Below are 61,810 nucleotides of genomic sequence, written 5' to 3' on the forward strand. Positions count from 1 at the left end.
TCTCTTCCGACACTGTCAGGTCACCACTGTTATGGGGGGGGTCCTCCCCCCTTTGATTAGGAACCCCAGATGACGGGCCCCCCAGAGACAGTTGATTGAAGTGTTATGGAGGAGGGCAAAGTAGGAGAGAGACGGAGCTGGCCCCAGGGCACGCGCGATTTGGGGGGTTCTGTAGAGACCCCACTGAGATGAATGGAGGAGGCACAAGACCCTTCTCTCGGCCGGGGGACAGTGCCCTGCATGTCCTGCTCCCGGCCGTGGGCCCCTGTTTCTGCACCCGAAAAGGCACACGGGGAGGCAGGGATGAGAGCTCCTGGGGCTGCCCTGCCACGTACCCAGTATGGATCGGGGCCTCACGTCAAATTTTAACAGAACAACAACATGGATCCATGCCCGTTGTCACTTGTAGTTTGACCAAGCAGTCCTTTTGGGTTTAATGGGAGGCCAAAGAGATGCTCAGATCTCTCCCACCGAATCCCTGGGATTAAAAAGTTCTTAGAACTGGCAGCACCCATTTCTTCTCCTGCTGGATGGGACGCATGACATTGCTGTCCTGGCTAGTGTCAGGCTTAAAACTGTTTCTCCAGATGACTTCTCAAACTGTGCTTTGATTTGTATTTTATATGTTTTAACTGGTATTTTGAAGGTTCTGGGGAGGCAGCATGCAAATTCCCCGAGTCAGTCCGTCAGTCCACAGTCGCTCTCCCACCCACCACGCAAGGGGCAGAGGTGGCCCAGGAGCGGGATCCGTGGAAGCAGAGCTGCCGGCCCTGAGAGCCACTCTGCTCACTGCCCCCTTGGGCAAGCCGAAAAGGAAACACCCCCTCTTAGAAATAGTCTTGTCCCGCTCTGAAACACGTTTTCTCACTTGGAATCTGCTTAAATTTAAAATTCAGCAAGATGTCAGGAAAAAATTCTGAATGTATGACTTGCAGACATTTTCAAATTTTGTTTTCAAAATTCAGCTTGAGGAAGAAATAAAATAAAGATTTAAATATCTTGTGGATGAGCTTTAAAGCAATAATGTTACATGTCAGCTTTTCCAAATTCAGTACCCTATTTATATACCTTCCTTTTTAAAAAAGCTCTGGTTGCAACAAAATATATAGCTGAGTATCTTAAACAAAACTAATAATATAAGGAGAATAGGGAATACCATTATTGAAATGTCATTCTTATAAACAGGTACTTATAAGTTGTTCTGCAAACAGGAATCTGAAGATATTTCACATTATTGTTATCAAATACAGGGACTGAATTTGACTACTAAAACCATTGTGATCTATTAGTCCTCATCACGTGTTTGCCTAAGTGTAGGCATCTGTATGGAGGAAAGGCAGCCTGGTCTAGTCCAGCCTCGTCAGATCCTGAAAGCTAAGCAGGGCTGGTGCTTGGGAAGGGAGCCCGACAAGGAAGACCCTGCAGAGGGAGGCCCTGGCCAACCACCTCTACTTCTCACTTGCCTTGAAAGCCCCTTGCTGGAGTCGCCATAAATCGGCTGCGACTTGATGGCACATTACGCACACATGCATCTGACAAAGAGGTCAAATGCATATTTTTCAGATTTGATTTTTAACCTCCTTTCACTAAGAGAAGAAGGCAGATTGGATTCATCCCCCGCCCTTCACTACCCGAAGGAGTCTCAGAGTGGCTTACAAACTCCTTTCCCTTCCCCTCCCCACAACAGGCACCTTGTGAGGTAGGTGGGGGCTGAGAGAGCTCTTTCGAGGACTGCTCTTGAGAGAACAGCTCTTGTCAGAACTGTGGCTTGCCCAAGGTCATCCAGCCAGGTGCAAGTGGAGGAGTGGGGAATCAAACCCGGTTCTCCCAGTCTGTGCACTTAACCACTACACCAAACTGTAGGGTTGCCAGCTTGGAGACTTTGGGGGTGGAGCCTGAGGAGGGCGGGGTTTAGGGAGGGGAGGAGCCTCAGTGGGGTACAATGCCCTACAGTCCACCTTCTGAAGCAGCCATTTTCTCCAGGTTAACTGGTTTTTGTTGTCTGGAGGTCAGTTGTAATCCCAGGAGATCTCCAGCCACCACCTGGAGGCTGGTAACCCTAAATATGGGTTTTGCACAACTGTAGCACAGCAGGGCACAGTCCAGATTTGTGCTCATGCCAGTTTAATGTAAGGAGATCCACGGACCTTCAATAGCTGCATAAGACAGAAATTGGCAAGTGTGGCTTTTCCCGTCCTGCGCTCTGTGAGAGGATCTGGCGAGATTGCAGAGGGTGACAGTGAACAAAGCGTGCTGAGCCCCAGTTATCCCGTCTGCCCCCCAAAGCAGCAGGGAAGGCGGCCAGACCGAGGGAGACGTGTGCCACGAGCCACCAGATGCATGAGCTGCCCGGCTCATCTGCGTCTCCTCCTGGAGTTCTCCTTTTGTGCAGGTCAGGCTCGAGGTCAGACTAGCGCTTGGCCCCACAAAGGACCCGCTTCCCTGAACTCTCTGCCTTTTGTTTTGCAGTCTCGATGTCCGTCTGCTGATGGTGCCGCCAGCCACGTGCCACAGAGTCCTGCAGTGCTGCTCTCCGTGTATTTGACGAGCTGAGTTCGACACTCAGTGTGGCAGTGTCAGTTTGTCAAATATACAAAGTGCGGCATTTGCCCTGCAACACCGAGCAGCCACGGAGGAACGGCCCGCAAAGACAGGAACCTGCCTGGAGTTTCACTCCAGCGAGTGGCGACAGAAGAAGACTGAAGGCCGCTAGGCAAGGAGGGCCACCTTCCATCTTGCCTCGCAGGGCTGGCAGTTCAACACACCCACCCCCCTTTAGCACCTTGACAGTTGGGGTCATCTGTAGGTTTCATTCTGCAGCCCCATGATCTGCCAGAGCCACTCCAGACCAGGGTTCCCTCTAAGCTGAGTTCGTGTGAGCTAGCTCACAGTTTTTTAGTCTCCGGCTCACACATTTTTGTCTTACCTCAGGAAGGGATGGCTCCAGAGATAACTAATTTATGCAGTAGCCAAATTGCTCGCTCACAACTTTAATGGCAGTAGCTCACAAAGTAGAATTTTTGCTCACAAGACTCCACAGCTTAGAGGGAGCATTGCCAACTCTTGCTTGGGAAATTCCTGGAGATTTGGGACTGGAGCCTCCCCGGGGGCCGATTCCGAAGGGAGAGACCTCAACATGGTGTAATGCCGCAGAGCCCACCCCCCAAAGCAGCCAAATTTCCTGCCCAGGAACAGGCCTGTGTGGTTTAGCTGTGGCCACCAAGAGAGTGTCGTGTCAGCAGGGCTCCCCCGTGGCAGGTGTCCCGTTCCCCCCCCCCGCAGTTTCCCTGCCCCCCCCAGTCCCTCCAGCAGCAGCCATTCCCTCCCCTGGGCCACCCCCACCTTTTTGGGTTTTTTTAATTCAGCCACTGAATCTCCTGTCTACAAACCAGCACACACGTTTCTCACACAACCGTCATCCAGGATTTGCTGAGATCTCTCCCAAAGTGCTGAAGCAGAGCAGGTGTGGGGAGGATTGAGGCAAAGCCTGGGAAGCTCTGTGAGGGGGGGTGAATGAGAAGCGGGAATGATGATGATGATGATGATGAAAAAATCCCCTGCTTCCCAAACGCATCAAGCCCAGGAAAAACAAACCGCGTGGAATGGCCAGAAAGAAAACTGCTGAATATCTGTCCAAGTCCCGTGCCTGCTTGGCTGTGAGATGCACGTGTGTCCCTGCCAAGTGGCATCGTGCCGGCGCCCGGGAGGTCCGGTGGAAGTAACGTGCGACGTTGCTGACATTGAGGACGTGGCCAAGCTCGTCGGGGGGGAACTATACGGTGACGCAGCTTCGGGGGCGGGGTTCCCCCGGGGGCCGATTCCGCCACGGCGGAAATTAGGCCTCCGAAGCGGGGGATTCCCCGCTCCCGGCCCCATTTGGCAACCCTAGGGTCCTGTGGGACTCCTTGCGGGGCCTTCTCACTCTTCCCCCCTCTCTCCTAAGGGGGGGGGGTCAGGCGTTTGTGTATTATGGCGTCATAACCAACACTCCCTCTAAGCTGTGGAGTCTTGTGAGCAAAACTTTTGTGAGCTGCTGACACTAAAGTTGTGAGCGAGCCATTTGGCTGCTGCATAAATCAGTTTGCCCTCGACCCATCCTTCCTGAGCTGAGACAAAAACGTGTGAGTTGGAGGCTAAAAAACTGTGAGCTGGCTCACACTCAGCTTAGAGGGAACACTGGTGCCATACAGGTCTTATGACATCACACAGCTTCTGTATATTAGTAGACTGTATTGTAATACGTTTTCCTGTTTTAAACTGTTGTATACTGTCCTGAGCCTGAGATGGTGTTATAAAAGCCTAATGAATAAATAAATTTAGCGACAGAGATTCTGTGTGAGAGTGCCTCCTTCTTCCTTCCGGGCTCCCGGTTCTGATCTGGGCCGCAGGACCCCCAGGAGCAGCCCAGGTGTGACCTCCTCACAGAAGAGGGCAAACGTGGCCTCATGGGAAAGGAAGGCTGACTGCTTCAAGGAGGGGTTGCTTTTGTGACAGAAAGCTCTTCCGTCACCACCCACCACCCGCACCCACCGGGCAGGGGGCCTAGCCTTGCCTCCTCCTTGGCTTCCTGTGTCTCTCCATGTAGGAATCTTTTTTCTTGCTTGAAGGAGCCAGTCTATAATGGCACCTCTGAGAAAAACTAGACCCCCCTCCCCATCACTGGGCGGGACTGGCCTTGACTGGCACGGGAGGAGGGGCATGTGAGGCTGCAGGTCTCAGTCCATTCCCCGGCGGCTGCCCTGACCAAGCGGCATCACCGCAACACCAAGGGGATATGGGACAGGGGAGGAGTGCCAGAAGGGAGAAACCCCCCCACCCCATAACAGGGGTGACCTCACAGTGTTGGAAGAGCTTCTGCCTCCTCGGGTCTCGGGGGCTTTTTCATTGGCTGAACTGGCAAGCAGCTGAGGAGTGGGGAAACGGCGCAGGCTGCTGAAATAGGGGTCAGGTGGCAACCCAGTTCAGGACGCGACACACTGGCAGGAGTCAGCATGGTGTAGTGGTTAGGCCAGGATCTGGCAGACCCAGGCTCAAGTCAGCCTGCTCTGCCACAGAAACTTGCTGGGTGACTTCAGGCCAGTCACGTTCTTTCAGCCTTATCGACCTCCCAGGGTGGTTGGAGGATAAAATGGGAGAGAGGAGAATGAGGCGAGCTGCTTTGGGCCCTCACCGGGTGAAAAGGTGGGGTGCAAATGAAGGAAATAAATACCCCCCCCCCCAGCTTCTGTGGTCTAAGTGCCGAGAAGTAGCACCCAGCAACTCCAGGGATCGTGGCGGGCAGGAGCAGGGCAAGGGAGTGAGGCAGGGAGGGGCTCTGCGGAAGGCGCGGCAGGGAGCTGCACTGGGGGGAAGGCCGGGCCAGCTGGGCGTGGGGGGGACGGGAGCCCCCACGGGGAGGGACGGTGAAGGCGAGGGAGGGGCGCTCTGGGGAGGGACCTTTCTCTCCCTTCGCTGTATTTTCTAAAGCCTCAGGAAGGCCGCCAGACATGAGGCCCCATATATAAGGAATGACACCACCCTCAAGCATGGGAAGAAGGCACCAGCCACAGCTTGATGAGACTTTACAAGCCTTGTTAAACTGTTCCTGTCCTGACAGGGTTTGGCTGCTTAGAGTCTCTGGCTGCCTTTCTAGAGACCATCCTGTGTGCCAACCGCATCGTCAAGCGGCCATCTGTTGGCTCTCTAGGGATGCCAGGTCCTCTCTGGCCACCGGCAGGGTTGCCAGCTCCAGGTTGGGAAACTCCTGGAGATTTGGGGGTGGAGCCTGGGGAGCTCAGGGGACCTCAGTGGGGGATGATGCCATGGAGCCCATTCCCCCCCAAACAGCCATTCTCTCTCATCTCTGTCGTCTGGAGATGAGCTGTAATTCCAGGGGATCCCCAGGCCCCACCTGGAGGCTGGCATCCCTATCAGGCTACCCCACCACTCAGGCATCCACCAGAGCCCAGGGCCTTTTCCATCGTGGCCCCTCTGGCTCTGTGGAAGGGGCTCCCCGAAGAGGTGCGGGGGGTCCCCTCCTTGGAGGTCTTCAGGAGGTGAGGCAAGGCCTGTCTCTTTGCCAGGGCTTTCGAGGTGGGCGCTGAGTGGCAGGCGTCTTTGAACGGGGAAAGGGGAAGGGGAGATTTGGGGTTTAGTTGGGGATGTTTTTAACTATTATTCTAAGCTGCCTTGAACCCTGAGGACAGGCAGAGTAGAAATGTTTAAATTAATAAATAAAGGACATGGACTGTTGTTGTTCAGTTTTTTATTTATTTATTTATTTATTTATTTTAGCACTTATATCCCACCCTCCCCGCAAGCAGGCTCAGGGCGGCTTACAAAGAGCAACAAGTGCCCACACATAAAAACATAAAAATAGTAAAACCAGTAATTATCAACACAAATAAGGCGCTCAGTTGCACAGTCGAATCCGACTCCTCGCGACCCCACGGACCACGTCAGGCCAGGCCCTCTTGTCTCCCACCATCGTCTAGAGTTTGCTCAGTTTCATGTTCGTTGCACCCGAGGGGGCAGCTGCTGCTCTCCATCCTCTCACAGAATCCCACAGAGCTGGAAGTGGCCATACAGAAGCCATCTAGTCCAACCTCTTGCTCAATGCAGGATCATTGAGGGGTTGTTTTTTTTTTGGGGGGGTGCTGCTTTTCATACTCTTCTGACATTTGATTCTATTTAATGGCATGGGAAGTAACTTGTGATGCCTTCCTGTCTCCAGCACATCATGAACTCCAGCTCAGTTTCAGCACCAAGGCTTGCAAGGTACCCACTGGCCCTGACCTGTGACGGGGGTGAAGAGGTGCAGGTGCAGGTGCAGGACGGCTCTTCCCCTCCTCCCCCACAGGGCCAGTGTCCTCAGAGCAAGGCCTGTGCATGTGTCCCACTGTGCAAGGACCACACCGCACAATTTATAAGCCTCACGAGATTCGAAGTCCTGGTCCTGTGAGGGGAGTATTCTTTGCCATTCAGGACTTTTATCGGCCTTTCCTGCTCTGTCCTGAACTGCGGCCCCACTCCACACGTGCTTAGCAATTACAGCCGTACTTACCTGGCGGGGGTGGAAAGTGCCGTCAAGTCGCCGCTGACTGCTGGAGACCCCTCGCTCAGAGGTGGCTTGCCATTGCCGGCATCTGTGCAGCAGCCCTGCTGGGCTTCCTTCCTGGGTGGCCTCCCGTCCAAGCACTGACCGGGGCCAGCCCTTCTTAGCTACCCAGATAGGACAAGGCCGAACTCCCCTGGGCCACCCAGGTCAGGGACCTACGCGGTGCCACCCAGACCCATCCCCTGTGTCAGGCCTGTCTCATGGAGAGCACCCTCTGTCCATGAAAAACCCTGAAATGTTCTGGGTGCAAGGAGGAGACCTTTGAAGTCTGATGCGCACACAAGCCCAAATCTGGCAACATTAACCCCGGAGAAGAAAAGGTGGAAGGGAGACAAGCACTTAACCAACAAGTAACTTTATTGCCCTGCCCAACAGACAGTCCGAGGGAGAGAAGCGTCAGGGAAAGAAGACCAGGCAGCTCGTTTGCAAAAGTAGCACGGCCGTGTGCAGGTGACAATCCAACCATCGTTGTGTCTGCTTGTTGACCAAGACTAATTGTCTTGCCTTAAGTAAGTGCCTAATTGAAAATGACTAGAAAAGACCTGCGAGTAGGAAGGCTGACAGGCCTGAAATGAGGAACGGGAAATGAAACCACACACGTGTCGCCTGTCCTGAAGGGGGAAAGGTCTGGTGCTGTCGAGTCAGTGGTGCCAGATGATGACTTGGGAACAGAACCCACAACAGGGGCAGGGCTTGAGGGGGGGTCCTGGGATTTCAGCAGTGGAGGCAGGCTCAGGAGTAGAGCCCTTCCAGCTGTGGCAGCGGCCCGGATATTTAAAGATTTATCCCTCCTTCCCCCTGCTCTTCAGCTTCCTCTGTGTGTGTGTGGCTCCGCCTCCTGCCGTAGCCATCTTGTGGCTGGCTGCATCTGCCATGGCAGCCATTTTGTGGCTGTGCCCACCACCACCACGTGGCAGAATTCCAGTGGTGCCCGCAGGCTCAGAAAGGTTGGGCCCTTCCGAGCTGACTGACCCCAGAGGCCTGAAGGGCAGAGCCCTGCCTAGGGCTGCTCCCCCACCCCGAAGACACAGCTCGTGGCTGGTGCTGTGGCCATGGCGCTCTGGCCAGAGAGCTGAGCTGGGGCGTTTCCCCACCCACCTTTGGGAACACGTGCAGAAGCCTGCTGCTCCGCCTGGATGGCGCCAGGCTGGGTCTGGGCCACGGGCTCTCTTCTTCCAGGCACTCGTGGACAGCCCATTGTCATGGCAGCTGGGAGTTCAGTTGGCTTTGCGCGTCTGGACAGACTCATGGGACGGCTGGCTCTAATGAAGAGATTCTGAGGGTGAACCTCGAGTGACAGAAGCTAATAGCTGCCCCCGAGGAAAGGGCGGCAGAAGAGGGCCGTTCCTCTCTTGCCGCATGCTTGAAGGTCCATCACTGGCTTGGCCTCCATGTGGCCACGCCAGCCCCCCACTGAGTGTCTACCACTTCGTACTCCGACTCCATCTTGTGCACAAGCTTCTCGTAGTCGCTGTCTGACTTTGTGTCCATGTGCACATATTCAGAGCTTTGGGTAGGTTCCGTGGTGTAGTTGTTCTCAACCCTTGGGGTGACTTGCTCAGATTCACACCTGGACATCCTGGTCACAGCAAGCCTGCCTTCTTCCCTCGCGAGAGACACAGGATTGTTGCTGAAAGAGAAAGCCAAGGTTAGGACCATGCCATGGCTTGATCTATGCAAGAATAAGTGGAGAAGGTTTGTAGAGCTGACCCTAAGGGGTGGGTTGCCCCTTCCTATAACGGCGCAATTTGCAGGGCACCTCATCTGCAAGACCTCCCATCTACAGGATTTGAGATCTGTGGCTCCGGTTCAAAAAGGCACAAAGGGAAGCAGGCTACAATTTAGCCAGTAAAAGTCTGATTACTCCGGCCCGCTGCCTCTCCCCAAGTGTGTGACTGAAAGAGAAGCCGGCATACAGGCTGTGGGGGTGGGGGCTGGTCCCTCCCCCCAGTGAACTGAAATATACCTTGAAAGTGGGAAACCAGTCATGACATCCCTCCTTTGCCTCAGGGAAACGGGGTTTGCAGGTTTTTACATTTCTGTAAATACCTGAAGACCTGGCTGATGATGAGGCAGGTACGAGAGGAGCCAGGGTGGTGTCGTGAATGGAGTGATGGGAGAGGACCCTCGGCAACCTGGTTCAGATCCCCACTCGTGCCCTGGAAGCTGGCTGGGTGACCTTGGGCCAGTCACACTCTCTCAGCCTAGCCTACCTCACAGGATTGTTGTGAGGATAAAACAGAGGAAAGCTGCTTTGGGTCCCGTTGGGGAGAAAGGCGAGGTACAAATTCATTTATTTATTACTTCTTGCTGTTTTTGCAACCAGAGTAATAAACAGCAGGCGAGGTACAAGCCGGGTTGCTAGTTCTGGGCTGGGAAGGGGTGGAGCCTGGGGAGGGCGGGGCCTGGGGAGGGCCTGGGGTGGCCGTTTTCTCCAGGGGGACTCTGATCTCTGTCGCCGGGAGACCAGTTGTAATAGCGGGAGATCTCCAGCCACCACCTGGAGGCTGGCAACCCTAGGCACAGATGAAGTAAATAAAGAAATAAATTCTCCTTGGGAAGTGACGCCTTTCTCCAGCATGGGGCTGAAGTTGGTTCCCAGTCCCTTATTTGCATTTCCTGATTCCCTATTCTTGTTTTCTTAGCACAGATCCAGCATTATAAAATAGCACCCTGACAGCCTGTTTCACCCAAACATTTTGGCAAAAATGTTCCCAAATATCGAGAGAGCTTTTTTAAAAGCAAGAAAGTGAAACCAAGCAAACTAGGAGCAGATGAAAAGCAGCCGAATTTAGATTGTGAACAAAAGACTCTGTGAACTTTGGAACAAACCATCTAGGAGGGGGGAGCGACGTCAGAGCAAAACCTTCATACTTGAACTGAGTCGCTAATATCTGAATCTTTTTGTTCCCAGTTCAGCTTTTTCCTGCTATCTCACTTAAAGATGCTCTATTGGCTTGCAGGATAAAGAAGCCAGGGAGACAAACAAGGTTTGACACTTAACATTATAACTAAAAATTAAGTCTTATGATATAATTTTTAAGACATTCATAAAAGAAGACTTTGAGAAGTACTATCTGGACATTCTTCAAAAACAGAAAAGTCAAACTTGTTTTTTATTTCAAGTTTGTGAAAAATCGTAGCTGCGTAGTTTTGCCTGCACCAGCCAGATGTAAAATATGTTTCATCAAAAGAGGAGACCTGAGCAGCAGTGCAGGAGCTGGAGAAAACGTGGGCATTAGGAGTCTGTGCTTATTTGGAGGAGACCTGTCAACACTGAGCTGCTACTATACTGAGCAGTTTTGTTGCCTTAATTTAGGTTCAGTTGGAGAAATAGATTCAGGTGGGTGGCTTTGTTGGTCTGAAGCAACAGATCAAAGTCTGAGTCCAGTCAGGCACCTTGAAGACCAACGTGTGTGCCTGCACACGAAAACCTATACCCAGAATTAAACTTTGTTGGTCTTAAAGGTGTCAGAGAAACAACTTGTGGTGGGTTTGGGGTCCAGTGAGTATGAATGGCTTCTGTCCTCTGGGTTTGGCCGCAAGTGAGACCCAGAGGCTATGGTCTATTAATGGTTGTAGTCACATACTCAAAGGGCCTTAAGTGTCAGGAAATGACTGTGTCCAGGGCACCCATCTGGGCTTGAAGAAAATGACCCCTTTCAGCTGAAGGGAGGGGGTGAGTATGTGTTTAGAGTCCAGAAGAGGGGGGGGGAACCAGACATGGCTGTGAGCTGGTAGAAGCACACTTGGGGGCGCAAAATCTCTCTCTCTCCCCCTCTCTGGAAGATGAAGTAGGGTGGTGGATCTACTGCCCTGTAGGAGTGCCTCTTTGGCTGGTTCTGCATCTGGCATTCGCTCCACGTTTTCTCAACACTGAGGAAGAGGTGCAACTCAAAACCGCATTCAGATACCCCTGGGGGGCAAGGCCGTGCTGACTGCAAAGTCACCCCTGAACGGCCATACATCTATGCAGAGAGTACCATAAAGCCCGATGATCAAAGAGAGTGAAAGCAGCCTGCAATGTGGGAGGGGAATTTCTGTTCCAACGTGAGTTTCATAGAACAACAGAGGGAAAAGCCAACGCAGAATCGCCCCTTGTGTATTTGGAAACAAGCCATTATCACAAGGCTTCCTGGGGAGGTTACAAATCATACTGAAAAGCATAATAGGGGAGTGCAAAAAAAGAAGACAATAATTTTTTTTCTCAGGTCCATTTTAGCCTATGGGGACTATTATAGTCAACAGGCCCCATAGGCTATAATGGAGAATCGATCTGGGGGTATCTGGGGCTTATGGGGGCTGTTTTTTAGGTAGATGTACCAAATTTGTAGCATAGCTGCTGGTGCCTCTCCTCAACCCCCCCCCCCCCCAACGTAAAAAAAATTTGGACACGGGGGCCAATTCTATGGGCCCCAGAAGGGAGTGCCCCCATCTTCCATTGTTTCCAGTGGAGGAAAAAATGTCTTGTGAACCGTTCACAACCCCTCAGCTGCCTGTTAAAATTTTGTGCAACATTTCATCCAACATTTCCACCTTGCAAAGCCCAAGAGCTACTTACTAGGTCACTCCATAGGTGTGGTCTGAAAAAGAAACAGCAGAGCATTATGTGAAAATCTTTCTCTCAGCAAGCAAATTCCTTTAAAAACAGCAAGCAGCATCCACTGAAAATGTGAAGCGAAAACCAGAAGGACTGTGGAACCCTCTCAAGGGGGGAAGGCTTAACCATTCAGAATGCAGCAAAAAAACCCATCCAAAATGTGCCACGTCTGTCCCCCGCCTCGTGTTCTCCTGAGTCACATGGCATTGGTGCCGCTGGTGATTGGCTGACTGAACCTCTTCTTCACCATCTTCTGACAATGGGCTGTAGATAGAAAGTTTTAAAGAATGCTGGGAGGGGGGGAGCTCTGCAGGACTGTCTGATCAGACCCAGTTTTGTAAGTTTTCGAGGCACTATTAAAAATATCTAGAAACAGTCAATGTGCACACCCAGGACAGATGGTTCGATGCCATCCTTCAGCTCTCTGAAAAAAACTATTTCCTGTTAGGGATTTGCATATTTGGACATAAACAAATGGAAAAATGAACAGAAAATGCTCTATTTCTTGATGTTTTATAGTTATTGTAATGGATCCAAATTGAAAAAAATTATGATGGTTGGTAATATTCATTCAGACTTCTCTGTCTTGCAGAGGCCCGGCTGTCTGGCTTAGAGTCTATGGAAGCCAGGGGGGAAGGAAAGAGGGACGCAGCAGATACGGAACTGACAGGGCTGTTTCTCAGCCAGCCACTCCACACAGATCGCATGAAGGGAAGTTTCCTGACAGGTGTCTGTTTGTATCCTTCAGTCACAAAACGGCTCACTTATGTGGGGCGGACTCTGAGTCTACCTTTGCAGAGGTTTCTGTTCGCTGCTGCTGCACCTGCTGGGCTTGGGGGCACACGTGCTCGGCACACACTCCCTGGCACGAAGGCAGCACTGTGGACTGGGAGGGAAGGGGATACCAAGCACAGCGAGGCACAGAGGTCATTTCCTGCAGGAGCGCACAGGAGCGGAGCTCCGGCAGTAAAGAGCCCAGGGGGCGGGCAGATGCAACAAGCCCCACCCCCTGCTCCGAGCAGCCCTCAGTCAGAGCAAGAAACAGCCAGGTAAGTTGCAGAGCTCTCCCCAGCCCCCTGGCCCAAAACAGTCCAGTGGCACCTTTAAGACCAAGTTTGATTCAGGTACAAGCTCTCCCTCCTCTGCGAGGACAGATCTGCACGCCCCCCCCCCCAATAGCTAGCAATCCAAAACAGTCCAGTGGAGCCTGAGCAGTAGGTGTTGCCTTCTGACACACTTCCGGTAATGTCAGGGGGTTTGGCATATGCAAATAGGTTATGCTAATGAGTTATGCTAATGAGCTCCTGCACCCCTTTTTCTACAAAATGACCCCTGGCACCGAGGCAACACACGGCATCCTCCCCTGTGCCTGCTCCGTGCTGAGATGGCTGGACGTCAGGGCTGCCATTTCCCCACTGGGGGCGGGGCACCTCCCACCCTGAGAGACCACTGCCCCTTCAGCTGGAAGGCGGGGGGGAAGGGGGAGACACAGCCATCCCCGGCGTGTTGACATTGCTCCAGGTGCGACTAAGAAGTAATGTTCACAGCAGGTAACACTGTAGCATCCACACAAAACTCATAGCATCCAGCCAAAACTCCATAGAGACATCACCCTGATGTCATGATGTCACTTCTGGGTCACACTGGAAGTAAAATCATGGTGCCGGGGACCTCCCCCCCCCCCCCCCCCCCACCCCGTGCACAGTGGAAACCCCTGCCTCTCCCATAATAATTTTTAATTACTTATGTACTCAGTGGGATTTCTCTCCCGCCCTCCCCGGCAAGCAGGCTCAGAGGTACCTCTGCGATGCAATCCACTGTTTTTGGGAAGCCAAATCCCTCCTTGTACCTCTTTGGCAAGCAAGAATTTTAACTGTCTATAAAACAACAACTGTCCGAAAGTTGGGGAAGAGATCAGGTATTCCTCACAGATCTTTCCTTTGACCAAATGCCCCGTGGACATCTTTTTTTTTTTAATTTTTTTTTGTTTATTTATAAAATTTAAAATTTAAAAAACAGTCAGTAGCTATAAGTCGAAACAGCAGCAAAAAATAAAATCGGGAAGGGGGACACATTCACGATATCTGGGGAGTTTCCTCAATACATTTTCCAGGGCAAATTTTTTCTCTGAAGAGAATACATTGATTTTTGTTTTAAAAAGATAGTACAGAATCAATACATTTTGCTGAAATGAATCTTTGAAAGAGCCTCCACAGATGTCTTGTTGCCACCTATGCAAGGTGTGGGGTACTGAGAACGAAATACTCTGGACAGAGGTCATTTCGGGGGGGATCGCGGGGGATCGCAGTTCCCCCGGGTGAGGTGCAGGGGGCGGGGCACATGACGAAGCCCCGCCCCCTGCTTCCGGCAGCCCTGCTTCCGGCCCTCATTCAGCCAGGAGGAGGCAGGAGAAGAGGGAGGGTAAGTTGCTTCCTCCCTGCCTCTCCCCACCCCTGCCTGCCTGGGGCCAGGGAGGGGCTTCGCGGGGCTTCCTCGCACTCCCACCTGCCTTGCAGGTCCACCGCCGGGCCCCTCATGGGGCTCAGCAGTGGAGCTGCAAGGCCGGCGCCGGCGGCCGGGACCGTTGGGGGCGGGGTGTGTGGCCTTATGACACACTTCCGGTGATGTCAGGGGGTGTGGCCTTATGACATACTTCCGGTGATGTCAGGGGGTGTGGCATATGCTAATGAGTTATGCTAATGAGTTCCCCTAGCTCTTTTTCTACTAAACGACCCCTGACTCTGGACATTCCTCTCTGAGCATGAGGCTCCAGGAGACCTTCAGAGGGCCTCCGTCACCAGCCCCCTTGTTCTTCCGTTTGAGCCAAGCCTTGTTCTCCACATCAGCTGAACCGATGCTGGTTTTGGAAGGACTCTTGAAGGTGAGAAAGCCTCGGCCAGAGCCCTGCATTAGGAAAGCCTCTCTCTATCCCCTGGGGACTCATGGGTAAGAAAATGGCCTCATTTCAGGCAAGGATTCCCTTTGGATTCCTCTCAGCTCTGCAAGTTGCTCTTGTTGGGCTTGGAAGTGTCCTCTACATTTAGGGTTGTACAGACTGGACTTATGTTCCTACATATACAGCACAAAACTGCAGAAAGCATCTCCTCTTGAAGTAAGTCATCCCTGCTGCACAGCCACAAGTTGTTGGCCAGGAGGGAGAAACTTCGGGTCAAGAAAAAACAGGTGATCATAGATTGCAAATCTGCTGTGTGGCATTCAAAGTTTGCATCACTGAAACCAAGGCCATCTTCCAAATGGTTGTTTGAAGACAATCCAAAATCTACAAGTGATTGCGAATGCAGCAGCCTGACTACTGCCAGGGTCTGGCCACCAGGAGCAGTTGCTGCCCATTGGGGAACAGCTACATCTGGCTGCCGGTCTGTTTCCGCGTTCAGTTCAGGGCGCTGGTGATGGCCTTGAAAGCCCTTCCTGACCCACAGACTTGAAGGTCACCAGGCCGCCCTCTGCTGGCTCTCCCACCACTCCGGGGGGTGGCCCGTCTGGCATCGACCAGCGCCCGGGCCTCCTCCACCCTCCATCGTGGCTCCTCCGGCTCTGTGGAAGGGGCTCCCTTAGGGTTGTCAACCTCCAGGTGGGGACCGGAGATCACCTGGAATTACAACTGACCTCCAGACTACATAAATTGCATATTTATTTATTGTTCATTTATTTAAAACATTTATTCCACTTCTCCTGGATAAAACAGCTACTCTGGAAAGTAGACTGCATGGCGCTGTACCCTACCGAGGTCCCTCCCCTCCCTAAACCTCACTTACCTGGGCTGTGCCCTCAAATCTCCAGGTTTTTTCAAACCAGACGTTGGTGAACCTAGGCTCCCTGAAGAGAGAGGTGAGGGGGGTCCCCTCCTTGGAGGTCTTCAGGGGGCAATGCAAGGCCTGCTTGATTGCCAGAGCCTTCGAGGAAGTTTGAATGGCCGGCATCTTTGACGGGGGGCAGGTGTGGGGTTTCTGTTTAATTTCAGGTCGGCGTTTCATCAGATTGGAGGGAGGTGTCCAGTGGGGTGCCGCAGGGCTCAGTTTTGGACCCGGTACTTTTCAATATTTTTATCAATGATCTGGATGAAGGGCTACTCATTAAATTTGCTAATGAGTAGCAAACACCCAAGAAGATAGAGTTAAAATTCAACAAGACCTGAATACTCTGGAGAAGTGGGCAGTTGCAAACAGGATGCAATTCAACAAAGACAAATGCACAGTACTACGTCTGGGCCACAAAAATGTCAAGCACAAATACTGGATGAGGGATACGTTTCTGGGGAGAGGTGTATGCGAAAGAGATCTTGGGGGTAAGGGTGGACTGTAAACTAAATATGAGCAGTCAGTGTGATGCGGTGGCAAAAAAGGCAAATTCAGTCTTGGGTTGTACTAAAAGGGCCACTGCATCGAAATCGCAGGAGGTCACAGCCCCCCTATATACTGCCTTGGTCAGGCTGCACCTGGAGTCCTGTGTGTGCAGTTCTGGAGGCCTCACTTCAAAAAGGATGTGGCCAAAATCGAGAGGGTGCAGAAGAGAGCGACGAGGATGATCGGGGGTCTGGAGCAGTGTTCCCTCTAAGCTGAGTGAGTGTGAGCTAGCTCACAGTTTTCTAGCCTCCACCTCACACATTTTTGTCTCCACTCAGGAAGGAGGGCTCCAGAGCAAACTAATGTATGCAACAGCCAAACTACTCACTCACAACTTTAATGCCAGTCGCTCACAAAGTAGAATTGTTGCTCACAAGACTCCACAGCTTAGAGGGAGCATTGGTCTGGAGACTGAGCTCTACGAGGAAAGGCTGAGGGCCCTGGGAATGTTTAGTTTGGAGAAGAGGAGACTGAGGGGGGACATGATTGCACTCTTTAAATATTTGAAAGGCTGTCCTTTGGAGGAGGAGAAGGAGCTGTCCCAGTTGGCAGCGGAGGAGAGGACCCGAAGCAACGGTAGGGTTGCCAAATCTTCTTCCCCCCGCGGCGGGGGAGCGTCGCCGCGGTCCGGGAGTCGTCCCGATGTGCGGGGGGCGGGGTTCCCCCCGGGCCGGAATTCCCCTGCGGCGGAAATCGGGCCGCGGAAGCGGGGGGTTCCCCGCCCCCCGGCCAGATTTGGCAACCCTAAGCAACGGGTTTAAATTGCATGCAGAAAGGTATCGGCTGGATATTAGGAAAACCTTTTTCACGGTCAGGGTGGTTCAGAGGTGGAATCAGCTGCCTAGGGAGGTGTTTAGCTCCCCTTCACTGGCAACCTTCAAGAAGAGGCTGGGTGAATATTTGTCAGGGATGCTTCAGGCCGGTCCTGCATTGGGGAGGGGGTTGGGCTAGATGGTCGGTATGGCCCCTTCCAACTCCTGGATTCTATTTGTTTTTAACTATTTTTGTAAACCTCGTTGAACCACAAGGAAAGGTGAGATATAAATGTTTAAATAAAGAAACAAAGAAATAACATGTTCACCGCTACATACAGCCTGGTGACCTTATTCAAAGGGTTCCTGACCCCCCCCCCAGTGTCTCCTGGGAATCACCCGCTCCACCACCATGATTTCCAGAACAGCCCTTCCCTTTCCAGGGACTCACCAGGCCTGGACTTCCTTCTATGGAAGACGACCACCAAGATGGCGAGGAGCACTGCAGCTGCAGCACTGAGCACGGCAATCGGGACGATGACGTCGAAGGGGAGGCTGGCCGTCTGAGGAGCTGCAGCAAAAGGGCAGAAGCCACACTTCAGGGCGGGGGGGGGGCTGGTTCACAAAGGAGAGGGCCCCCGAATCAAAGGTTCCGACTGCTGCTCTCCGCAGGCTGCCCTGCATCTTAGCATCCCAGCTGGAAAACGGAACCCTTCAACAGCCTGCCTCACAGGGCTGTTGCCAGGCAGCATGAATGATTATGGCCCGGCCCACCTCTTTTAAGGATGGCCTTTCTCCACAGGAGCCTGGCACCTGCCCACCAAGGTCACCTGGCACGTGCCCTTCTGTTTGAGAGGGCGGGTTAGGTGGGATGCCCTGCTAGAGGCTTCTTGGTGCAAAACTGGTGGCGGTGGAAGTGCCCTCAAGTCGCAGCCGACCCATGGCAGCCCCACAGGGTTTCCAAGGCACGAGGGGTTCCGAGGTGGTTGGCCATGGCCTGTCCCTGGGAAACCACTTAGATAGGCTGTTGGGCACAACTGGTCACAAGGTCTGGGTTTCCCAGCCAACAGCCCTGGAATGTCCCACTGTCCTTTCCGTGGGTTAGGGTTCACTCTGTTTTGTGAACCATCTGAAGCTTTAGTGATGGGATTCGCTCTCAAAATAATGAAAAGAAAGCAAGGCTGAGTACTTCTGCACTTTAAGGTTGAGATCCTTGGAAGAAAGTCCATTAATATGCTCTGGACTTAATTCCACATCAGTATGCTTACAGCTGGGGGTATCAAACATTCAGCACAAGTGATCAGTAATAATACGGCCCCGACCTCCCCGGAGCAGCTGGCCCTGAAGGCGTTGGCATTCTGTGCACACAGGGAGGCAGGTGAATCAGCCAAAGCAACGTAAAAGCCTGCGGGGCCTGTGGAGCAAGGCCCCCTTTGGAATTCTGACACGATACGAGGGGATCAGCCGCAAAATGGCTGCCACAGGCAGTGGAGTCAGGCCCTCTAAGGCGGCCACATCTTCCCTTCAGTCCCACAGTGAAGATCCTTGTGCTGTGGGGGCAGCTGCTGCCAAAGCAACATTTTTAAAAGTCTGCACAGCCCATCAAGCCTCCAGTGGCCAATCAGGAGTTTTTCTTGGCAAAACCCCTACCTGACCCCGCCCACTTTCTGAAAATATTTGGCGGGCACCATGCTGGGGACCCCTGTTCTGGAGCATCAACGTAACACTGGGGCAGCCCCCCTGGCCCCGTCTCCTTTCAGCTTCCCACACCTGAGTTGACCGTAGGCTGCTCTGGAACTCCGCCATTCCTTCGAGGCTCGAGTGAAGTTGGAGCCAGACCTGCGGTTCAAGGCAAAGATTCAGCAGAAAAGAAGGGGTTGGCACCCACGAGGCAACTGTGGGATGACAGAACTGGTATACAAATATTGCCACCTTCGTCCAACAACCACCTCTGCTTGAGGTAGGATCTGAGGATCAGGGGGTAGGATGCTATTCAGTCACCCCCTTCTGGCTCACGAAGAGCCAGGAGGGAAACTATGACAATATCCAGAGCTCTAAATCGATAAATAAGGGTTAGAAGGGAAGAGCTGGCACATCATTTTGCGTGTGTGTGTGTTTGTGGGGGAGGGAGGGAGGGAGGGATCCTGGTTCACTGCCCTTTCCCCCCAAACCTGCCAAGGAGGGAGTGAGGAAGACTTCTCCTTCCAAGCCCTGGAGCCGCGTCCCATCCTCTTCCCCCCACCCCTGCCACCCTTCTGTTTCTTTGGAGGGGGGAAATGGTTGGAAGTATGTCAACACCTTCCGGGCTGCAGCCTTGAGCTGTCTTTTCCTGGCTTCCGATGCAGGTCCCAAAGTAGCACCCTGGGACAAGGGGCTCTTCCTCCACTCTTTGAGGTTCCCACCTCCCATGAGACACGGTCCCAGCAAGACCCCATTTGCTCCTCATTTTGTTTTCATGGGCATGGGCTGTAGCAATAGATCTCTATGCCATCACCTAAAGCAATACCCCACCACCACCCTGCTGTGTATGTACATAAATGCCGGAGCTTCATTTGTTCAGCCATCTAAGGCTGGTATTGTAAATAGTACATTCTGATTGGCTACTCTGCGCAGTAGGCCAATCAGAACCCTAGAGAGGCTCTGGAGGGAACCGACTTCATTGGTCCTTATGTTAATATTTTGATTGGTTCTTAACTCACCAGTGGGTGTGGTTATACAAGCCTGGAGAGTTTAAAAGAGAGCCTGTTGCTCTCATGTTTTGTGTTCGTTCCTGTCTTGTTCTAATAAAGCTGAATCACTTGTTAACGAGCTGCCTGAAGTCTCATACTTAACATACCCTTTTCCCACCTAGTGTACAAGTCTAATAAGTCATTTGTTTCCTCCTTTCCTTTGGGGAAACAACTGGTTTCTATTGGCTGGGCACCTTTCTGAATGCCAGAAATTACCTGGGGAGCTGTGCTGATTGAAGACTGCAGAAGGTCGTGGCCAACCACAGGCCAAGCTTCCTGCTCGTGTGTGAGGCTGTGGTGGCCCTCTTACAAAGCACACTGCAACTGTGTGCCGTTCACAGCCAGCAACAGAAAGTGTTTAAGCCAGACGCAGAGGCAGACACAGGTAGAGAGCGTGTCTCTCACAGGAGGCGGTGGAGCTGCTAAACTGTAAACTCTGTAACACTGGACCCTGCAAACTGGGACCTTCCGCACCTCCCCGCCCCCCGGCAGTGCAGACCCCAGGGAAATTTAAGGCCAGGCTGGAGGGACAGATGTGGGCTGAGACGGCTGTAGTGAGGCAGAGAAAAGAAAGAAGCTCACCCCTTTGGCTCCCTGTGGCAGAGAAGCTTCACTCCCAGCAGATTTCAGGGTTTCGTCCTGTTCCCCCTCCCGTTCCCCCGTCCCCACTGCACCTGCCTGACCCAGGTGGGACTTTGGGTAGTTGAGTCCTCAGCTCCAGCAACAAACTTTTCTGGGGCCAGAAAGGGCTCCCAGGGAGGGGAAGGTGGGAAAGGTCCGCAACGCACATGCTGGTGTGATACGGATCCAATCCAACATGCACAAGGAATTTAAATGGCTTGTATGATATGGCGTTGCATATTTCAGGTCTGCAATTCCTGAACCAAAAAACTAAACTAAAGAGAAAAACCTAAGTAAGGAACACAATAATTGAAAGTGGCACAGACCTTTGTGTAAAGTCTACTGCTTCTAGCATAGCTTATGTGTTTTTAATTGAATTATTTTATAATTTGTATTTTAACGCTTTAGTGTTTTTTGATATTTACCGCCTTGCAGAACCTGCTCAGGTAGAAGGGTGGCATAAGAACATTTTAAACAAACAAACAAATGAACAAACAAAGGGGAAAATGGGGTGCAGAAGGGGAGTGGGGGGGAGTGGGGGTGTGGGGCGGAGGTGGACTTGGGCAGCAAGGGAGGTGAAAGACGGGGTGAGGAAAGCTCATAAATAACCGGATTCCATCAGGAACCCAGACTGCAGCAATAAGGCTGTCTGGAAGATGTCACTGCCACCTCCCCATAACCTGCAGTTGCCCTTGGAAGCAGGGATCATTCCACCCCCACCCACCCCCAGGAAGGAGGGTCATCCGCTCTCTGCCGCTGGCACCACACACGCTCCAAGTGCCATTAAGCATCAAGCCTGCATCCGTAGGCTCCACCTCCTCAACCAGGTTCTGTTTCTTGGTCACACTCCCCAGAGACAGGATGTTGGAACCGGTTAAACTGGCAGATTTTAGAATACAGGGCTGCGTCTCTGACACAACGGGACGTTGACACTAGAGCAGGGCCCCCCATTGGGTTGAGTCAGTGAGCGCCTTTTGAATCCTGATCCAGCATGGGGGGTGCAGCCACAAAACAACTGCCACAAGATGGCTGCTGCAGGAGGTGGAGCCAGCCACAAGATAGCTGCCCCATCTTACCTTCAGGCACACGGGGAAGATTCTTGTGCTGTGGTGGCGGCTGCCGCCAAAACATTTCTTAAAATCTGCACAGCCAGTCAAACCTCCAAAGGCCAATCAGAAGCCTTGCTAGACAAAAGGCCCGCCTGAGCCTGCCCCCTGCCAGGAAAGGTGTTGGCCAGCGCCGGGGCTCCCACAGGGATCGTGTCGGGGATCCCTGTCCCCGGAGTGCCCCTGTGCAAAGGAGCGCGGGCAGTGGCTGAGGTGATTGCCATATCCCAAGAGAGACCTGCTTCAGCAGATTGGAGGCTGGCTGCCAGCCAGACCCCCAAAGCCCCAGGAAGCCCCGCCTGCAGAACCCAAAGACAGCAGCAGCAGCTTCACGCCAGTCCCCGCCTGGCATCTGCTTCAGCAGCCACCCTTCAGAAGGGCTTACTTCTTTCAGCAGTGGTCGTCTCCGCATTCCCAGAGCTCGGTCTGTTCGAAGTGGGAAATTCTGACGGGTCTGCCAAGAGAAAGCACCCGGCATTAGCCTTGGCCACCTCCTCCATTCATAACAGAATCTTGGGTGGCCTATCTGGGAATGCCTTGGGATGCTAGGGAGAGGGGCACACGTCCGGGTAGCTTCCTCCAAAAAGTTTTGAGAAAACATGAATGAGGAAAGCAAACTAAACATTTATTTCATTTTACAAAATTTACGTGACATCTTTCTGCCCTTCACAAAGACCACCAAGTTGGCTAATAACTTAAAACAGATATATCTAAAATCACATTTTAAAACCATTTAAACCAACCCCCAACAAAAATACATCATTAAAACAATTGAAACAGAACTAAAGGCATACAAAGACATGGCCTTTGAGGAAGAAGAAGATGGCGACCGGGTGTTGTCAGACTCACAGCAAACAATGAAATACACTCTTGCAGGAAGGTTTTCTTTTATTGAAGCCATGAAGTACTTAGAACAGATGTTCTGTTCAGAATATAATAAAGCAAGTTCAAAATAACATGGGCCAATAGATATGGTTCCCGCGCCCGCCTTGAAGGCGCATCTCGCGCTCAAACCTTGAGAAAGCAATGGTTGTAGCTGATTAAACAATTCTTCTCTTCTCACACTACTGTTCATTATAGACTAAGCAAAAGCCTCCAAACGCGCACCACCTGTAGCCTTGGCTGATAAGGTTCCTTCAAAGCAACGCTAGCGTACATGGAAAGGAATGCAGTTGATGATGAGCGCTTGAGGGTGAGGGGGGACATGCGCACAAGAGTCCAAGCCAGTTAAGGAAAGGTGGGAGGGGGGAGGTAGACACATCTCATATGCACGGAAAAAACATATTGGCAGCTTGCTGAAAGGTGTGAAGCTCTGGTGCTGAGCTCCCCCGTGGTACTCTAAGCTATGTCTAGTAAATTATTATTTTGATAAGAATCAGCTGTCCAGCAGATAGGAGTAGTAGAGAGTGAGGTATATTCAGCTCCAGACCGATATTTACTTCTGAGGGCCTCGAAGAACGCAGAGAACGTGGAGAATGCGGAAATATCTGAAACACCGGGCCAGCAGTGAGGCCTTACGCCAAGCCCCCAGGAAGCCGCGGAGTCGCGTTTGAAGCGCGGCGGAGTTTCTACCACCGACCTAGAGAGCAAGGCGAGGGCTTTCGAGCTGGAGACATCCGGCTCTGGCCTCGGCAGAGAAACTCTCTATGAGTGGTACGGGCACGGCGAGGGGACGAGGGGGCTCACAGAACACCACAGGGGCTCCTCGGGTAACCAGACCCCCATTGAGGCCCCGGGGAGGGGAGCTGAGTCACCAGCGGCGTGGGCTCGGTGGTGCAGGGACTTGCATAGCGACCGTTGCAAAGCGACCGCGGGGACGACAGGACAACAGGCCGGATAGGCCGGACTGGCCCGGAAGATATAGGGGCTGTGTGCGAAAAGGTGCAGAGGCAGCGGTGGGGGATGGCGTGACCACAGCAGGCGCTGAGAGAGCTGGCGGGGACATCGTTTTTCGACCGGTGGTGAGAGAGCCGGGAACGAAACCTCTACCTGAACCTGATTGGAGGACACGACCAGGTGGAACGGGACATATGGAGCAGGACTTACCAGCGGGGTGGAACTTGCGAGCTTTGAGCCGTTGCTGGGTGAGACTGGTGGTCGGGCTCAACTTGTGGTTTCTGTGCCCTGGTGGAGGGGGGGGGGAGACCTGCAGAGGCGGGGTCTCCCTGACGGTCGGTGTGGAAACTGTGGTCGTGGGAGCCCCCTAGTGCCCGGAGAACAAAATTACATCGGGGCGAAGAGCCTGGTTTTATCTGTCTGGCACTTTAAGAACACTGCTGGAGCTGGAAGTGAATGTGTGGGTCTGCTGGGGGGGAGAATGGTGATGTGCCGCTATGTATGGTGTTGAATTGATTGTTAGGTGGGACTGTCAGGGCTTAGTTAATATAGTTTAGAAAAAAACCCTGACATGACCAGTTAGGATTATGTTTTAACATAGATAGCATTTAGATAGATTTGTATAAGTGCAGTAGCTGGAGTATCTGGACCTACCATCGGTCGGCGGCCTGAAGCATTGCGGAGTCTGCCAGTGACTGATGGATGGACAATTAATTCCAGTGCTCTTGGGGAGAGGGAAGTATGGCGGTGGGTCTAGGCAGAATGTAGAGCGAAGGGCGCAGAGAAATAGAGCGGCTCGGCGTCCTTACAGCCTTCGACCCATCCCGAGGGTGGCCAGCAGTGGGGCCGAGATTAAAAACCCTCCTCCGTCATTGGTGCTGTGCAACGCCAGGTCCATTAATAACAAAGCCGAAGTCTTACGAGACTTTGTGCTAGAACAGCAAGCAGACCCGGCATGCGTGACCGAGACTTGGGTGCAGGAAGGAGAGACGGTTGCGCTCGCCTAACTTGCCCCTCCGGGATTCTCGGTCCTTCACCAATCACGGACCAGAGGGCGGGGGGGAGGAGTGGTGCTTTTCATTCGGGAGGTTTACTCCGTCAGGGCGCTCCCGCGGGTAGAGATCACGGGCATAGAGGGTGTCGGTGCGATGATGGAGGCTAAGGAGAGTTTGGCTGTCTGGTTGGTGTACCGACCACCTAACGCGCCGACCGATAGCCTGCCATCCCTGCTGGAGGCCGTATCAGGCTGGGCGCTGGAGCACCCAAGGCTGCTTGTCCTGGGTGACTTCAACGTCCATGCTGATGACGCGACCTCCAGCCGGGCTATGGACCTAGTGTCGTCCATGGAGGCACTGGGACTCTCCCAGGTCGTTTCAGCCCCCACACATCGGGGTGGTCACACGCTCGATTTGATCTTTGCTGCGGGAGTGATGGTGGACCGGATTGCTGCCTTGGCAGTACCATGGTCGGATCACCATGCCCTGAGGGCCTGTCTGAATGTCCCACCCCGCCCCTGTTTAGGTGGCGAGCTGACTTTGGCTTGCCCGTGGAGCCAAATGGACCCTATGCGGCTCCAGATGGCTCTGCGGGATCCGAGGCCCCCTGGCGGCTCGTTGGAAGAGCTGGTGGAGGACTGGAATGGCCGGCTCTCCTCAGCTATCGACGAGATCGCTCCCAGGCGCCCTCTCCGCACCCACGATAGGCGAGCGCCCTGGTATACTCAGGAGTTGCGCTTGCTGAAGCGGGAACTGAGACGGCTAGAGAGACAGTGGCGTCGCGCTCGCGACCAAGTGTCCAGAACATCCTATAGGATGCTTATGAGATCCTACGGGATGGCAGTCAAGGCCGCAAAGAGGGACTTCTATGCGACCTCGATTGCGTCTGCTAGCTCACGCCCAGCCCAATTATTTAGAGTAATTCGGTCTTTAACAACTCTGCCTCAGGGCAAGGAAAACGTTAGGGAATTGGACATTGGCTGCGAGGCTTTTGCGAGCTATTTTGCAGATAAAGTCTTGGCACTCCGCCGTGACCTCCCCACCACAATTGATACAGTTAGGGAACTTGAGGCCCCTTGCACGTCTTTGGGGCCGGGTTTAGTGTGTTTTTACCCACTCAGTCTGGAGGAAGTGGACATGTTGTTCATATCTGTGCGTCCAACCACATGTGACCTTGATCCGTGCCCCTCTTGGCTGGTTAAAGCAGGCCACGAGGGGTTGCGAGGTGCCCTACGGGAGATTGTTAACAAGTCCCTCATGGAGGGATGGTTCCCTGGAGCACTCAAGGAAGCGATGGTCCGCCCTCTCTTTTCCTCGCTCTCATATTGAGTATGGTTGCTATAATGTCTCTGGGGACATTCTTTTTAGTGATCTTTTTCGAACCCAGCCTGGCTGCATTGGTAATTACTGGATACACACCTTCTTCTAGTTTAAGGGCCTGTGCTATAAATGAGGCTATGAAAGAGATTAAATCTGTTGTCCCTTCTGCCTCTTCCGGAAAACCACGGAATCTTAAATTAATCGATTTTTGTCCACATTCTACTGCAATCAGGAGGTCATTCACATCAATCACATTCTCACTTATAAGCTTTATATTTGCCTGATTCACTAAGCTGTTTTCCAGCACCGAGTCTGCCTTCTCCACGGCCTGAGCTACTGAAATCTTGATATCCTCTACATGCGTAGTGAGGGTGGAAATTCTATCGACCAGGCTAGCCTCCATATTTTTTAGGTATTCTAAAATCGTTGAATACGATGTCTGCTGTGGTGTGATCTCCATCAGTTTTACAGCCGCTGCCATTTTGGCCTCCTTCTGAGCTTGCAGGCCCCGGTTTGTCTCTGCTCCAAAGTGATCTTGAATAGAGCGGGAAGTACCAGAAACCACTCTATTTTTGATCAGATCAGTTTTACCCATGCCGGGTGATAACGTTTTATAAGCGCTTAAGTAGTTCAGACGATTTTTAGAGCGGGAGAGTACTTCGGGATCAGAGAGCTGTACAATCAAGCGAACGCCATCCTCGACAGCTCTGCCACGCCCCCCTTGTTCCCATACTTGATGAGCAGCTGGAGAAATGCCTGGTTTCAGGAAGATACACAAAGCCACCTCCTGCTGAGTCAGACGGTCTGCTCAGTACGGTCTGCTATGAGTGTGGGTGGCTCTCCAGGATCACAGGCAGAGAAGATCCTTCTCCAACAGCAGCTGGGACCATGGACCTTCTGTACACAAAATGTGTGTATACTGCTGGACCATGCATCTGATGTTTACCCAAAGGGGATATTTTTTTACCAGTGACTACACCTCTGCAATCTATACCATCAGGACCCCGAATCCACAAGAGTCATTAGCTGCACTTGAAATTATTTGTTTCATTTTCAGAACCTGACCTGCTGTAGCTTTTCAGAATTATAGCATTTCTGACATAATTCAGAAAAGGGTTCTCTGAGCACACCCAAGCTATCCCGCCCCTCTGAGAAGGGGCTCAGCATCCCACGTGCCCCACCCTGCCTCTCTCCACACCCAGACATCTGGAATGGCCTGAAGGACAGGCGGCTGACCCGGAGGGCCCAAAGGCAGATCTGAGGGTGGCGGCAGCTGCGCCTGCCACAGAAGTGTAGGTGCAGCTTGTGTGCAATTCCATGGATTTGTGGGAGATAATAAATGAAGGGAAATGGCTCAGATCAATACTGGGTACTGAAAACATTTAGTTTACTGAATGCTGAAATGATCCATTTTCAAGGAAAGAACACTTGAAATCTTAAAATAGAGAAGGGGTCCCCAGTCGTTTTCAGCTTGCAGGCACCTTAGGAATCCTGACACAGGATGGTGGAGCCAACCACAAAACATCAGGAAGTGAGGTTATGCATAACTCCAAGAATAATTCTTCACTATTTCAAAGGAACATATTGTTTTAAAACATTTCCTTGCAAACACACACCTCCTCCTCAGCCACACAGGGAAGATTCTTGTGCAATGGGAGCAGCTGCTGCCAAAAGCAACAGTTTGGTGTTTTTTTAAAAAAACCTGCACAGCCAATCAGATCTCCGATGGTCAATGAGAAGTCCAAGTAGGCAAAAGCCCTGCCTGGCCTCGCCCTGTTTCTGAAAATACTGTTAGGGGGCAGCAGGAAAGGTACTGGTGGGCACCATGTTGGGGACCCCTGATAGAGAGGGTAAAAAATTATTGGAAAATGCTTTTTTAATGGTGTTTCTTAAAACCCATCACTCCAATATGTGATTTGGACTCCTTACCTTTCACAGTTAGCTGAAAGGCATTGCTCCTCTGGACAGCCGAGCTCACTCGGTTTCCCACTTCACAGAAGTATGTTCCTGTGTCCGATACCTGCAGGCTGTCAAAGTGGAGTACGGCATCCTGACCGACTCGGTCTTCATTTCCTCTCTGCGCTGCCTTGAGCCATTGGTATGTAATGGGTGGGGAGCCATTGGTGTGGCAGGTCAGGCTGGTATTCCTCCCTCTGGGCAAGATGGATCCTGGGCTCCCAGCCGTGATGACAGGCTTGGTCACTGCCACTGGAGAACAGAAGGAGGGCGTTTATTGCGCAGCTACAGCAGCCGGGTGCGGAACAACCAGCTGAAGTCCAAAGGATGCAGGAGGAAAGGGAGGGTGGGAAATCAAAGGGCAGGAAATTGGAGGGCAGGAAATTGGAGGGCGTGAAATTAAAGGGTGGGAAATTAAAGGGCGTGAAATTAAAGGGCGGGAAATCAAAGGGCGGGAAATTAAAGGGCGTGAAATCAAAGGGCGTGAAATTAAAGGGTGGGAAAACAAAGGGCGGGAAATTAAAGGGCAGGAAATCAAAGGGCGTGAAATTGAAGGGCGGGGAATCAAAGGGCGGGAAATTGAAGGGCGGGAAATTGAAGGGCGGGAAATTAAAGGGCAGGAAATTGAAGGGCGGGAAATCGAAGGGCGGGAAATTGAAGGGCAGGAAATCAAAGGGCGGGAAATTAAAGGGCGGGAAATCAAAAAGCGGGAAATCAAAGGATGGGAGTGCGGCATCTGCAAGAAGGTCACGTTTCTGGGTAGAGAATGGCTTGGGGAGCCTTTCCTGCCCTTCATCCCCATTGCTTGTGGAAAAGCCAAACAAAGTTTAGAAACCTGCATAAGGCAAGCTCAGTATAAATTTCACAAAACTAATGCCATCTTCACCCACGGCATGCCCTGTGGACTGTGGGGGTTACCTTTAATGACTCTGAGGACCGTCATCCTCTCCTTTCTCATCCGGTTCTTGTTTCTTGCCACCCAGACAACTTCACAGGTGTACTGCCCACGATCACTCATATCCAGGTCCTCAATCAGGAGGGAGACATCTCCAGGTGGGTCTTTCGGAATACGGATTCTGTTTTTGAAATGCGTCAAGAGCGTCTGATCCCCAGAGTTAGGATCCCGGCGAAAGATGGTCCTGATGCCGTCACCTGACAGAGAGGTTTTCCACAAGACGGTTTCCTGTGTGAAGTCAGCGGAGGGTTCATATACACATGGCAAGCGGACGGATGCTTTCCAGGTCCCTTCAATTTCCTGTACACCAGTTAGATCCAGCAGGGCTGCAAGCACAACAGGACAGCCATGAGCAGATGACAACTCCCTGACATCAATAAAGCCATCTCTAGACAAGGGGGCAGCTTGCTGGGGAATGAACACGGGTTCTTTGGCACAAAGGTGGTCCTGGGGGGCAGCCGTGTTGGTCTGCAGCAGAATGGCTCGATTTGCGTCCGGCGTCACCTCAGAGACCAGCAAGATTTCTGGGGTGTGACCTTTTGAGAGTCCAAGCTCCCTTCCTCAGGGATCTCACAAAGGGAGCTTTGACTCTTGCGAGCTTATATACCCCCCAAAGTCTGGCTGGTCTCTGAGGCCTTACTGGACTCAAACCTGTCTTGTACAGAGGGGTCACTTTCATGCTATTAAGAACCTGGACTGGGACAACCTAAAACAGGAACAACTTCAGGCAGCCTACCTTGGCCTTCTTTGCTAATAATCATTTACTTCTTGCAAATAAAGAACACCCATGTTGCACATCCCCGTGATATTTGTCGGATTCTCCGGACTTGCTACTGCCAGGGAACCACAAAAAAAGTAGCAGAGCGCTCAAAGGCTCTAGCGCAGCAGAGCTGGGGCTGGATGTGGCAGCAGACTTACAAAGGGCCACGCAGTCAGCAGTCAGTTCTAAAGCCAATGAGCAACTTTTATTAAAGGGAACACATGCTGGAGAGTGCAGGTAAGAGATAGGGATAGATTACCTGCTCCAACTAACTAGATGGTGTTGGATGCTGGATGCATGTCCAGCCTCCATGGTGCAAGATGGAGTGATCAGCCACCTTCTTTTGTGTGTGCGCAAGAGAGAAGAGAGTGAGAGAGCAGAAGCAGAGGAGATTGCCCCTAAGAGTAGCATTCTACTTCAAAGGAAAGGATCAGATAGCAGGAAGGAAAGGAAGCTCTGTGTGTCCTGACCTCTCTACCTGTCTAAACTCTTTGGTGCCATCTTCTCAAATCTGAGGCAGGAGACAGTGCCAAGTCCTCCACTTCTAACAATATTTTAGTTCTTTCACAACCAGCCATGATGCACTAAGCCCCCATGAAATCTGGCACCACCGAACTCTGAATACTTGCAGAATGCTTGCGCAGCAATCAAGCTACAAGACCCTGGGATGCTGCCACCCTTCCAGGAGACACACCGGTGGATAAGAGAGGCATGCTTCACCCGTGGGTCTGGCATCTGCATGTGCCCCGTTTAGATTAAGAAGAGTATGAAGAAAATTCAGTGGTACCTTTAAGGTTTTAAAAATAATTTATTTATAGAGCATGCACTTATGTTTCAGTTGGCCACTGTAAACTCCCCCTTCCAGGAATCCAAGGGCAATGCTGTGAGTGAAAGGGCAAGAGAACTCAGGCTGCTGTCAGAACCCACAGCCAACAACGGAGTACACACTTCTTTAGAAAGGTTATACTTTTATTGAAGAGCCATAGATGCATTAACGTAGTCACTGTTAAGAATAGCAGTTGCCTCTTGAACCTAATGAGATATAGGGCATTCGTATGCACCCCCCACTACGCTGGCCAATTAGGCACCCTCCCGCGCGCGGGCTAGAGCCAGCAAGCGTTACTATGCGAAGCTGGGAATTGTGCGGCTCCCACGGCTGGCCTGGAAGGCAGACAACACACATCACCACCTGTACTTCTTTAGAGATAAGCATTTCAGCACAAAGCAGAGAGAAAGGAATGCGAAAGCAATTTACACAGACACTGAAAGAACATCCCAACCCCCATGGCAGCATAGCTGACAGCTGCCCAGGGCTTTGGGTTTGCTTTGGTTTGGTCTGAGTAATGGTCTCTTTATGAGGGCAGTTTCATGCCGTTAGTTCTGCCCATTTGATAAACCACACCTCAGCTCTGCAGCTGTCAAGGAAATCATGTACACATTGTGGGGGATGTTTCACAATTCCTTCCCTTTGGAGAGAGTAAGATGCAGTGGTCTCATTTCTTGGATTCTTGCAGTCACTAGGAACCCTCGTGCAACGTTTGGGAACAAACACTCCCGTAACGCTGGCAAAAGGTGAGGGCATCGGCCAGTCCTAAGCATCTTCTATATACTCAGGGGCCATTTCGTAGAAAAAGAGGTGCAGAGGCTCATTAGCATATCTATTAGTATAAGTCATTAGAATACGCCACGCCCCCTGACATCACCGGGAGTGTGTCAGAAGGGGAAGCAAAAGGGGGGGCATCTTTAAAAGCCTCCCCTCCCCTTCCCCAGGCAGCCTACCAAGGTGGGGGGGAAGCGAAGAGAGCAGGGGTTTAAAGTTTAAACCTCTTCTCTCTGGAGTCGCGCCGCAGCAGCAGCATGATCTTTCCATTGTGTTCTATGGGGCCATAGGATACAATAGGAGATCATCCGCTGCTGTGGTGCAACTCTAGAGAGAAGGAGTTTAAACTTTAGACCCCTGCTCTCTTCGCTTCCTCCACAAGCCTGCTGGGAGCTGGGGGCGGGGCTTGCCGCCACCGCCATTTGTGCTTGTTCCTGGGCTGCCGGAGCACTGCTCCGGCTCGCTCCGGCCCCAAATGACTCCTGTATATACTGCCTGGGTGGGGCCTGTTGGCAGAGTTCAAACAAGCAGCGGAACGGAGCACCAACTGTTTCAAGAAAAGTTTATTAAAAAAGAAATAAACTCTGATAGAACAGAAGAGCGGGAGAGAGGCTTAACTAACTGCTGGGAGAGACAGAAACAAAGGGGGAAGAGTCAGTTGGAGCAGGAAGTCTCCAAAGAGCCAACCAGGAGACAGGGAGGACATAATTTGAAACTGTGGGAATTTCCTATTATTCTAGCAATGCTAACTAGCAGTCCTTCAGCTGTCCCCTTATAAGGCTGTGCTTCTGATCTTCTTCAAGTAGGTGCACTATAGACCTTGTATATTCCAACACTGCTTCTCAAGGTCTATTCTGCAAGTCCACAAGATTCATTTTTCTTCATAAAATCTCAGCTTTGCAACACAGTGTTCTAGTTTAACAACTGTAAATTTAGAAAATCCATTTGTATTATACCCTCCTTCCTGGAGGTGCTTCTGTGAATGCCCATTTCTGATTCTTGACTTGAGATTTAATTCCTTCCTCTGCTGCATTTCTCCATCTTTCCGCCTGATCAGCGGGCATTCTCTTTATTTCTTCCCATGTGGAAGGTTCCGTTGCAGTTTCTCTTTTGGTCAGGTAGGAGAGTTTTCTTGGTAGTACTCTCTTGTTGAATCTCGCCAATCATCTGTCATCTGGTTCCTCATCCTCTTCTGGTTGGGGATCTTCTGATGTGTCACCTGTAGGTTCAAAGGTGGTTGATTGCATTGCTTCTGGCTGATGCATTTTATTGTCTTCCATCGGTTTGGATTCTATAGTGTCCATTTTTTTCTGTAGTTTTAGATTTTTCCTTCTTGTCTATGTAGATTATATTGTAAATTCGTATAGTTTGTGTTTTGGGATCAAGGATTCTATATCCCTTACATCTCACAATACAAGAATTCATGGGCACTCAATGAAATTGCTGAGCAGTCGGGTTAGAACAGATAAAAGGGAGTCCTTCTTCACCCAAAGAGTGATTAACACATGGAATTCACTGTCACAGGAGGTGGCGGCAGCTACAAGCATGGATGGCTTCAAGGAGGGATTAGATAAACATATGGAGCAGAGGTCCATCAGTGGCTATTAGCCACAAGGTATAGATAGGAACTCTTGGTCAGGGGCAAGTGATGCTCTTTATTCTTGGTGCTGGGGGGGGCAACAGTAGGAGGGCTTTTAGTGTCCTGGCCCCACTGGTGGACCTCCTGATGGCTCCTGGTATGTTTGGCCACTGTGTGACAGAGTGTTGGACTGGATGGGTCATTGACCTGATCCAACATTGGCTTCTCTTATGTTCTTATGTTCTTATCCAATAAAAATACCTTGCTCAATCCTCAAATTCAACTTGGACCGCTTTTCTTTGGGGGTGTAGGCAAAGGCTTTTGACCCAAATACCCTTAGATGTTCCAAGCTGGGTTTCTGTCCATACCACAGTTCATACAGCATGCTCTCAGCACCTTTTGTGGGCAGCCTGTTTTGTAGATAAGTGGCTGTGTTGATGGCTTCTCCCCAGTATTTCTCTGATAGATCCGCTTCTAGTAACCTGCATCTGCACATTTCTGTCAGGGAGCGGTTTCCCCCCTCAGCTATGCCATTTTGTTCTGGTGTGTATGGGACAGTGAGTTGATGTTCAATACCTTGTTCAGTTAAATACCTTTTTATGTCATGTCCCACATGTTCTCCTCCATTGTCAGTTCGAATTGCCAGCAGTTTCCTCTGTAACCTGTTGCTAACCATTGCAACATACGCCTTGAGTTTTTCAAATACTTCACTCTTCTCCCTGATCAAGTAGGTAACAGTGCATTTAGAGAAATTGCCAATGAAAGTTAAAAAAAGGTCTCTGTTTTCACTGGACCACAAACATCACTATGAATGAGCTCCAGGGGGCGCCTTGTTTGGTTTGGTTCATGATTGTTGATGAAACTTGGTCTTGTCCTCTTTGCTTGGATGCAATGCATGCAATTCCTTTCAATTGTACATTTATTTATTTGTATACCTTTGGTCAAATTCTGGTTCTCAAGTTGGGCAATTGCTTAATTATCTCTATGCCCAAATCTTTGGTGCCATAACTTGAGATGTTTCTTATGATTGCAACGTTTGGTCAAATTTGCACTTTGTGTGCATGTGTCCAGAGCGCATCAATCTTCATGCACTCTCCCTGTTGCAATCAGTTCACCATCTCATTTGATAAGACATCTTTCCCCAAATAAGGTCACCATTCCTCTCTTTGCAAGAACTCTTACTGAAAGCAAGTTATTTGCTAGTTGTGGCACATACAAACTGTTCTCAATAAGGATTTCTGTGACCTGTCTGTCTGTGAGTCTGCATTTTATAGTTCCCGATCCTACCTCTTCTAAGATCTCCCATCAGCTACACGTAGTGTCTCTCTTTTTTCTTCATTTAAATTTTTTTTTTTAAGTCTCTGTGTGCACTCATGTGCATTGAGCATGCACTAAGAACCATATATGACTTCTGGTGGCATCTTTAGTTAATATGAAACACTTCTTCAGGGGTGTCTTTTCAAATGTTCTCCTTTTATTTGTCTTGGAGGGGTCCTATTTTTTAAAAAAAATCATTGCAGTCAACGCTTTCTCTAAGCTGTGGGCAAAAATTCTACTTTGTGAACTACTAGCATTGAAGTTGTGATCAATCCATTTGGCTACTGCATAAATTAGTTTGCTCTGGAGCCATCCTTCCAGCTAAGACAAAAATCTGTGAGCTGGGGGTTAAAAAACTGTGAACTAGCTCACACTGATTGCAGCCCCTTTTAACATGCCCCTGTTTTCCACATGAATAGCAAGTTACTTTGTTTTTATTATTTACCTGTAGAGCTACTTGGCCAGCATTCTGCTTAGCCTTTCTTTTGGGCTCCTCAAACAGTTTATGTTTGAATGTTTCCTCCAGTTCATTTATCACATTTGACAGAGAGAGAGATTTCCTTTTGACTTTATGTGGCATAAAACATTTTCATAAGTCTTGGATAGACTAATTCAAATCTAAACAACCAAATCCTGTTCTGCAATATCTTAGCCAGACTTCTTAGCTCTTGACCCAGAGAAATCATTTGATCTAAATGCTCTCACAGATTGAGGCATCCTTCTGCTAAATAACTTATTTTGGATATAGAGCTGCCTCTTTAGAGAGGAGTTAACATAAAGTCTCTCCAATTCATTCCAGACTGCCTTTGCAGATTGCATTTAAATGACTTGCAAAACATCTCTATCGGATAAACCTTTTATTAATGCACCTCTTGCCTTCTCGTTGTGCATGCTCCAGGACTTCTGCTTTGCTCGGGTGTCATTACCCAGCCAGGATTCATTAATGATGTACTAAAGTCCCATTTCAAGCAAGTAGGTTTTCATTCTCTCCCTCCAGATGAGAAAATTGTTGTCAGTCAATCTATCTATTAGGTAGTTGTGCTGAGTTGTGCAGGAAGCAGCCATTTTGCCATTTCTTCTTTTTGCCTATCAATCTATGTAAACTTTCCTCTTTTTCACAGTGGTGCTCATGTTGGGCCCAGAACCCTGTTGACAGAGTCCAAATATGCAGAACACCAACTGTTTAAAGAAAATAACTCAGTTTATTAAAGAAGAAATAAACTCTAATAGAACAGTGGAAAGGGAGAGAGACTTAACTAATTGACTAACTGCTATGAGAGACTGTAACGAAGGGGAAGGCTCAGTTGGAGCAGGAAGGCTCCAAAGAGCCAATCAGGAGACAAGAAGTCCTTAATCTAGTGATGCTAGCTTCAGCTTTCCCCTTAACCCGTGTTTCTGATTTTCTTCAAGTAGGTGCACTATAGACCTTGTATATTCCAACAGGGCCTTCCCTCTGCACAAGCATCTGAACTCTGGTTATAGCTTTATTCCATGAGTCCATGAGTCCCTAACACACACACACCCCTATAGACTTTTGTGAAGAAGCTACCATGCCAGAAAATCATGCAACTTGGTCAGCTTTTACGCACTAGGGGTAAAAGTTCATTGCCCTTGCTCAACGTGATGTTGCTACATTCTGAAAATCAGATCCTTCTAACCTCTCTGCAACACCCTTGCTCAACGTGATGTTGTTGCTACATTCTGAAAATCAGATCCTTCTAACCTCTCTGCAACAGGCACAACACCGCCCCCCCCCCCCATGGTTCCACTTTCCCCATAAAGTAGCATTTTCTTAAATACATCAATGGAAGCTCCAAATTCAGCAAACAAAAACTAATAGGGCGGGCTTCTTTTGGTGCCTGAAAGACTACCACATTTCTTTCCAAGTCTGCCAGATGGATGAAGTGATCATACGAGTGGGCAGGTGTGTGTTCTGTACACACCACCTCGAGCATTTGCCCTGCACAGCAATTAGTGAGGACATGTTTTTTGTGGGGGGAGGGGGGAAGGGTACTCTCACACATCATTGCTTCTTTCATAGAATCACAGAATCCTGGAGTTGGAAGGGGCCATACAGACCATCTAGTCCAACCCCCTGCCCAATGCAGGACCAGCCTAAAGCATCTCTGACAAATATTCACCCAGCCTCTTCTAGAAGGTTGCCAGTGAAGGGGAGCTAACCACCTCCCTAGGCAGCTGATTCCACCTTTGAACCACTCTGACCATGAAAAAGTTTTTCCTAATATCCAGCCGATACCTTTCTGCGATTGGGGAGTCTGGACCTCCTAGAGGTTCCAGGCCCCCGGGATATCAAGCTTGCCCTAACCAAGGCCAGGGCTTTTTCGGTGGCGGCTCCTACCTGGTGCACTGAGCTCCCGCCGGAGATCCGGCCCCTGTGGGACCTGGTACAGTTCCGCAGGGCCTGCAAGACGGAGCTCTTATCGTTGCCCACAAGAGGAACATTACTCTGGCGTCCCTGCTTCTTATACCATCGGCCGCCAGTGAGTGATATCGACCACCTTGAACTTTTAAAATGAATTGTAGAGCACCATTTTAGTCTGTATTTATTAAGGTTTTAATGTAATTTATGTTTTATCTCCGGCGTTGCCGCTTGTTTGCCGCCCTGGGCCGTATGGGTAGGGCGGGATATAAATCCCAAATAAATAAATAAATAAATAAATAAATAAATAAATAATTTAAACCCGTTACTTCGGGTCCTCTCCTCTGCTGCCAACTGGAACAGCTCCTTTCCCTCCTCCAAATGACAGCCTTTCAAATATTTAAAGAGAGCAAAGATGTCCCCCCTCAGTCTCCTCTACTCCAAATGAAACATTCCCAAGGCCCTTAGCCTTTCCTCATAGGGCTCAGTCTCCAGACCCCTGATCATCCTCATCACTCTCTTCTGCACCCTCTCGATTTTGCCCGCCACATCCCTTTTGAAGTGAGAACTCCAGAACCGCACACACAGGACTCCAGGTGCGGCCTGACCAAGGCAGTATACAGAGGGGCTATGACCTCCTGCGATTTTGATGCTGTGGCCCTTTTAATACAACCCAAGATTGAATTTGCCTTTTCTCTGCTGTGTCTTGCCTGCAGCACTGCCTAAAGGGAGGTCTCAATTTTAACTCATAAAAACAGACACACAAGGTATTCTGTTAGGAAGATATGTGACACATGGGCTGTGTTCAGACTGGCAGTTTGCAGCACTAGGGAGTCACGTCAAAGAAGACCTGGAACAGACCCAGAACGACTTGGTCACGGCATTCCCGTTCACACTGCAGCAAATGAAGTAGGAGGATACCATGGAGGAAGCGCAAGGGAGGGTTTATACTGTTGGCCTGCCCCTGGCGGGCTGTTAGCGACTGTTTCTGTGCTCCGCTGCATGCGCCTATGCGCATGCGCCTGCCGTGGAAACAGCCAGCACCTATTATCAACGACTGCGGGTTGTTCCCGCCTTACAGCTCTTGTGTTCACACGTCAGGGAACCGGAATCAACCTGCTCTCCACACAGTTTGCTACCACTTCCACCAGGTACTTTTAAAACTCGGGAGGGAAGCGGTACAAGACGGCTTGAGTAGGGCTGGGGGACGCCAGACAGCTGTGCCTGTGTGAACTCGCCCCTTTAATCCACTAGTGAAACGCTCCTGAAACGTTTGGCTGTTGGGCCAAACTGCCAGTCTGAAGGCGGCCGTGGTGTGCCACAAGCCTATATTTAAACATTTTGCAATATTGTAGATAAAACAGGCACGGGTCTGTAATTTTGTACTTCTCATCCCCTTCCGAATGTGAATGAAGACAGGAAGTTTTTTCCACTGAGCCAAAGTCCAAGAACTTTTGTTAAAGGGGCTCTGTTCTGGTGGGGAGCGTGTTGGTCTGAAGCAGCAGAACAAGGTCCTTTTGCTAGAGCTGCGCCAGCTTTGGAGACAGTGGCTTCTTTCTGAAAACTAAGCAGAATCCCAATTTCCTATCACTATAGGTGCCAAATTATTTGCCCCCCCCCCAAAAAAAGAAGAACTTGCATTGTATGTTCAAATTGCACTGAGAATCAGCTTGGCATTAAATCAGTTTCGACCCCAGTGAACGGATTCCCAGGGTCTTGGGACAGGAGCGGCTAGAGCGAAGTGTTCAAGTGCCAAGAACAACCCAGACACTTTACAATTAAGCACCCCTCTGAGACCCAAGTACGGACCTATGCAGGAGGCTGACCCTGCATCTCTGCATGATCCACAGTTCATCTCCTCCAAATAATTCTGATGGGTCTCTGTGTTGGGGCAACCAGACCACTCAGTCAGTGCCAGGGCAGAGAGGCTTTACCAGATGACCCGCCTCCCGAGAAGAGCGCTGGGTTGCTCCTCACTGCTGGCCCAGTCATTGCTGTATTCTGCTTCCGGCCCAGAACCTCGGCAGCCACTTGGACGATCATGGAGACTTCCACTGCCTTGTTTGGGACCGTTTCTGCAGCCGCCAGGAGGGTCACTGCACACGTCTGTCCTTTTGCCTGGGCTCTCAGCTAACCCACAACCAGTGAAGAGATCTGCCCACACCAGCAGGCTCGTGCACACAAGTCACACCCGCACACCCCGCATGCAAACTGCAAGCATAAACTTGGTACCTGTTCAGATGTGCGTCCAAGAGGAGGTGCAACCGATCCGTGCTGCAGTGTGCATCCCTACCCCCCCCCCGTGTCCATGTCCGCATTTGCTCCACTGACTCATCACAAGTAAACGGCTTCTTTGTACGGGGTTCAAGGTTCAGAGGCTGCATCCAGTTACACTCACCAGAATTCTGAGCATCTCACACCCATAGTTCTTTTCTTCAGAGAACCCCTCCACCAAAGGAGAACCCATCCGCAACATTCCCTTTATTACATTTACAGCAGCGAATAACACATTTTGTCTTCTTGGTGTTAAATACTGCTGAGGTCACATAGGGTTGCCAACCTCCAGGTGGGGCCTGGGGATCCCCTGGAATTACAACTGATTTCCAGACTACAGAGGCCAGTTCCCCTGGAGATAATGGCTGCTCTGGAGGGGGACAGTATGGCATTGGACCCCACTGAGGTCCCCGCCCTCCCCAGGCTCCACACCCAAATCTCCAGGAATTTCCCAGCCTGGATCTGGCAACCCTCCATCCCCTGCCAGTGGCCGGGGGGACCTGGCAACCCTCGGCATCATTCTGTGCCAATTTGTGGAGAGGGCATGCATGGCACTCACCTGTCCCGCAGCCCGTGGATGCAAGCACGAGTAGCCACAGCCGAAGGGATGGCTCCATTCTCCAGACAGAGAGCTTCACCCGGGCCCTCCTCAGAGACCAGGAGTGAAGTAAGCCCAACTTCCTTTTCTTCTCTCACTATATTCTCTGGGATCTCACACTGCCTCTGCCCCTTCCTTCTTTTACAAATAAAACCACAGGACAAAATGCACTGGTTTCAGGGGCCAGGGCATCACTGAAAGACTCTATAGTCTTTCTTTATTGTAAAACTTTTGATAGCACGGAATGTTTTCTCAGCACATATCTCTCCCCTCCTGCTTCTTGCATTCCTCCCCCCTCCCCCAATGTTGTGTCTGAGCGGAGGAGTCTTTGGGACTCCAGTGCTATAGCTGCCTCATTGAGATGCATTGGCTCAATGGAGTCAATCCATCTCAATGGTGCCGCTATATGCTATAGCGATTTAGCGCTATAGCATTCACGTTAAAATGTTTTTTTAAAGTCTGAGAAAAATCATGTGGCAAAAAAGGGTGGGGGGAAAGTGGCATTGTTGGAAGTGCTATGGGCATTTTAAACAGCACACCACAGTGATTCAGAAGCCCAATGAAGGGGTAGAAAATGGAGAAAAGTAGCTTCCCTCAAAAGCGGTTCAAACACGCTTTGCTAACCCAACACAAGCACTAAACTCATCTCCTGACAGAATGAACTCAAGTGGCCTTCTCAAGGCCCTTTTTTCAGATGGGATGTCAGGGAAACAGGAGGTGGAAACCTAGTGACTTTTACTCACTGTCAGGGACAGGGAAAATAAGGTTGTTCAGTAAACAGGCTTAAAACTATTTACAGGTATAACACACAGCACTGACTGGGCTTATTAAATTATAACATTTCAGTCGCCAACTCCTGGGTGCAGAGGACAGTTTATCAGCCATGCTTTTATTCTTAAAGTGAGTATTAGCCTCCTCCCCTCAGCCTCAGGAATCTCAGGGTGTAAATGTCGGCTCCTCCCAAGAACTGCATATCTTAAACTAAACAGAGTCCAGTCGGGCACCTTTAAGACCAGCAAAGTTTAATTCTGGGTATAAACTTTTGTGAGCACGCACACTTCTTCAGATACGTTGAAATGGAAGTTACCAGTCCATACATATAGGTAGAGGTTGAGCATCAAATCAGCATACAGCATAATGAAGGTTTAGGGAGGCAGGCAATAGCAAGCCACCTCTGAACACCTTGTGCCTTGAAAACCCTTCAGGGTTGCCAGAAGTCAGCTGCAACTTGACAGCAAAAAGCAACAACCAGTTAGAGAGTGAAGTAACTAATAATGAAATTAATTCTAAATGAGTGAATAAACAGAGAACTCTGGCAACGATTCTGAATTGTAAGAAGCAGATGGTCTATTGCCATCTAAAGAGAAGAGGGTCACATAAACCCACTGGTGCCTGAATGATTATGCTGCTCATAAGATACAGATGTGGGCAACAGGAGGTTGCTAAATGTTGAGAAAGAGCTTTTCAAATCCTCTGAGGTGCAACCAAGAAGCCGTGAGAGACGTATGAGGCACCTTAGACTTCCCCCAGCCAGCACTCCATTGGCTAACCAATTCACTGCAAAACAGATTTCAACACTTTTTCTTCCGCTCCCCCCTTGGTATATCGTTTTTTAGTTCATTCACATGGGAGGGGCCCCTCCCCCGTTCGCTTTTCTCGCAGTTCCTGGGGGGTAGCTTAAAAAAAAAATTCTCGTATTCCCTTTAACCCAACTCACTGTTCATTGTTGATCATACAACCTTGCTTGGAATACGTTTAAAATGCTTGATCTCCGATGCTTGTCCCGGTCAGCAGCTCTAGATCCATACGGATACTCAGCGGCAGGACCATCAGGGCGGAGGAGCGCCTCAATTCCCCATCATCGCACTGGCGAAGAGGTCGCCCCTCAAAAGCCCCATTGCTAGGAGCCTTTTGCCAAGGCTCTGGGGGGGGACCCATCGCCCCCCCCCTCCTATCCGCTGGTGTGCAGATCACATCCCCAGGAAGTCCGGGAGATGCGTCCGCCAGTGTCTCGCCATAAACTGGAAGTCAAAAGGAGCCATAAATTAACTAATAGAAGTTTGGTGTAGTGGTTAAATGTGTGGACTCTAATTTGGGAGAACTGGGTTTGATTCCCCACTCCTCCACTTGCAGCTGCTGGATGACCTTGGGCAAGCCATAGTTCTGACAAGAGTTGTCCTTGAAAGGGCAGTTCTTGAAAGAGCTCTCTCAGCCCCACCTACCTCACAGGGTGTCTGTTGTGGGGAGGGGGAGGGAAAGGAGTTTGTAAGCCACTCTGAGACTCCGAGTGAAGGGTGGGGTATAAATCTAATCTCTTCTTCTTCTGAGACAGAGCATTCAGGGTCGGTTTTGGCAAATGCTGTAAGGCCATTTCACAGCATTATGTTGTTCCAGAAAAAAAATGCAGTCCTTTGCCTGGTCAGAAGTGTCTGTAGTGTGCATCAACACAAGATTCCAGTTGTGGAGAGAACAAGATACAAAGAATGCCTGAAGATTTTTTAAAGTTTTTTTAGAACAATGGCTTGCACTCCTTTGGCACAGTTAACACAACACTGGGGACAAATATTAAACACCAACAACAATTTTCTGTCACGCTGCCCAACACAGTGCTTGCAAGACCTTTCTCCTGCTGCATCTGTGACATGCAGATTTTTTTTTTTAATCTCCTTGATGTCCACTGATTTGGGAGAAGGGGATACTTGTGTGTCATTAGAGTGGGCAATTTGTCCTTTGGCACGAGCTTAGCATTTGTCACTGTAAAGTAATAAAGTTGCCATTTTCCACTTTACTATGGTGAAGTTTGTAAAGTGTGAAAAAAACAATTATTTCACAGCAGAAGCTCTCGTTATTTCCCACTGGCAGCTCTCATTGGCCGGCGAATGACCGACTAAGCCCAGTTTTTATGCCAGGCCTGGGTGCCGCAGGTTCGTAGCCAGGATTTTTAAAGTTGGGGGGCATATACATTTCTTAGGGGGCACTGGCTAATCAAATTAAAGGAATACCCTGCTCCTTCCCTGCACCTGCTGCCACTTGAGGGCCCTGGGGGGGGGGGAAGTCGGGGAGGCTCACCAGTAAGTCAGGGGGCCTGGCCCCAAGATGCCCCACTGCAGCTACGGGCCTGGGGTGTCGTGACCATGAATGATCTGGTATCTTACTTTACTAACTAAAATAAGCAGGCTAGCTCCAGTGGTCATAGATCTGGCCCCTTCTCTGGATCTGACTGACTCCTGTTTTATTTCAACCAGTCATGACTGGATAATGTCAAGGCCAGCCAGATAATCTCATTCTCTCCCTGAACCCTGTAGTAGATAATTCTGACCATTTTGTTCAGATTGATTTAGTAACAGTGCTAATGTGAAAGGAAATAAACATGGTAAATTGATCTATAGGCCAAGGAGAACAAGCAAGCATGATTAGAAATACCATTTTTGCTGGAAGATTCTGTAAAAAAATTCCTGGAGGTTTGAACCTGGGGATGGATGGGGTTTGGGGAAGATGAGGACCTCAGTGAGGGACAATGCCACAGAGAGTCCACCCTCCAAAGGAGCCCTTTCCTCAGGGGAAACTGATCTTTGTATGATGAACACAGTGGAGTGGATCCAAACATCTTCCAGGCAGGCTTCCTTGAGCACAAGGGGCCTTCATCCAGTTTAAGTGGATCTCTTTCCACTGTTTCTGTGATTGGAAGAATGGTTCAGACTTGAGGCAAACGGAAAGATGGGAACAATTAAAAAATTAATAAAGATACTTTTTTCATTGAAGTGTTTGGATAGAGGAAGGAGCCCCTCCAGAGTCATGTATTATTCTAAGTGGTAAAGATTATTTTTATAGAAAATATACTCTAATTTAAATGTATATTATTTTTGTACTTTGCTGTTGCAAAAAAGTTAAATGGATTTACCATTTAAGAGACATTCTCTTCTTTTTTGAACAAAACTAATGAGCTGTTAGTCTGAAGGCTTGCCTTTAAATCGCCCGGCCTAATTAGTTCTAGAGTGACTTGTAGGGTTGCCAAGCTCAAGGTGGGGCCTGGAGACCTCCCAGAATCATAATTGATCTCTCGATGACATAGATCAGTTCCCCTGGAGGAAATGGCAGTTTTGGAGGGTGGACTCCGTGGAGTGTGTGCAGAGGAGAGCGATGAGGATGATCGGGGGCCTGGAGACCAAGAAGTCCTACTAGGAAAGGCTGAGGGACTTCGGAATGTTTGGTCTGGAGAAGAGGTGGTTGAGGGGGGACGTGATTGCTCTCTGGAAGTATCTGAAGGGCTGTCACTTAGAGGAGGGCAGGGAGCCGTTCCTGTGGGCATCAGAAGATAGGACTCGCAATAATGGGTTTGGATTAAGGCTGGGAAGGTACTGGCTGGATCTTAGGGAAAACTTTTCTCCAGTAAGAGTCATGCAACAGTGGAATGGGCTGCCTCCAGAGGTGGTGAGCTCCCCCTCCCTGGCAGTCGTTAAGCAGCATCTGGACCAACACTTGTCAGGGATGCTCTATGCTGATCCTGCATTGAGCAGAGGGTTGGACTCGATGCCCCATATGACCCCTTCCAACTCTATGTGGATTTATGATTCATTATACTCCACTGAGGTCCCTCCCTTCCCTTCCCCTCCCCAAACCCCACCCTCCCTAGGATCTACCCCCAAGTCTCCAGAAATTTCTCACCCCAGAGTTGGCAACCCTAAGAGCAAGGCTTAGACACTGCTGCATGACATGTTTTTTGTTGCTCTCCATATTGAAGCTGTTGCGGTTCCAGGTCGTATTCAGGATGGAGTGGCTTTGTCCGCCTTACACTGCCCCCTTCACCATAAAACCCACCCACACAGTTTCTTTGGAAATTAGGTGGATAAAATTAGCCACAACTTTATTGATTACAGCTGTTATAGGCATTGGCACAGCATGGGTCCACCGGATGCGACCCATCAGCTGACCCTTCTGCCATCCAAGGTATCCATTACCCAGCCAGCCGGCATGGGTAGAGCCTGCAGGATGGCAGGTTGCTGAGGTTCACCTGGACGCCTGCCCCTGTGTGAGCTCCCCTGTCACCTGGCAGTGAGGGCCATCACTGTTAGTCTCTGCGCTTGCCTGTTCCCTTCAGCCCTGATGCCAAGACCCTTACAGGGGTTTCCACCTCCGGAAAATGGCACGCAGGCCGATTTCCGCCAAACGGATCCGGCCCCATGCTGTCCCCGCCACGAGAGCTGGACCATCCGCTTGGTCCTGCTCCCGCCAACGCCTCTACAGCTGTAGCCAAGAGAGGAGGGAATAATGTATCCCCTGTAGCCATATGTCCAAACCCCATGCTGACAGGTGCACCCCATCTGCCCCGGAACAAGGCCTCCATATTGTGGGAGATGTCTGGGTGGCGGATCCAAACACCACCTGTGGACTCAACCACCCTACCCAGTCTGCCAGTCACCTTTCTCCTTGCCACGTCCACTTTTCCGGGATGAGCCGCTCCTCGCCATGACCTCCGTTCCAGCCAATTCAACCAAAAGAAGACTGTGTTGGGCAATACCTCACACAAGACGGCCAGGTCAGCCAGCACCTGGTGCTCCAAATACACATTGGGTCGTTCCGTCAAATCATTCTCCCGCAGTTGGAGCACCAATGCGTCAGGAGGTTGGTGTCGGGCCCTGACACGGTCCACCCAGGGCAGTAACGACCTCCACCACATACCCCGCTGGGCCATCCACATGATGTGCATGGCTGCCTCCAGCCCCAAATCCTTGCCCCAGCCAGATGATGATGCATACAAACCAGCCCAATGAACGATGCTGTGCCCAAAAATCCAGACCTTCTTACGGTTCTGACCTGGAACGGGGGAGGCAGAGATGCCCTCACTGGCCACCCTCCAGACACGGCCGCACGTATGCCCTGAAGGCCATTGAGCGCCACTGCCCAATGGCTCTTATGCACATCTCAGGCATCCTGAGGACCGCAGCCGTGGTTGCCACCCCAATCCTAAGTGAGTGGACCCCGAATTCCTTGCTGGGAAACCCCAAGGCCCCTAGTGCTGCTCTGAACATGCCCGTGAACTGGTACCTGGTCAACGGGGCCCCATCCCTATGGATGAGCAAGGGGCCGCCCTTTTGCGGCCGCAGCGCTAGGTATGCCTTCATGGTTTCTACTGGGCATGGCCACCCAGTCAGAGGCTCCAGATGTAAATTTGCCCCTTTCGCCAATTGATCCGTCTTTGATCTCTTGATAAACAAGGAGACCCCATCCAGCCCCACAGAAACATCCCTAACCCCCAAGGGCGTATTGGTGAATGATTGTCTGGCGACTGCTACCAATTCACCAACCCTCAGGGCCTCAAAAAAGGCCAACACAAATGCGGCTCTGAACAGCGCAGTTTCATATGGGGACCAACACAATGACGGAAGCTCCCGCAACACCAGCACTAATAATTTAAATGTCAGTGGCCTGCGGCGATCCAGGGGCCATGCTGCTAGCCTCTGCCACTCCTCGACCGCCCTATGAGCTTGGAACAAGTTGCAGGGGTCCGTGAACCCTTCCGCTTTACTAAAAAATGTAATGGCCACCATGTGACACCGAATGGTACTTTGGGCCAACCCCTTATCCTACAGCACCCAGTCACCATCCACAGGCCATGTTTGAGGTCCCCTGCCTTCCTCCTTAAGAGTGAAACGTGCCCTGGCGTAAGAGTGAAACATGGAGGGGGCGATGGAGGCATAGATGCCTCGCCTTATTGTACCTTCCCAGATTCCCAAAGCTCCTCCGGAAAGGGGTCTGAAACATGGTTGGCTTCCAGTGCCAGTGCACGAAAGCGCTCCTCCTGAAAGCGAGACAAAGCATCAGCTATGCTGTTATCCACATCTCGAACGTGATGGGCCGCAAATGTAATGTTGTCCACCAAGCACGCCAAAGCCAGCCGGCGGACCAGTCGCATGACTCGTTCAGATTTTGCTCACCACGTGCACAACCGCCTGGTTGTCACACCAAAATCACACCCTCCTATTCCGAAAGAGGTCCCCCCAGATTACAACCACCACGAGTATTGGGAAGAGCTCTAAGAAAGTGAGATCCTTGAGAACCGCCGACTCCCCCCCCAGGACTCGGGTCTGTGCACACCAGCGGCCTTCATAAAAGACCCCGAACCCGGCACCCCCGGCCACATAAATCCAGGGGCTGTTGCCAAATGGAGACCCCATTGTACCCCATTGTACCCCACCAGAAACTGAATCCATACTCCCAAATCCTCCTTCATGCCATTAGTCACCCATACACGATGATGGGGTGCTCTGACCCCCGCTGTCGCCCGGCTCAGCCAAGAGCAAAAGACCCTGCCTGGGGAAACCACCCGGCATGCAAAGTTCAAATGCCCCACCAATGATTGGAGCTCCATCAAGGTGCACTTGGAACACACCCGCACCAACGTGATGAGCGCCTGAAGGGCCAAGAGTTTATCCTCCGGCAATCTCGATGCCCCCTTCACTGAATCCAGCTGAATACTGAGATAAGTCAACTGCGTTGTCGGTCTTATCCGCCGCTAACGGTACTCCAAGTTCCTCAGCAAGCCCTTGAAATGCCCGCAGGGATTCTGCACAGGTGCAGTTGTCCCCGGGGCCGACAAAGAAGAAATCATCCAGATAGGGGGGGGCGGAGCGACGCACGAAATGGCGGACGCGTTTTAAGTGAGCTCCCTACAGAACTCCCTTAACGTCTTTAAAATTAAGTCAAATTCCCACAAAAACGAGGAAAAACGGGATGGGAAAACTCCCTAAAGGACAGCCGACAAAAATGAAGCAGCAAGCCGAAACGGTACGGGCATATTTTACAAGAAAAGCCGCGAGCGAACCAGCCAGAGCCCTAATGAGTGAAAGCGGCAACATGGCGGCGGACAATGATGCGGAGAACCGAAACAACGCACCCGAGCTAAACGAACAGATAACGAAAAAAGACTTGCGTGATTTAAAGGACGATCTGTTGAAATCTTTTAATACCATGATAGCGGAGATTATCCAGCCTCTCCAAGAGCAAATGAAAGAGATAGCGGCAGAACTTTCGGAAACAACTAAAATTGCGGAGGATACAGCAGAACTAGCATTAACTCTACAGGAAGAACACAGAACATCACAAGCAACGGAGAAACAACTAAATTCGAGATTAACAGCAATAGAACAACGGTGGAGACAGATGAACTTAAAATTTCATGGCCTGAAAGAGGGCGAGGAAACAGGTAAAGACGTTGCACATTTTTTATCTACATGGCTGGCCAAAGTTCTAGAGTTAGAGGAAGGCAAGGCCCCGATAATATTGAAGGCTTTTCGGTTGGGCCCACTAGCTTCGGTGCGAAAAGGGCGCCCAAGGGACATTATGGCGCAATTTTTGTACTCGGCTACGAGAGATAAAATTTTGCGAGAAGCTAGAAAAAGGGGCGCTTTACAATACAAGGAGGACAAAATACAAGTACTCCTCGACCTATCAATGGAAACCTTAGAAAAGCGGAGATCGCTTAAGTTTGTAGCCACCAGGTTATTTCAAGAGCACATTAAATTCAGATGGGGCCCAACGTCCGATTTACAGGTTTATAAAAATGGGACTTTGCACCAAGCAACGGACTCAACGTCGGGGAAAGCATTACTTGCAGCTTTAGGATTACAACCTGCCCCAGAAGAGGATGGAAACCCTACACCCACTTGACTTACCAGCTAGAAACTTTAAGAAATGACTTTGAACAAGGCTATTAAGAATTATCACAGCTGGAACAGTTGGAACATTGACTACCTACAGCTAAAACAGATATAAAGTTAACAAATTCATGTAACGTTAAAGATGTTTGAAACTAATGAAGGCTAATTAGTTCATTCAGTGAAATTGAGAATATAAGTTGATAAAATTGTATATTTGATTTAAAACATAATTAATATAAGATATTGTTGTTGGAAATGTTGAAAAGACGATTTTTTAAAGTTAAAAATTTTCTAAAAAAGCAAGCAAAAATTACAAAAGAAACAAAAAGGTTGAGAAATATTGGTTTTTTAAAAAAAGGAGTTATAAAAGGTTATTGTAGTTTAAAAACGAGGCTGAGTTATGGTAAAATCATTTATAGAAATGTTTATTAAAATTTGAAAAGTGATTGTATTTAAAATGGTTTATGTTACACAAAGAAGGAAAAAATCACATAAGTTGTAAAATACAGTTATTGGTACTAATCCACAGTTAAAAATATGAAAGTTAATATTTTTGATTTGTTACCAACACAGAACCTTATTGATAACCTGGAATGGATCAGGAAGAAGTTGGAACCAGTGAAACTCTATGGTTTGATTATTACTGACTATTATAAAAACATGTGAAAACCATAAGGTCATTAAAGTAGATTATGGTTAGTAACTTTATAAATGACTACCATAAAGCTGTGATGCAGAACACTGCAGAGAATGCAATGATTTTATATGCCACAAGGCATTTATAAAAACATTTAAATATATGCTCAATTTTATTTATATGTAAATGCAGATTAGTTTATAAAATCAGAAGGCAAAATATCAGTGTCATCAGTCAACCTAAGAGAAACCTTGACTGGATTTAACAGAGAGGAAAATTCCTACAAACTGCTATAGAGCAGAGTACAAACCTAATTATTTTACTGAATAAGGCAGAACTTTTACAACAAAACAGTAAATGGGAACAAAACTAATGGGGGGAGAGAGCAAAATGGGAGCAATGTTAATGATTGAGTAAAGGAATAAGGATTAATATTACCCCCTGCAGTATTCCTTCCTGGAAGGGAGACTTTGAGTAGTCACCCTGGTAATTTGTACAGGAAGTGTACCCTTTTAATAAAAGGGTAGTTTGAAGTTGGTTAACTGGTTATAGTAGTAATAATTTAGAGTTTTTTATTTAGTTTATTTGATATATTTTTAAGATTGCTCAATCTTTGAAAATAATAACATGGAATGCTAAAGGTTTGAATTGCAAAAAGAAACAATATAAGATCTCATCTTTTTGGGCCAAACAACGCCCTGATATCTTATGTTTACAGGAGACGCATCTGAGAAAATCTGCAAAGCAAGTCCTAAAAACATCTTGGTTTGATAGACAATATCATGCAGCTGGATCGTCTAAATCAAGAGGTACCGCAATCTTATTATCCAAAAATTTTCCATTTCAACACACACACACAAAATAGACCCAAGGGGAAGATACGTTTTTATTAAGGGACTCCTGAATGGCGAACCACTAACTATCGCCTCAATATATGCACCTAATTCTGAACAAATTGTCTTTCTAAAAAATGTGATAGACCTACTAATGAATTTTAAACAAGGAGAACTCCTGATTGGAGGAGATCTGAATTATATTGTCAATCCCATGTTGGACCGCACATATAAACGCAATAAGACGGGAACAAGAAAAATACACAAAGCCAATACAGAATTGGACAATATTTTACTACAAAATAACTTAGTAGACACCTGGAGAATTATGCACCCTAACGAAAAAGAATTTTCCTTTTACTCACATGCACAAGAAACATATTCTAGGATTGATTATGTACTGGCCTCATTGAATTTATTACCACACTTTAAAGATACAGAAATAGGTTCCATAATGCATTCTGATCATGCATGGATCAGTGGCTTAATTCAATACCAAAAAGGTGACAATAAAGGCCCGAATTGGATGTTAAACAAATCTTTATTATTAACTGACAGATTTACAAATGAGATAGATGACAAAATTAAAGAATATTTCCATAATAATATCACAGCAGAAGTAAGTCCAATAACAGTTTGGGATGCTTTTAAAGCTGTGTTGAGGGGCCAATTAATTTCGATAGCTTCTTACTGTAAAAAAGAAAAACAACAATTAGTAAATGACCTTCAGAGAAATATTAAAGAACTAGAAACAAAACACATGCGCTTTGGGGGGGGAAATTGTTGAAAAAATTAGAACAAGAAAGGAAAAAATTAGAACTATTAGAAACATCAAAGATACAAAAAAAATTAATGTATTTAAAACAAAAATATGTTACGAGAACTTCAAAATCAATAAGAATACTTAAAAGTAAAGTAGATCAAAAAAGGGTAACAACAATGGTTCATGCAGTGAGAAATGTAGAGGGCAAAATACAAGTAACAGCAGACAACATAGTTAAGACCTTCAGTGATTATTACCATCAATTATATACTTCAAATCAACCAGACCAGAAAACCATACAAGAATATTTAAAATCTATTGGTTATAAAACTAAACAATCTGAAGAACACAAATTTTTTTTAGATAACCCTATTACCTCTATAGAAATTAAACAGGCACTGTCTAAAATGAAAAATAATAAAACCCCTGGAAGGGATGGAATTCCCATAGAATTTTATAAAAAGTTTATTTATTTATTTATTTATTTATTATATTTGTACCCCGCCCATCCCACACTGTTAGAACACCTTGAATCCACCCTCAATTATATTATGCAAAATGGAATAATGCCAAAAACTTGGTCTGAAGCTCATATAATAGTCCTTCCTAAGCCAGGCAAAGATAAAACATTAGCATCCTCTTACAGACCAATATCTATTTTAAACCATGACTTTAAAATTTTATCTACCATTCTAGCCCTAAGATTAAATAAAATAATCACTAACTATGTACATGATGACCAAAGTGGATTTATGCCCGGCCGTACAATAGCGGACAGTATACGAAAAACACGTAACATAATAAACTACTGTAAACAGAACAAAATAAATGCAATTATACTTTCTACGGATGCCGAAAAGGCCTTCGACAGGGTAGAGCCTAAATATTTACAGGAACTATTTAAAGTTATGAACTTTGGCCCAATATTCCAACAAACAATCAGAGCATTTTACCTTTCCCCGTCTGCACAGATTTGTGTGAACCACTTTAGATCCAACGAAATCTATTTAACAAGGGGCACCAGACAGGGTTGCCCCCTGTCACCGTTATTATTTGCTTTATCAATAGAACCAATGGCTCATGCGATCAGGAGTGATTTAAACATTCAGGGAATACAAATAAAGGAAGAACAAATTAAACTAAATTTGTATGCTGATGATGCAATTTTTTATTTGACGAAACCAGAAATATCATTGGAGCATATGATACTTCAACTGGAAAAATTTGGAAAAATATCAGGTTTTGCTGTTAATTATAAAAAATCAGAAATATACCCAATTCATATTTTTCCAACTCAACAGTTGACTTTGAAAACCAGATATAACTTTAATTGGGTAAATAAAGAATGGAGACACTTTTCATTTCATTTATTAGCTTCATTGACCCGAGGTCTTAAGCCAAACATGCAAACAACAAGTATAAAATGCATTACATAAAATTACAAGAAATTTAGACAGAACGCCTTTACAATAAAAGCTAGTAAACATGCTCTCAATCAGTAACATCAGACCACATTTTATAAACTTCAATGAATTCTATAAAATCCCATGATATTATGGAAATTAGTTTAAAAATTTTAAAATTGTATACAAAAGGTACTCATAACATTTCAAAGCCTCTTTAAAGATAGCACTATTGAAAGATATTTTGCCACCAAGCGAGTCGTTTCAGGGTCCTCATCAGCTAATAGTATGGTTATCACCCAGGGTTCCATAGGGAGGTGATATCTTTGTAAAATAGGAGTAATCCAGCAGGATCTGGGGTCAATCCATTGGTGGCAAAATAACATAAGATGATCTAAGGTCTCTATTGCACCTGATCCACAATTACACAATCTATTTGAGTACTGTATTTTAGCAAAACGGCCACTTAGCTCTACAGTTGGAAAAACATTCAACCTTGCAAGCGTGAAGACATATCTAGATCTGGGGGATGTAAGGAAGCTCATATATGAGGGAGTTTTCTTAGGTGGAACAATCCCTAAGGCAGAGTTGGAGCATACTCGCCTAGCACGAATTGAAGTGCTGAGTCGGTCAATGTTTGTCACCCTCAATCTCATCAAATTTAGCGCTTCTTGATAATTTAAATTATTAAGCCCCGTAGGGGCGAGACCAATCCACTCCAGCTTGTTATCTATATGTTTTGCCCACGTACATTTATAATTATCCCCTTTTAAAAGATAAAGAAGACCTCCTTGAGCATTAGGTGTCATATAAAGAACTTTCAGTCTCAATTTAAAGGCTGCCTTCCAGGCTCTTGACTCAAAGGAGCATTGTGCGAATTCTTCTCTAAGTGCCGTCCCTGCGACACATTTAGGGACTCCTGCAATTTTACGCAGGAACTGGAGAAGGATCTGATCTGATAATTCCGAAATTTCTTTAATCCAGATCGCAGCCCCATATAAAAATTGTGAAGTAACTTTCGCATTAAAAGCTGCAATGGCCATTGGGACATACTGGCCGCCTCTTGAATAATAGAATTTAACGATTTCAGTTGTATTTATATTTATACCTAAGTGTCTCCATTCTCAAAGAGAATGGAAACACTTAGGTATAATGGAATATTTATACCTAAGTGTTTCCATTCTCTTTGAGAATGGAGACACTTAGGTATAAATATTCCATTACATCTAAAGGACTTATACAAATCTAACTACTCACCTATTATAACTCAAATTCAGTTAATAATTAATGACTGGAATAAGTTAAAATTAAATCTTTTAGAGAAAGTAAATTTAATTAAAACAATATTATTTCCAAAATTTCTATATTTATTTCAAAACCTGCCTATTCCAATTCCAAGCAAAGAATTTCAAATATGGAAAGAAATGATAACCAAATTTATATGGGATGGAAAAAAGGCTAGGGTGAACTACAGCACACTTACTAAATCCTCAAAATTAGGTGGATTGGGTCTTTCAGATTTAGAAACTTATTTTATTGCAGCACAACTTAGAAATATCCATTATTATTCTCCATCAAACTGTAATAAAAATGGATATATATTGAAACGATAGAACTAAAACAAAGAAGAATAAGTGAAATGATTTGGAACACACCAAAACAACAAGAAGTGTTAAAACTACAAAACCCATTTCTACAATTTACTTTACAATTATGGAACAAATATAGGAACGTATTGGCTCCTGGTGTTTCCCCCTTAAATTCTATATTTGGCCAGCCTTGGTTTACTCCAGGCATGGACAAAAACTTTATGTCGGAATATCGAACCAAAGGGCTACATAGAATCACGGATTATATATTTCATTAAAAAAAAGGTTCACAGCAACAAATAGAAGAGAAAAGCAGTATTCCTCTTACCCGGTTGATGTACTCCCAGCTGCATCATATGCTATCGGATTTAAATCATAAGACTGACATTTTTAGGGAATTAACACCTTTTGAATTATTCTTGCATAAACAAGGGCAAGATACCAAAAAATTATTAGCAAAAATTTATTACTTAATAAATCAAAAAGCATGGACTCAATCTTCCTCAATCAGACATGCTTGGCAGAAAGACTGTGGAATATTATTTACTGATGCGCAATGGAATCAAATAATAACTTCAGATATGTTTTATAGTAGACATTTAAACTTGAAGCTTCAACACTTCAAGCTCTTTGCAAGATGGTATCTTACGCCTAATAGACTATTTAAAAGCAATTTCAAGCCAACACCGCAATGCTGGAAAGGATGTGGGGAGGTAGGAAATTTGAAACATTGCTGGTGGGCTTGCCCAAGAATACAGGAATACTGGAAAAAAATCTTAAAAGAAATCCAAACAATAACAAAATTGGAAATACCTAACACGCCGGTATCATTATTACTACATTACTGGCCGGACCTAAAAACTACTAAACATAAGAAAGAAATAACTACAATGCTTATAATGGCAGCTAAGATACTACTTGCACAAGTTTGGAAGGATAAGAGAGTACCAACTATCTCGCAATGGAAAGCTAAAGTATGGGACATAATTATTTCGGACAAAATAGCGATGCAATTGATTGCATTAGATAATCCAAATGGTCAGAACAACTTTATGGAAAAATGGTTTTGTTTCTTTCAATATATCACCGAAACTAATCCACAAACCTTTAGATTGCCATACAAATATAAGGATTTTGCATTTTATTGAAAATTATTGTTATAAGTAAGTTGATTGTATATTAGTATTATTGTTAATTGTTTTGTTTATGTTTTTTTTAAATAGTTTATTTACATTTTTCCATAATGTACATACATACATGTGTTATTTCTCTACATTGTTAACATTTGGGGTTACAGTTTAAATGTTTTTCTCATACCATTTTATGGCCTTGTACCATTTCTGATTAAATTTATCTTCTAGTTTTCCAGCCAAAAACATATTCAGTTTATCCATCTCTATTACCTCGAATAGTTTATTTATCAATTCTTCCCTTTTTGGTATAGTCTCTGATTTCCAGTTTCTAGCAATACAGATTCTTGCCATTGTGATTAGATATACGATAATACATGATTCATTATACTTAATGCCATTGGGTATAATATTTAACAAAAAGATTTCTGGTGTGAAAAGTAAATCTATTTCTGTTATATCTTTTATCAGTTGTTTTGTACATTTCCAAAATCTTTGTATATTCTCACATTTCCACCAGATGTGAAGGTGTGTCCCTATGTTCTTCTTGCATCTCCAGCAATTCCCTGAGACATTTGTATAGCACTTTTGTAACCTATCTGGGGTCCAGTGCCACCTATATATCATTTTCAGTATATTTTCTCTGTATGGTGTTGCTCTTAATAGTTTAATTGAGTTCCAGGATTTTTCCCATTCTTCCCTCTTTATCTTACGTCCCAAATCCTTTTCCCATTTAATCATGAAGGGTTTTTCCCAGTCATCTTTTAGCTCATCTTCTAATAGGAGGTTATATAGTTTCCCTATTTGCTTGTCTGACTCTCGCAACCAAATTTTATCTAATTATGTTTCGTTAGAGTAGAAACCTTGTTTTTTGTCTCTGGTAAATCTCGAAATTAATTGATTTCTTTCCCATATTGACAGTTTTACCTGTAAATCTTGCAGGGTTTCCCAGGGCTTAAGTTCATTTTGTTCATTTAGTAAGGTCTTGTATGGTATATTTTTCTCTTCTGTCATTAGCGATGGTATTACAAAGGCCTCGATGGGTGATATCCACGTTGGTATTTTTTCATAAGTTTTTCCTCTTATCTGTCTCCAAATTTGCATTAGGGTTAGGGTTAGGGTTATTACATGGTTAGAGAAGCTTTTTTGTTTATTTTCTTTGTCATACCACACATAGGCATGCCAGCCCATGTGTAGATCGTGACCTTCTAGTTTTAACAATCTTTTGTCTTCTAATAATGCCCATTCTTTTATCCAACCTAATGCAACGGCTTGATAGTAAAGATTCCAATCCGGGAGACTCAATCCTCCTCTCGTTTTCTTTTCTCTTAGAAATTTATACTTTATTCTAGCTTTTTTCCCTTCCCAGATGAATTTTCTTGTTAACTTGTTCAGGTCCTCAATAAATTTCTTATTTTTAAGGATTGGAATACATTGCGCTAGAAAGATTATACGTGGTAATATATTCATCTTGATCGTGGATATTCTACCCATAAGTGATATTTGAAACTCCTGCCATCTTTGTAAATCTTTTTTGATTTCTTCGAGAGTGACTTTGTAATTGTTTTCATATAGATGAGCGTTATTATTTGTACTTCTAATAATGCCCATTCTTTTATCCAACCTAATGCAACGGCTTGATAGTAAAGATTCCAATCCGGGAGACTCAATCCTCCTCTCGTTTTCTTTTCTCTTAGAAATTTATACTTTATTCTAGCTTTTTTCCCTTCCCAGATGAATTTTCTTGTTAACTTGTTCAGGTCCTCAATAAATTTCTTATTTTTAAGGATTGGAATACATTGCGCTAGAAAGATTATACGTGGTAATATATTCATCTTGATCGTGGATATTCTACCCATAAGTGATATTTGAAACTCCTGCCATCTTTGTAAATCTTTTTTGATTTCTTCGAGAGTGACTTTGTAATTGTTTTCATATAGATGAGCGTTATTATTTGTAATGTTAATTCCCAAGTATTTTACTTTTTTGACTATTTCTAGATTTGTATTTTCTTGTATTTCATTTTTCTCCTCTGTTGTACAATTTTTGATCACTAATTTCGTCTTGTTCATATTTATTTTAAGGCCTGCTACGGATCCGTATTGTTGAATCGTTAGTAGTAAGTTTTTAATTGATTGCGACGGCTCTTCCAAGATATAGACCAGGTCGTCGGCGAACGCTAATAGTTTAAAGTGTTCTCCTTTATAAAGTTTTGTTTATGTTAATATTGAAAAGTTTAATAAAAAATTATTTGCAAAAAAAAAAAAATCATCCAGATAATGAGTGATCCCCATTGCCCCAATCCGCCTCCTTCAAGGAATTTATTTTATTTATTTATTATTTCAACTTGATATACCGCCCTAACCCCCGTAGGGGTCTCTGGGCAGTTTACATTTTTGGGTGCTAGTCACATATTTGAATCCTAACTAAGGCCACATCAATTCAATGGAAGGGGCTGCCTACCGGCACCCTGGTACAGGCTGGTGTCATTCTTTCGGCTCGGCTCCTTTTCCCGGCTGCGAGATGTTCTAGCACTTAGGCAGACAGGCGGATGGTTCACAGGCGACGTCCTCCTCTGCCCGACTACGTCCTTCTGGCTCCGCGCGCCTCTGGATTATGTCACCGCGCCTCCGTCCTCTGCTGACGACAGCCGCCTTGCTCTTTCCGCTGCTGGCCACCAGGGATCAGTCCCCCTCCGGCTCTGCTGCCGCCGCTCGCCACCTTCAGCGCCATGTCGCCGCCTCCTCCAATCTTCTGCTGCTGCCGCTGTTCTACTGCAGCCGCCGTTGCCGTCATTGCGGCCGCTGTCGCTCTCCACACACCTCCACAGGGAGGAGGGTGCCCCCACCCTTCTAAGGGTGGGTTCCCATTTATCTACTTGCCGTTAGTTACTAGGCTTTCGATCTGCTGGGAAGGTGCTAAATGTCTCGAAGGCTGCGCAAGCCACTGCGCAGCCCATTGGCATAGCCTTGTCCACGTACCAGGCCCCTTAAAATTTGAAACCCAGCAGGCAGAAATCATCCGGGCAGACCAGAAGCAGCCAGAAAGCTGACTGAATATCACATTTGACAATCAGTGCCCCCCGCCCACATGCTCTGACCAGCCCAACGACATGATCAAATGAGGCATAACGAACTGAGCAAAGCTCTGGTGGAATCATGTCATTCACCGAAGAACCCCTCGGATATGAGAGATTATGTATTAAGCGATACTTGCCCGGTGTCTTCTTAGGCACCACTCTCAATGGAAATACCCTAAGGTTCGCTAAAGGGGGTGTGCTAAAAGGACCCGCAATGCACCCCGCAAACAGCTCCTTCTGGAGCTTTTTGGCAAACACGTTAGGCAGGTCCTTGGCAGACCTCAGGTTATCAGAATCTGTGGGAACACGCGGGCCCTTGAAAGGGATGGGAAATGTATTGTCCCGCATCCTTGGCGGGGTATGCCGACAGGAACGGTCTCAGGGCCGATACCCGCACTGGCGTGATTGCCAAGGACCAAAACCCCCGTGAGGCACTAGCGTCTCGACGAGGAAGTGGCCACGGTGCCAGAAGACCCTCCTCTCCCTTTGTTGGTGGCACCACCAGAGGAGGGCCTGCTGCCCTGAAAGGGCTGGCAGCTGACCGATGACTGTGTGCAATAAATCCTTCCGTGCCCCCACCACAGATTTCGCAACTGTGGCCGAATTTACACCGTGCCCTCTGGCACCGCCCTTGGTTATATTCCCAGCAGACCCCTCAAGCCTCATGGATCCCCGTTCGGGTTTGACCTCCCCTTTCCCTTTTATACAGGGTCCGACCTCCAGGAGACACATTTTGTCCTGTAACAAGTCCCACCATACCCTGTCATACCGCGACGCCAGCTTACGGCATGTCTCATCATAGTCGATGGCTGGACCCTCGCCGGCCAGGACTCTAGCTTTTACCATGTTGCTCATGTGGTTAAGCAGATGCCAACCCCTTTCTGGATACGCTGTCACCACCACTCCCGCATATACCAAGTAGCCAGTGATCCAGTTGAGAAAGGTGTGTTCCACCTCCTCATGTCTGTCCTTCCTCTCCTTTCTGCCTGACATCAACGTGCGGCCCTCTTCCCCCCGTTTCTTGTGCAAAGTAAAGACATTAACATAGTACCCATCCAAAATGCTATCCCGAACCTCATCTAATAAGTGACGCCCCGGCGGATCCTCGCTGTTCGAATACGTGGACAAGATGGAAGATGGATCGGACACATCCACGTCATCCCAAACTGCCCCAGGATCCCCATCGGCCCGGGTGGTCAAGGCCCTACGGTGAATTACCCAAGCCGGCAATCCCAGCTCGTGGCCGCTACAGCCCAATAGTCACTCGGCGGCCTGTCTCCACCTGCTGCAACCTCACCTGATGAACCCTCGCTCTCAGCCTCGACTGGAGGGCGTGCAGAGTAGCCTGCACCCCCCCGCCCCTTGACCTTATTGCGTGCCGATCGCTGGATAGCCGTGCTGGTGGAGGACCCCCCACGGTGGTGACTGGCGCCATCATCAGTTGCTCACCGGACCTGCCAGCCCTTCAGGGGCTCCCCCTGGGGCGTCTCTACCGGTCTTGCTCGCTTGGCTAGCCTTGCTCATTGTGTCCACACTCTCAGAAAGTTGGTCAAAGGCCTCCTTTAGACTGCGCACAGTGCTGACCAGCTCTGCCACTCCTCTGATGTCCCCATCGCCACGTGGCACTACTTTCTGCTTCGCCGGGCGAGCAGGCCCTTTCTGCGGGGGCGCCGCCGCGCCCCCTGCCGGACTCCCACCTGCTACAGGCCTGGCTTGATCCCTGTTTGGCTGCTGTGGTGGCGCCACAGTAACCGTGCCTGCCCGCTGTGTGCTGCACGATGGAGGCTTCATACCTACTGAAAGACACTAAAAGGAACACAAAAGATGAGAGCGAAACCCCCCCATCCACCTGCCCATGGGACCCCCCCATCCAAGCTAGTGGGGGGGGCGTCCATTCCCAACAAGGCAGTCCCCCCCCGGCACCATTGAGCAACCAGAGCGGGCTCCCCCAGCAACACCGGGAGCCGAACAGACACCGCCTCGTGCCATGACCCTCCTCCCAGCAGACCGCTGCCTATTGTCTAACTACCTAACTGGAACTCAAGACCTAACTACCTACACTGCTGTTTTGAAAAACTTCCTGGGTCCGCCATCACCCGCCCCTCATGAAGGACCGGGCTTCTAGCTGACCTCCCCCCATTGGCCTCCACACCCGCAGCAGGGGTCAAGAACATTACTCGCTGGGGCCCCCTCCCCACCGCACGACGCCCGGGTGGGCCCAGGGAAGAGGGCAGCGGTGGCCAAGGTCCCACCCTGCGTAGCCTGGGGGGGGGGTGCGATGAGGCCACAGGCCAACCAAGCCCTGCCTGAGCGTAGATGCCGACAGCGCAGCGAGAAGGAGAGCCGCGTGCTGCCGCGCCCAGCCGCCCCCAACGCCTGGGCAGCCGGTGCAGGGGGGGAGGGGGCCTCGATGGGTGGTGTGGCTGTAGGCCCCTGGTAGGGAGGGGAGGCAACCACCTTCCTGCCACATGCCTGGCCCCACCCCTCATGGACCTGGTGACTGGCCAGCCTCCTTCCCCGCCCAGCCCCGCAAATGGCAGGCCTCGCCTACCCGGGCCCTTTCTGCTTTTGAGCTATTTCTCATTCACCACTTCTGACACCACACAGCATTTCAAGGTTCTCTGATAAAGACTACTAGACTAGGGGGAAGGCATAGTCGGGCCCTGCGCAGAGAATTCTCAGTGGGCATCGTACACCCCAACCCCTAGCAGGGGGGTGCATGAGCCAGGGCCTCTCAACACCCTGAAGGTAGCTCAACTGAAAAAGGGTGTGTGTGTGTGTGTGCGCACGCGCACGAGTAAAAGATGCTGACGGCAAAGATACAAGATGCACGAGCTTTTCCAGGGCTAACTCATGTCAGAGTCGCCTATTCTGGGCCACAGACATAACGGTCCCTCCCTCATTGCAACAGGGTGGCTCTGAAAAGGGAAGCGGGGCCTTCTGAGACTCCGAAACCACCCTTTGACATCATTGTCAACACTGGGGAGCCCAGCAGAAAGGGAAGCAACCACCCCTCCCCCTCCAAAACAGCTGGACGCCCCCCCCTCGTCGCCCAGGTGACTTTCAAGCCCTGACCTGGATGGCGCCGGCCGGCCGGATCTCAGAAGCTCCGCCCAGTGGGCTCTGGTTAGTAGCACTTGAATGGAAGACCACCAAGGAAGCCTCTTGCCGTGCAAACCCTACGGGGCCACCATAACCTGAGCATAAAATGTAGCAGCACAATAATTATGTGGGGCAGCCAGGGGTGCCCACTCTGGGCTGGGAAACACCTGGAGATCTGAGGGTACAGCCTGGGGAGGGCAGGGCCTGGGGGTGAGAGGGACCTTGGCGGAGTAGAATGCCACGGAGTCCACCTTCCAAGAAATCCTGTCCTTATGTATAATTGAGTTTTGGTCCACAACGTTCTATGCACTCCAAAATCAGTTGGCTCTGTGATGTGTCAATCACTTGTATTATTGGGAAACGCTTTTAATATTGTATGCCAATAAAAGGTATTTGAATTGTAATTGTGTCAATCACAAGGTGTCTCTATCCAATGGCTGTGTTGCCTGAGTTCTCTCCCACCCACTGCAGCCTAGGCCACTCTTCTCTGATTCGGCCAGCATTTCAAGGTCATTTGCATATGGAAGCTGATTGGACTTCCCTCCATTTCGCACCTCAAACTCCCCCCTCCAAGTGACAGTTGGAACTGTTGGTGTATTCTGAGGTAAAATATGTCCTCACTCACAATACATCACTTCCCTTTCAAAAGAAACACACCCAATAACACAACCATGCCACATCACAAAAAAGACAGATCACACCACAAGCAAAATACCACAAGGAAAAAATTAAAGGAAAAGGTGCCAGCAGTCACCCCATTACTGCCACAGATATGTACCTGAAAGCACTTCAGAGGATGGTGTGCAGGTCCCAAGTTCATGTTTTAAAAGCTGCCTGGGGGATTAGGGACCATTCACAGACTTTCAACCTTAACATACCTCACAGGGTTGTTGTGCGGATCATTCGGGGGAGAGGAGAATGATGTCAGCTGCTTTGGTTCCCACTGCAGGGAAAGACTGCCCTTTCCCTAGGCAGAGGCTGCGGGGGAAGAGATGTAAACTTGAAGACAGACAGGCAAATAAAGGTAGGCTGATGGTTGCCTGGAAAGGACATAGGGTTGCCAACTCCAGGTTGGAAACTTCCAGGATATTTTAGGGATGAAGCCTGCTGAGGGTGGGGTCTGAGGAGGAGGAAGTGGGGGACCTCAGACAGATACAATGCCATAGACCCCACCCTCCAAACAAGCTGTTGCCAATCTCCAGGTGACAGCTGGAGAGCTCTTAAAGCTCTGATGCTAATTCAAAGTGCTGGGGATGTGTTCAAGGCTCCCTCTAAACTGTGGAATCCTGTGAGCAAAAATGCTACTTGGTGAGCTCCTGGCATTCAAATTGTGAGCGAGCAATTTGGCTGCTGCATGAATTAGTTTGCTCTGAAGCCCTACTTCCTGAGCTAAGACAAAAATCTGTGAGCCAGAGGCTAAAAAACTGTAAGATAGCTCACTCACACTAACTCAGCTTAGAGGGAATACTGGATGTGTTACATTCTGGCAGGGGATGCTGTGAGTGTAGAAAACAATTTATCGACAGAGTAGTGTTTTGGAAAATCTTTAGGAATTGTTTGGTGCATTTACCATGGGGCACCCACCCAGAGCCTCTGGCATTTTCTCACTCTGCTGGCATCAAAACCAATTTAAGGCAAAATAGAGATATGGAGACTTTTCCATCCTCCTTTACATCAGTCTGTCTTTGTTGGCAACTTTAAGCCTGCCAGCACTCTTAGGGTGACTTCATGCCTCCTGACTGGCATTACTTCACTAGCCCTGGCTGCTTGCTCCTGTTC

The 61,810-nt window shown here is 48.5% G+C and overlaps 2 protein-coding genes across 3 annotated transcripts in view; one reads left to right on the plus strand and one right to left on the minus strand.

Moving 5' to 3' along the window:
* The window catches only part of LOC107120606 (uncharacterized protein K02A2.6-like), a 24,635-nt gene extending 22,082 nt beyond the window's left edge, over positions 1 to 2,553 (plus strand). The window contains exon 3 of the mRNA XM_015423337.1: positions 2,470 to 2,553. Coding sequence (XP_015278823.1) covers positions 2,470 to 2,553 — 84 coding nt within the window. The remainder of the gene's footprint in view (positions 1 to 2,469) is intronic.
* A 5,434-nt stretch (positions 2,554 to 7,987) lies between these two features.
* Positions 7,988 to 38,923, minus strand: VSIG4 (V-set and immunoglobulin domain containing 4). 2 transcript variants are annotated; one of them, XM_015423340.1, is made up of 8 exons: positions 38,800 to 38,923; positions 28,294 to 28,656; positions 27,349 to 27,627; positions 21,654 to 21,722; positions 18,583 to 18,651; positions 17,264 to 17,383; positions 11,658 to 11,679; positions 7,988 to 8,726 (listed from the first exon to the last, which is right to left on the minus strand). In XM_015423340.1, the coding sequence occupies exons 1-8, from the start codon at positions 38,855 to 38,857 to the stop codon at positions 8,471 to 8,473; spliced, it is 1,236 nt and encodes a 411-aa protein (XP_015278826.1). In that variant the 5' UTR covers positions 38,858 to 38,923; the 3' UTR covers positions 7,988 to 8,470. The 2 variants fall into 2 exon arrangements, with proteins under 2 accessions (XP_015278826.1, XP_015278827.1); XM_015423341.1 differs by lacking the exon at positions 18,583 to 18,651.
* Between the last annotated feature and the right edge of the window lie 22,887 nt (positions 38,924 to 61,810).

The sequence above is a fragment of the Gekko japonicus genome, unplaced genomic scaffold (assembly GCF_001447785.1).
Source record: "Gekko japonicus isolate JY-2015 unplaced genomic scaffold, Gekko_japonicus_V1.1 scaffold1529, whole genome shotgun sequence".
NCBI lineage: Eukaryota > Metazoa > Chordata > Lepidosauria > Squamata > Gekkonidae > Gekko > Gekko japonicus.

What these genes read in the sequence shown, in the direction of transcription:
- VSIG4 (XM_015423340.1), bottom strand. Translation starts at nt 38,857, where the DNA reads ATGGAGCCATCCCTTCGGCTGTGGCTACTCGTGCTTGCATCCACGGGC. An exon ending in CTTTCAGCTAACTGTGAAAG is followed by an intron (nt 21,723 to 27,348) that starts GTAAGGAGTCCA and finishes TTCTCTTGGCAG; the next exon opens with ACCCGTCAGAATTTCCCACT. An exon ending in CACACCTATGGAGTGACCTA is followed by an intron (nt 8,727 to 11,657) that starts GTAAGTAGCTCT and finishes TTTCTCTTTCAG; the next exon opens with CAACAATCCTGTGTCTCTCG.